We start from the raw sequence: 72089 nt of genomic DNA, 5'->3' as shown, positions 1-72089 counted from the left end.
TTTATAAATTGTATTCCAAATCCGTACTGGGCGTTTGACTCATGTCGTATTCTTTTTCTAGCAGGTACTTAGGGGGATCTGAGATTGTTTGATGGAGAGCTACCCAATTTCATTGATTAGAATTTCAGACTTTATCATTATCTAGACTTAATTATTTAAATAGAGATTTCTACATTTATATTATTGATATAGACAGTTTGGAGATTTAATATTATTTTGGAGATTTTAGACTGTTTAAATTATGTTTAGAAATATATTAGTGCTCTGTTTGCAGGTTTATGGATTTTAAGTAATATCTTCTTTTATTATGAAAAAGGGGTTTACTTCATTGTCATATATTTCATTCACCATTCACCGGTGATTATGATTCTCGGCCGCAATCTAAACGTCTTATAATTCAACCAAATTAGTTAAATTTTTAAATTTCTTTAAAATTGGATAAATTCATCACTCTTTAAACTTAAATATTATTATAAATGTATTTTCCCATAATATTATTAAATTATTATATCTTTTTTTACGAAATTCTCAAATATTAGTTAAACGCTTCCTCTCTTGTTCAATGCTTGATTTCTCCCAACAAATGTTTTCGTACATTCAAACCATTGGCATATTAAATTATGGTTCAAAATTTTAGATGCATTTAAATTCTTTTAAAAACTTATTACATTAACAAATATTTTCTCCTTCCTATTTTTTATTTATATTTTACTCCCTCCATCTCTTTTTTGTTGTCACATCTCCTTTTATATAAGTTAAATTGACAAATTTTTGGCGAAAAATTAAATATTAATCTTATATTATTAAAAAACTATATATATATTAAAATAGATTAAATGTACTTTTCAGTAATATAATTTTTTATTTTATTCAATTACAAAATATTTATAAACGTTCAAATTATAGTTAATTTGGTTGGACCAAATTTGACAATGAAGGAGTATGTTTTACTAGTATTTCAATTTACATTCAACTTAGTACAAAGAGAACATTACGTTTCCGACGCAATATTTAAAATATTTTGAAATCTTGAAACCCAAATTGAATACTCCCATCATTCATTTTTTTGTGAAATATCTAAGTTTTGTTTAATCTATTAGGGCAATTTTTTCATCTTTTTTTTGCGCCAAGTAAACTGGCTCACAACTATAGAGGAATCAAGACTTTCACGGCCGTTTGGCCAATTTTAAGACATTGGGATACATGAGAATAAAAAATGAAAATGGGAAAAAAAAATAGGAATGTCTACCTCACCGATTTTCCAGAAAATTTTATCTAAAAAATAGAAAATTTTGAAAATTTGTTCAATTCGAATATTTTCTAAAATAAAAACTAGAAAAATGAAAAATGCAATCTTCTAATTTATAATTAGGTTCGAGAAAAGGGGGAAACCAACATTTGATTGTTTTCTAAAATAATAGAATAGAAAACACCATAAATCCTAATATGCACACGTTCACTACTTTTTTATGTACAATTTACATAAATATATTAATATATTACTTTTTTACGTAACATACTTGGGTATATTAATATTAATATTACTATTAATAGTAATACTATTAATATTTTTAATCATAATACATTTGTATAAAAAAAAAGCAAAACTGACTTGAATAAACACGAGTTAAGTAATTTAAATAAATCATAATTCAATGATATTATTAGCACGCGTAGCGCAGACATAAGTCACTTTGTATAAAAAAGGCAAAACAGACTCGCATAAAATTTGAAAAATCTATATTAATAAAGTAGTACCAAATAAATTGTTAACATAATAATACATAAAAGATGATATATTATACAAATATTGAAAACTATATAAAAATAATTATTTAATTAAAAGGAAATATTCATAATATAATTTGTATTGAAAATAACATTATTGACAAATGTTCATTAATTACATAAAAGAATTATATATTCTAAATTGAGAGATAATCCTATATGTTTTTTAGTTTTTGTTTAAGTTAGTTTTGAACATGTTTTCTCATTTTTTTAATAATTTTCTTACAAATAGAGTATTAAAAAAATTTAAAAATTTGGAAAAAGAAATTTGAAAAATTTTCTTTTAAGTAAACAGGTGCTTGGATGCATGAGAATCACAAATAAAAATAAAGAGTACATAAATTTGATTATGCAAGAATGTAAAAATAGAAATTTATGATATGATAATTTTGATTTAACCACTTACCATACCAATAAATTGTTAATCTACAAATATTTCTAGTGTATATATATGGGCACATGCTAAATACTAAAAATTATAAAATTAGCTTATTTTTTTATATATAATATATATAAGAGAGATTTAGAGAGAACTAGATAATAATGAAATAGATCATCTTGTTATTCAATATTATAAACGAAGTACAAACAAGCCTTATATAAGCTAGTAGAATGGATGTTACAAGGAAAATGGAGAGCCAAAGGTTGCTAGTAATTAAGATAACCATATGAAAGGCTAAGAGTCATCTATTAATACATAACACTCCCCCTTAGATGACTCATAAGAACATCATGCCTCGTTAAAACCTTACCAACAAACGAGGGAGGGACACTAAAGCCAAACACTCACCAACAAAAGCCTTTATTAGAAGAAAGAAGGCTAGAACCCAATCTTCTACACAGGGTGCACACACTGCACAGATACATCCATCTGTATCTATGCCTTCTCAAACTCAGTTTGATGTGACTCCAATAAATGTGGAGTCACAGCCCCATTCTCTCACAATAACCACACATCAATCACCAAACACTTCATCACCATCTCTGGATGTGGATATGTTATTCCCATCAATTCCTGATTCTCCCTCTTTACAACTCAGGGAGAAGCCCCACTCAAATACAGGTGATCATCATCTCTTAGATGATTTGTTGGATCACCCGCAAATTCTTTCAGATATAATTGAAGGATCTGTGTCACCACATCTCAAATCAATCTACACAGATTCAACAGTTATATCACTTTCAATTTCAACTTCTTTTCCTTCTTCAACGGATATCACTCATCCGTTGACAAGTGGTTGTTCTTCAACGGATAAGCTTAACAGCAGTTATCCGTTGATAACATCAGTTTCACCTTCAACGGATATTCCACATCCGTTGACAGTCTCTACACAAATAACTGAATTAATCCCAAGTGTAGAAGACATGAATACTGTGCAATCACTCTTAGGATTGAGGGAAGGGAGTGACAATTTGAGTGAGAGGCTGGGTTGCTCCCAGGCAAAAGGAGAGATTGAGAGCTCAAAAATGCATGCTATTTCTTCCAGCATGGCAAAAGTAAGTGAGTGGAGTACCACCTTAGTAGGTGAAGGTGAGGGAGTGAGTTGTGTGAGCCAGGGGGAGCCCCTGATGCAAGAACATAGAGAAAAAGAGAGAAAAGCAGGTACAGTAGATACAAGGGTGGAACCAGCCATTGCTAATGAGTCAATGATTGTGGATGATGCTGAAAAGGAAAGACAATTTCAGCAACATTACAAAGCTGTAATTGATAACATTTGACAGCCTATCAACTGTTGGCTGCTCAGGGCAATGAGAAGGCAGAAAGGTCACTACATCTAGTGCACACAACAGAATCTCTTCAAAGGGATAAAGCTGTCATTAACAAAATGCCTTCTACAGCTGGTGAGCCATCTGAGGAATTTGGAGCAAATTCTGATGATGATGACTCTATTTCTTTTGATGGAAGCATGAACTTAGGGGGAGATGAAGGCCCTAGTTCAATTCCAAATCTACCTGAATGGGCCTTGACTAAGGAGTATAGATCAGGGGAATTCAATGTCTCTTTAGTCAAACAAATCAACACTATTCAACAGGCCATTCAGAATACCTCACATGCAAGTATCAAGGCTATCCTTCAAGCTCACCTGGACTCACTGCATCTCATGAAGCTGCAGCAAGTGAAGCAGAATCTGAGTATGGATGATCTCAGAAAGGATATTGCTGACTTGAAAACCTATACTTCAGAAAAATTGGATTCAGTCATGCCCTATGGTACATTGCAGGACTTGGTTTTGAGATTGAAGAAAGAATCTGTTACTGAAAAACGGTTGGCCAAGTTAGAAGACAGAGTTCAAGTTATTGAAGATTCTGTGGCTACCATTCTTCACAATCAACAATCTCAAACCAGTCTCCTAATGCAGCTGGCAAAAGCACAAGGCTTGACCCCTCTCCTTGATGATAACAAAAAGGGGGAGAGTAAAAGGGAAGGGGAAGGAGAGCCATCTACAAAAGTCAACATATCTAAAGTGCTAGTTCCTGCCATCACTACTTCTCCAATCATTCAAATCAAGGGCAAGCCTGATGGAATTGATTTGATTCAGCTAGCAGCAGCTGAAATTCAAGTGAAAGAGCAAAGGAGGAGAATTGATGAAAGGTTGCAACTGTTGTTTGGTTCTACACAAGACAAATCAACATCTGTGAAATACAGCAAAAAAATTGAACCAATCAACATGGAGCTCATGCCAGTAGGGAGTCATAAGGATGGAGAAGCTTCTTCCAAAGAACTATAAGCTATAATTCTCAAGCCCAATGAAAGATCCAATAAGGACTCAACAAAGAATCCTTTAAAAGAAGTGGACTTTCCTCCTCCAAAAGCTGATGAGAACAAGATTTTAGGCAGGAGTATTGCTTATCTCAAAAAGACCATGGATGAGGCTGTAAGGAGAAATAGAGCTATTATCATTAGAGAGGGAAAGAGCATATGTGTGATGCAAGGACATCCCAAATTCTCAATAGCCAAGAAGGAAGAAGACAAGCAATTAAAGGCTGACAAAAGAGCACAAGCAAAGCTTGAACAATAGCTAAAGTCAAGTCTAGTTGAAAAAGAAAAAGGGATTGAAGTCAGGGGTGAAGACAAGACTACAAACCTAGATGAGGTTTTAGGGAGTATATTTGGTGAGAGTGTGGAAGAAAGAGAGGAATGGCAGAAGGGAAACAGAAGAAAGGCCAAGGCACATAGAAGGAGTGGAGATAACACTGAAGTAACCAAATCTATATCTAAACCACTACCTTCCATACCTGAACCCCTTGTTGCTGATCCCACAATAAACATCCATGGTGAACCAATCATTCCAAAAGAGGAACCTATTGATTGGGACACTATCAAATTGCCTACCTTTCTAACCACTCTTCCACTACCAAAGAAACAGAAAAGAAAACCAAAATCTACACCTCCCATAACCTTTAAGAAATTCACTCAAAAACAAAAACCTAAGCCTAAGTCACCCATTTCTAAAGATGATTATGTTCACATCTGTGACATAAAAAAAATTTCAGACATTGAACTCTATCTGGATGAGCTGGAGGATGTAAGGGGTATAGCTGCCTACAGACAGCTACCAGAGAGATTAGTGTTCAGATATAAAGGAGCTGGGGAAAGAACATGGCCTCTCCACAGGATTCTGGATGAAGGCTACTCTACCTTGATTAGAGTCTATTCAGCTATACAAAAGGATTCTGGCTTTACCAGAACTGCCAAGACTGAAATTCTCAACAAGATAGCCAATATAAGGAAAACTTGGAGGGAGCCCAATGCTTTACCCAGGACTTTACTCATTCAAGAAAGGGAAATGAAAATTCACAAATCACCTCATTGGTTGATGGAATTTAGAGATGATAAAGGAGTCAGAAGATTTTTCAGACTTGAAGACCAACTCAAGATTGCCAGCAATGAAACTCTCAAAGAAATGCAATCTAAGTTGGATGTCAGTGTTGAAGATGAAGTTGAATTCTTCAGACAACTCCAACTCCAAATTGAGGAAAATGACAAAAGGCTAGGAAAGAAAACCAGGGAACAAAGAAGAAAAAGATGATTTGCTCAGACTAAAGGAGTGTCCTTGGAAACACTGTAAATCTTCAATTATCTCCTAGTACATACACTTTTGCAGCATTTTTAAATTTCTACTTAGTTTCAATTCATATATCTGTTAAGTGTTTTGTTATCATCAAGTTAACCCTGAATTTATGCCTACAATTCTTATAGACATAAATAGGGGGAGATTGTTAGGAATGTATGTGCATTAGTTTGATGATATGTTTAACAAAATACTTAAGTAGAAATTTAGTGTCTGTAGCCTCAACGGATAAGACCACTTTGGCTATCCGTTGATGGTGTAGCTTTACTTAGAAATAAGTCTAGTGTTGTAGCATATTTCAGTCTCTGTATTTAAAATGTAATTCTTGGAAGTTGAGAGAAACTATGAGTCATGTTGACTACTAGATGATATGCAGATAGGAAGGCCAATTGTAAATACTTCATGCCTTGTAATTTTGTATAAGTGAAGTGGTATCAACGGATGACTTAAAGACCTTCAACGGATGAGAAGCTAAGCTTCAACGGATGTCTCTAAAGCTTCAACGGATAAAGTCATCAACGGATAACATCCTTCAACGGATGAGTGCATCAACGGATGAAAGCTTCAACGGATAACATCCTTCAACGGATGAGTGCATCAACGGATGAAAGCTTCAACGGATGTTCTGATGATTAGCCGTTGATAAGGGGTAGTTGTACCTACAAACAGAGGCACATGGGTTGATAGAGACAACTGAGATGTGGTAGCCGAATTTCAGGAACAACAGAAAAAGCAGCCGTTCTTCTTTTGTACAAGATGCAATAGTCAACAAAGTACTGGAGTGAACAGGAAAAGAAGCAAGTGAAGATCTTATTTTATTACTGTATTTTATATTGTTCTTCACTTGTACACTTGGTAATATATAAACCAAGTAGAAGCTAGTAATTAGAGAAGAGATTTTCCAGAGCTGTTTAGAAAAATATTGAGAGAAAATTCATCTAGTTTGTACTAGGATGCAGCTGTGATCAACATTGTTTAATCACAGATTTTCTAAAATACCATCTCTGGTGGAACAACAAATCCACCAGAAAAGTTTTTAAGGTCTTGTGTGTTCTTTACATTTGTGCTTGAATATATATCTGTCTGTATTAGCTTAAAGCAATTCACACACTTGTTCTTCTTGAACACACAACTTTCATAAACTGCTCAAAACTTGAAAAAGTTTTGAGATTTACATTCAACCCCCCTTCTGTAAATCTCATTGTTAGTCCACTAGGAATAACAATTGGTATCAGAGCAGGCTCTTGACATACAAAGAGTTTAAAGATCTTGGAATCTAACAAAGATGAGTAAGAAGGATATTGGAGTAAAGATCCCAGTTCTTGACAAAGACAGTTATCACCATTGGAAGGTGAAAATGCACCTTCATCTACTCTCCCAAGATGAAGGTTATGTAAACTGCATTGAGAATGGTCCTCACATTCCCCACAAAGTAGCAACAGTTGCTACAGCCACAGTTGCTGTTGGTCAATCCATTCCTAAACCTAGAGCAGAATGGACAATGGAAGACACAGAAGAAGTCCACAAGGATAAGAAGGCTATGAACATTTTGTTTAATGGTCTTAACATGGATATGTTTGATAATGTGATAAATTGCACAACTGCCAAAGAGGTTTGGGACACAGTTCAACTACTGTGTGAAGGTACAGAACAAGTGAAAGAAAACAAAATGCAGCTTCTCATTCAACAGTATGAATACTTTCATTTTGAAGAAAATGAATCTTTAAATGAAACATTCAATAGGTTCCAAAAGCTGTTGAATGGACTGAAGCTGTATGGAAGAGTGTACCAGGTGAAGGATTCAAATCTTAAATTTTTAAGATCCTTGCCAAAGGAATGGAAACCCATGACTGTCTCCTTAAGAAACTCTCAAGATTATAAGGACTTCACTCTTGAAAGATTGTATGGAATCTTGAAGACTTATGAACTAGAGCTGGAACAGGATGAGGTATTGGAGAAGGGGAGAAAGAAAGGAAGTTCAGTTGCATTGGTAGCTGAAGATGAGAGAAAATGCAGACAAGAAACTGCGAGATCTACATCAAACTCCAAAGATGGTATAAGAAATCAGGAATCAAGCAAGGGGAAATAGCAAGTTGCTGAAAATGAAGACAACTCCAGCCAAGATGACTCAGATGGTATTGATGAGCATCTTGCATTTCTGTCCAGAAGATTTGCAAAGATGAAATTCAAGAAAAACACTAGAGCCACTAAACCTCACAAAAACACTGTGGACAAATCCAAGTTCAAGTGTTTCAATTGTGGTATAAGTGGACACTTTGCAGGTGAGTACAGAAAGCCAACTTCTGAAAAGAAGAAATTTGAACAAGTAGATTACAAAAAGAAATATTTTGATCTACTCAAGCAAAAGGAGAGAGCTTTCATTACTCAAGAAAGGGACTGGGCAGCTAATGGAGATGAAGAGGATGAAGAAGTGGAGTATGTCAACCTTGCTCTCATGGCTGATTCTGAAGAAAATGAAGTTAGTTCATCAAGCAATCAGGTAATCACTACTGACTTAACACAGCTTACTAAAGAAGAGTGCAATGATGCTTTTAATGACATGTCTACTGAATTGTATCATTTGCGTGTGTCTCTTAAATCTCTTGCTAAAGAAAATAGTAGGATTAGAGAGAACAATCTGTTTTTAAGTAATAGAAATGCTTTGTTAGAAGATAAGATGATTGACCTAGAGAAAACAAAGTTGCATTGTATATCTGTTGAAAATGAACTAGCTGAATCTGTTAAGAAAGTAGAAATACTTTCCAATCAATTAGAGAAAGAGCAAGAGGTGATTAAAGCCTGGAAGACATCTAGGGATGTAAGTGCTCAAATTGCTAAGGTCCAAGGAATTGAATCATTCTGTGAAACTGCCTGGGATAAAAATAAAAAGAAACTGGAATTAATTGATGGGCTGTCAACGGATGTGGAATCAACGGATGATGAAAGTTATCCGTTGAAGGAAGAAAAGGAGCATCCGTTGAAGGTTCCTCAATCAAAACAGGCAGATGTTTCTAAAAGAGAGAATCTAAAGAAACTCAACAAAAAGTTTGGTTCAACTTCAAAGAACTTTGTCAAAGAAGAAGCAAGCACATCCAAAGATGTCAGTAAGGTGAATATAGGGCACATGACCTTAGAACAGTTAAATAATAGGCTCAAGATGGTTGAGGATAAAAAGGAATCTAAAAGAAAATCCAACAGAAATGGGAAGGTAGGAGTTAATAAACACAACAATTACACACCTGATAGGTATGCTCCTAGAAAAAGCTGTGTGCATTGTAGTAGTGTTAATCATCTATCTGCTAATTGTAAATCCATTAAGAAGACTCCCATAACTGTACCCTCTTCTATGCCTAATATGTCTGCATCACCTCTGCATGCTATGCCTGTTATGTCTCAACAAAATCCTTATGCACATTTTGTAAACATGCCATATTTTAACAATCCTTATCTTGCTGCATTTAGTATGCCTCAAATGCCATACAATATGCCCATGTGGAATAACATGTTTGCACAATCAATACCTAATAATTTGACAAATGTGCTAAATGATTCTGTGACTAACCCTACACCTCAACCAACTACATCTAAGACCAAGGTTGACTCAAACTTACCTAAGTCTAAAGATGCAGGAGGAATGAAGTCTAGGAAAAAGGCTAACAAGAATGGACCCAAGGAAACTTGGGTACCAAAATCAAATTGATTGATTTTATGGTGTGCAGGGAAATGGAAGAAATCTATGGTACTTGGACAGTGGTTGTTCAAGACACATGACAGGAGATTTCTCCCTGCTCACAGAGTTCAAGGAGAGAGCTGGCCCTAGCATAACCTTTGGAGATGACAGCAAAGGGTTTACTATGGGATATGGCTTGATTTCAACAAGGAATGTCATCATTAATGAAGTTGCATTAGTTGATGGTCTCAAGCACAATTTACTGAGCATCAGTCAACTATGTGATAGAGGGAATACAGTTTCCTTCAATTCTGAAGCCTGTGTTGTCACTAGTAAGAAAGACAACAAAGTGGTTCTAACTGGAGTTAGAAAAGGAAATGTGTACATAGCTGACTTCAACTCTACAGATGCAGAATCCATTACTTGTCTCTTCAGCAAAGCAAGCACAGTTGAAAGTTGGCTATGGCACAAGAAGCTATCTCACTTGAATTTCAAGACAATGAATGATCTAGTCAAAAAGGACTTAGTTAGAGGAATCCCTCTAGTTGAATTCTCAAGGGATGGTTTGTGTGATGCTTGTCAGAAAGGCAAACAAAGGAAAGCATCATTCAAAAAGAAGCTTGAAACAACAATTGATGAACCATTACAGCTGCTACACATGGATTTGTTTGGACCAGTCAATGTATTGTCTATTGCAAGAAAAAGATATTGCTTAGTGATTGTAGATGATTTCTCAAAGTTCTCATGGGTCTATTTTCTTGGATCAAAGGATGAAGCAAGTGAAATCATTATCAATCACATCAGGCAAGTCAACAATCATCCTGACTTGAAGGTTAGAAATATCAGGAGTGACAATGGAACTGAGTTCAAGAATTCGACATTAAGGCTGTTCTGTGAAGAAAATGGAATCATGCATGAGTTCTCAGCTCCAAGAACACCTCAACAAAATGGGGTTGTTGAAAGAAAGAACAGATCTTTAATTGAAGCTGCCAGAACAATGCTTGAAGAATCAAAGTTACCAACATATTTCTGGGCTGAAGCTGTTAATTGTGCCTGCTTCACTCAGAATATTTCTTTGATCAATCAAGCTAAAGGCATGACTCCTTATCAGTTGTTCAAGAGAAGAAAACCAACTCTAAACTTTCTTCATGTCTTTGGATGTAAATGCTTTATACTGAGGAATCAATCTGACCATAAAGGGAAGTTTGATGCAAAGGCTGATGAAGGGATATTTGTTGGTTACTCAGCTGGAAAATCTTATAGGGTCTACAATCTAAGAACCAACATTGTTATGGAATCTGTGCATGTTGTGTTTGATGATAAAAAGATTGATGGACTAACAGATGAGGGACATAATGAGAAACTCAAATTTGACAACATTGAGATATATTGTGATGATAGTGAAGAGGAGACTGATGAAGATGACACTTCAAAAGGGATTCAAAACATGCCCTTGGATAATGCACAAAATACTGCATCCGTTGATAGAGGCAATGCAGTATCCGTTGACAGACATAGTGCATCATCCGTTGAAGTACAAAATGAAGCATCCGTTGATCATAGTTCATCAATGGATAATCGATTTACATCATCAGTTGATAGAACTCCAAGTTCCCTGCAAAGGACCAACAACTCAGGGGGAGTTTCAACTAGTCAACACTCTGTCTCACATCATGACAATACTGAGGCCACCTCATCTAGAGCACATCTTCCACCACAAAGGAAATGGACCAAGAATCATCCCTTTGAACTGATCATTGGTGATGCATCATCTAAAGTGCAAACAAGAAAAGCCACTCAAGATGAATGTCTGTATAGTAGTTTTCTGTCTCAGGAGGAACCTAAGAAAGTGGAAGAAGCTCTATTGGATCCAGATTGGATATTAGCTATGCAGGAAGAGCTGAACCAATTTGAGAGAAACCAAGTATGGAAGCTGGTACCCAAACCAAAGAACAAGAGTCCTATTGACACAAAGTGGGTATTCAGAAACAAGATGGATGAAAATGGCATTATCATAAGGAATAAAGCCAGACTGGTTGCTAAAGGCTATTCTCAGCAAGAGGGAATAAATTTTGATGAAACATATGCTCCTGTTGCAAGACTTGAAGCCATCAGAATATTTCTAGCCCATGCAGCCCATGCCAATTTCAAAGTCTATCAAATGGATGTCAAGAGTGCATTTCTAAATGGGAAATTAGAGGAAGAAGTCTATGTAAGTCAACCTCCAGGATTTGAAGATCCAAATTTTCCAGACTATGTGTATTATCTGTTGAAAGCACTCTATGGACTGAAGCAAGCACCTAGAGCCTGGTATGAAACCTTATCAAAATTTCTTTTGGAGAATCACTTCACTAGAGGTACTATTGATAAAACTCTCTTCTTTAGGGATGTTAATGGCTCTAGTATACTTGTTCAAATTTATGTAGATGACATAATATTTGGCTCTATAGATGATAAACTTTGCAAAAAGTTTGCTAAGCTAATGCAAAGTAATTATGAAATGAGCCTAATGGGAGAACTAACCTATTTTCTTGGTTTACAAGTTAAACAAGTTAGTGATGGAATTTTCATTAGTCAAACTAAATATATTTATGATCTTTTAAAGAAGTTTGACTTAATGGAATGTTCATCTGCAAAAACTCCCATGGCCACTGCCACCAAACTTGAATTAAATAAGACTGAAAGGTCTGTGGATATTACAAGTTATAGAGGCATGGTTGGTTCACTTTTATATTTAACTGCTAGCAGACCAGATATAATGTTTGCTACATGTCTATGTGCTAGATTCCAAGCTGATCCTAGGGAGTCTCACTTAATTGCTATCAAAAGGATTTTCAGATATCTCAAGGGTACACCAAATTTAGGTATTTGGTATCCTAGAGAATCTGGCTTTGATCTAATTGGTTATTCAGATGCAGACTATGCAGGTTGCAAAATAGATAGGAAAAGTACAACAGGCTCCTGCCAATTCCTGGGAAACAAGCTTGTATCATGGTTTAGCAAAAAGCAAAATTCAGTCTCTACTTCTACAGCTGAGGCTGAATACATTGCTGCTGGAAGTTGCTATTCTCAAGTGTTATGGATGAGGAACCAACTCCTTGACTATAGACTTCATGTTGATAGAATTCCTATCTTTTGTGACAACACAAGTGCCATAGCCATAACAGAGAATCCTGTGCAGCACTCAAGGACCAAGCACATTGATATCAAGTACCACTTCATTAGGGAGCATGTCATGAATGGTACAGTGGAACTACATTTTGTTCCAAGTGAACAACAAATTGCTGACATATTTACCAAGCCACTTGATGAATCAACATTCACAAGATTGGTAAGTGAGCTAGGTATGCTTAATTACTCTTAAAATTCATGTCCTTATTGCAATTTGAATTGAAGTCTGAAATATATTAGTTGCTAAGAACAAATTTGACTTTTAACATAGTTTATTCCATCAACGGATGTTCCCTATCCGTTGAAAGTCAAAATTGCTCTATCAACGGATAGTCATTATCCGTTGAAAGACAAATACATTTCTGGAATTTTTATCCGTCAACGGATAAAACTGAAGTACCTTTCAACGGATGACAATTTGCCTTATCCGTTGAAATGTCACATCAATCGATTCAGGTGTTTAACAGCCGTTGATTCTATTCTCTTAACCGTTGATACTCATACATACATCTGTATGTATTGGTTTTAAAGGTAGTTTTTAGAATACTTACAGTTTATTCTTAAACGGCTGAAATTCACTAACGCATATTTATTGATAAATCTTTCTTTTATATTTTTATTTATTAATTTGAGAAAGCATATAAGTCCTTCTGATTGTTCATTTTTACTTTACGCTTTCTTGAAATTTCAAGCATTTACCATTTTCTCTCTGCAAAAACTTCAAGTTATTCTCTGCAATTTCTACTCACAACAATGGCACCAGTCGTGAAGATTATGTCTCAATCTGGGTTCATCTATGAAAAGAACAATTTCATAGCTTTGGTAGAAAAGAATGAAGCCCACTCAGACTATCACAAAATGATGGACTTCATCAAAAACTGTAAACTTAGCTATGCAATGCTGGAAGCCCCAACAATTTTCTGTGAAGTAGTTGAGGAGATTTGGACAACTGCTGAGTTCAACTCCATGGATATGACTATCTCCTTCACTCTCAAAGGTAAAACTCACTGTATTAACTGTGATGATTTACAAGCATGTTTTAAATTGCCTGAGAACAATGCCATGACACCACACACTGATAGTGATGTATCCAGCATGTTAGATTCCATAGGTTATTCTCTTAACTCTGCTAATTTAGGGAGTATTAGAAGAAAAGGCCTTAGGAAAGAATGGAGTTTCCTTGGGGATGCCTTTATAAAGGTTTTCTCTGGGAAAATTAGTAATTTTGATGCCATAACTTCATCTCTGGTTAATATGCTCTATATGCTTGTTTCTGATAGGTATTTTAACTTTAGCAACTATGTGATGCTAGAATTAGGTACTAGATTGGGTAACAAAGCTAATAGACCTAATAACATCTATTATGCTAGATTATTTATGTTATTGGCTAACCATGTTGCTGAAGGTTTAGTCATAATCAATGAGAATAATAAACTCAAGTGCTGGGCACAAGAGAAAAGAGTTCTTGCAGACTTGAAGAGAATGGATCTTAACAGCAGTGTGCCATTGGTATATTTACCAATCATGAATGCACCTCAGGTAGGTGAGGTAATTGCTTCTACAACTCCTACTTCTTCCAACCTCTCTATTTCTTTATCTTCTAGTGTGGCCATGAAATCTGTGATGCCCCAACAGATTTCTACCAAGGTCACCAAAACTAAACTTTCAAAATCCAAGACAAAGAAATCCACCTCTGTTGTTTCTCAAAAGACAACAGTTGTAACACCAACTATTAACCCTGAGGTGAGTGAACAGGGTGTGAGTGGTGAGGGGAGGGGTGAACATCAAAGAAACCCCCAGGATAAGGAAGGAAAGTTGAGTGCTTCCCAAGCTAGCCAAGCCACAGTTTCTCAAAAAGCTGTGGTGGTTGAAAAGGTATCTAGCACATCCCTAGTAGCATCCTCCCAAAAGGATGTTACTATTGAAAATAGTTCCAAACCAGGAACACAGAACAAACGAGGGAGGGACACTAAAGCCAAACACTCACCAACAAAAGCCTTTATTAGAAGAAAGAAGGCTAGAACCCAATCTTCTACACAGGGTGCACACACTGCACAGATACATCCATCTGTATCTATGCCTTCTCAAACTCAGTTTGATGTGACTCCAATAAATGTGGAGTCACAGCCCCATTCTCTCACAATAACCACACATCAATCACCAAACACTTCATCACCATCTCTGGATGTGGATATGTTATTCCCATCAATTCCTGATTCTCCCTCTTTACAACTCAGGGAGAAGCCCCACTCAAATACAGGTGATCATCATCTCTTAGATGATTTGTTGGATCACCCGCAAATTCTTTCAGATATAATTGAAGGATCTGTGTCACCACATCTCAAATCAATCTACACAGATTCAACAGTTATATCACTTTCAATTTCAACTTCTTTTCCTTCTTCAACGGATATCACTCATCCGTTGACAAGTGGTTGTTCTTCAATGGATAAGCTTAACAGCAGTTATCCGTTGATAACATCAGTTTCACCTTCAACGGATATTCCACATCCGTTGACAGTCTCTACACAAATAACTGAATTAATCCCAAGTGTAGAAGACATGAATACTGTGCAATCACTCTTAGGATTGAGGGAAGGGAGTGACAATTTGAGTGAGAGGCTGGGTTGCTCCCAGGCAAAAGGAGAGATTGAGAGCTCAAAAATGCATGCTATTTCTTCCAGCATGGCAAAAGTAAGTGAGTGGAGTACCACCTTAGTAGGTGAAGGTGAGGGAGTGAGTTGTGTGAGCCAGGGGGAGCCCCTGATGCAAGAACATAGAGAAAAAGAGAGAAAAGCAGGTACAGTAGATACAAGGGTGGAACCAGCCATTGCTAATGAGTCAATGATTGTGGATGATGCTGAAAAGGAAAGACAATTTCAGCAACATTACAAAGCTGTAATTGATAACATTTGACAGCCTATCAACTGTTGGCTGCTCAGGGCAATGAGAAGGCAGAAAGGTCACTACATCTAGTGCACACAACAGAATCTCTTCAAAGGGATAAAGCTGCCATTAACAAAATGCCTTCTACAGCTGGTGAGCCATCTGAGGAATTTGGAGCAAATTCTGATGATGATGACTCTATTTCTTTTGATGGAAGCATGAACTTAGGGGGAGATGAAGGCCCTAGTTCAATTCCAAATCTACCTGAATGGGCCTTGACTAAGGAGTATAGATCAGGGGAATTCAATGTCTCTTTAGTCAAACAAATCAACACTATTCAACAGGCCATTCAGAATACCTCACATGCAAGTATCAAGGCTATCCTTCAAGCTCACCTGGACTCACTGCATCTCATGAAGCTGCAGCAAGTGAAGCAGAATCTGAGTATGGATGATCTCAGGAAGGATATTGCTGACTTGAAAACCTATACTTCAGAAAAATTGGATTCAGTCATGCCCTATGGTACATTGCAGGACTTGGTTTTGAGATTGAAGAAAGAATCTGTTACTGAAAAACGGTTGGCCAAGTTAGAAGACAGAGTTCAAGTTATTGAAGATTCTGTGGCTACCATTCTTCACAATCAACAATCTCAAACCAGTCTCCTAATGCAGCTGGCAAAAGCACAAGGCTTGACCCCTCTCCTTGATGATAACAAAAAGGGGGAGAGTAAAAGGGAAGGGGAAGGAGAGCCATCTACAAAAGTCAACATATCTAAAGTGCTAGTTCCTGCCATCACTACTTCTCCAATCATTCAAATCAAGGGCAAGCCTGATGGAATTGATTTGATTCAGCTAGCAGCAGCTGAAATTCAAGTGAAAGAGCAAAGGAGGAGAATTGATGAAAGGTTGCAACTGTTGTTTGGTTCTACACAAGACAAATCAACATCTGTGAAATACAGCACAAAAATTGAACCAATCAACATGGAGCTCATGCCAGTAGGGAGTCATAAGGATGGAGAAGCTTCTTCCAAAGAACTATAAGCTATAATTCTCAAGCCCAATGAAAGATCCAATAAGGACTCAACAAAGAATCCTTTAAAAGAAGTGGACTTTCCTCCTCCAAAAGCTGATGAGAACAAGATTTTAGGCAGGAGTATTGCTTATCTCAAAAAGACCATGGATGAGGCTGTAAGGAGAAATAGAGCTATTATCATTAGAGAGGGAAAGAGCATATGTGTGATGCAAGGACATCCCAAATTCTCAATAGCCAAGAAGGAAGAAGACAAGCAATTAAAGGCTGACAAAAGAGCACAAGCAAAGCTTGAACAATAGCTAAAGTCAAGTCTAGTTGAAAAAGAAAAAGGGATTGAAGTCAGGGGTGAAGACAAGACTACAAACCTAGATGAGGTTTTAGGGAGTATATTTGGTGAGAGTGTGGAAGAAAGAGAGGAATGGCAGAAGGGAAACAGAAGAAAGGCCAAGGCACATAGAAGGAGTGGAGATAACACTGAAGTAACCAAATCTATATCTAAACCACTACCTTCCATACCTGAACCCCTTGTTGCTGATCCCACAATAAACATCCATGGTGAACCAATCATTCCAAAAGAGGAACCTATTGATTGGGACACTATCAAATTGCCTACCTTTCTAACCACTCTTCCACTACCAAAGAAACAGAAAAGAAAACCAAAATCTACACCTCCCATAACCTTTAAGAAATTCACTCAAAAACAAAAACCTAAGCCTAAGTCACCCATTTCTAAAGATGATTATGTTCACATCTGTGACATAAAAAAAATTTCAGACATTGAACTCTATCTGGATGAGCTGGAGGATGTAAGGGGTATAGCTGCCTACAGACAGCTACCAGAGAGATTAGTGTTCAGATATAAAGGAGCTGGGGAAAGAACATGGCCTCTCCACAGGATTCTGGATGAAGGCTACTCTACCTTGATTAGAGTCTATTCAGCTATACAAAAGGATTCTGGCTTTACCAGAACTGCCAAGACTGAAATTCTCAACAAGATAGCCAATATAAGGAAAACTTGGAGGGAGCCCAATGCTTTACCCAGGACTTTACTCATTCAAGAAAGGGAAATGAAAATTCACAAATCACCTCATTGGTTGATGGAATTTAGAGATGATAAAGGAGTCAGAAGATTTTTCAGACTTGAAGACCAACTCAAGATTGCCAGCAATGAAACTCTCAAAGAAATGCAATCTAAGTTGGATGTCAGTGTTGAAGATGAAGTTGAATTCTTCAGACAACTCCAACTCCAAATTGAGGAAAATGACAAAAGGCTAGGAAAGAAAACCAGGGAACAAAGAAGAAAAAGATGATTTGCTCAGACTAAAGGAGTGTCCTTGGAAACACTGTAAATCTTCAATTATCTCCTAGTACATACACTTTTGCAGCATTTTTAAATTTCTACTTAGTTTCAATTCATATATCTGTTAAGTGTTTTGTTATCATCAAGTTAACCCTGAATTTATGCCTACAATTCTTATAGACATAAATAGGGGGAGATTGTTAGGAATGTATGTGCATTAGTTTGATGATATGTTTAACAAAATACTTAAGTAGAAATTTAGTGTCTGTAGCCTCAACGGATAAGACCACTTTGGCTATCCGTTGATGGTGTAGCTTTACTTAGAAATAAGTCTAGTGTTGTAGCATATTTCAGTCTCTGTATTTAAAATGTAATTCTTGGAAGTTGAGAGAAACTATGAGTCATGTTGACTACTAGATGATATGCAGATAGGAAGGCCAATTGTAAATACTTCATGCCTTGTAATTTTGTATAAGTGAAGTGGTATCAACGGATGACTTAAAGACCTTCAACGGATGAGAAGCTAAGCTTCAACGGATGTCTCTAAAGCTTCAACGGATAAAGTCATCAACGGATAACATCCTTCAACGGATGAGTGCATCAACGGATGAAAGCTTCAACGGATAACATCCTTCAACGGATGAGTGCATCAACGGATGAAAGCTTCAACGGATGTTCTGATGATTAGCCGTTGATAAGGGGTAGTTGTACCTACAAACAGAGGCACATGGGTTGATAGAGACAACTGAGATGTGGTAGCCGAATTTCAGGAACAACAGAAAAAGCAGCCGTTCTTCTTTTGTACAAGATGCAATAGTCAACAAAGTACTGGAGTGAACAGGAAAAGAAGCAAGTGAAGATCTTATTTTATTACTGTATTTTATATTGTTCTTCACTTGTACACTTGGTAATATATAAACCAAGTAGAAGCTAGTAATTAGAGAAGAGATTTTCCAGAGCTGTTTAGAAAAATATTGAGAGAAAATTCATCTAGTTTGTACTAGGATGCAGCTGTGATCAACATTGTTTAATCACAGATTTTCTAAAATACCATCTCTGGTGGAACAACAAATCCACCAGAAAAGTTTTTAAGGTCTTGTGTGTTCTTTACATTTGTGCTTGAATATATATCTGTCTGTATTAGCTTAAAGCAATTCACACACTTGTTCTTCTTGAACACACAACTTTCATAAACTGCTCAAAACTTGAAAAAGTTTTGAGATTTACATTCAACCCCCCTTCTGTAAATCTCATTGTTAGTCCACTAGGAATAACAGCTAGCATGATTTTATTATCTTCTTCAGGAAGTATAATTTTACAAGAAACATTAACAGCTGTTATATGTGACTTTGTCACATTCTTGACATCAGTAAATGCATCAGGCAATCTATTTGCGACTTCTTGTAGGTGGATAATCTTTTGAACTTCAAGTTCACATTGATTAGTTCGAGGATCATAATGAGACAGGGATACTGCATTCCACAAAATTTCTTTCTTTTCTTTTTCAAATATTGTCTTATCTCCCCCTAATGCAGGAAAAACTGTCTCATCAATTGACAATCGGCAAATCTTGCCGTGAATGAATCTCCAGTCTTGGGCTCCAAATATTTTATAATCGAGGGAGAATCAAATCCAATATATACCCCTAATCTTCTTTGGGGTCCCATTTTTTTTGTTCGTTGGGGAGGGGATATTTGAACATAAACTGTACACCCAAAAATTTTCAAGTGAGGGATATTTGGTTCTTGACCATTTACCAGTTGCATTGGGAAATATTTATGATAAGAAGTCGGTCTTAACCGGACTAAAGAAGCCGCAGGTGATATTGCATGTCCCCAAGAGGTAGTTGGTAAATTTGCTCTCATAAGTACCGGCTTTACGGTACCGGCTTCGGTTACCTTCACTTCTATTTCCATTTTCTCAAAATCTCTTATAAACTCTCCCAAATACATTATTATCTTGAGTCTCTCTTTTATACTAAGGGCATTAGCCACCATTTTGGCTTTCCCTGGATGATAAAAAATCTCATAATCATAGTCCTTGATTAGTTCTAACCATCTCCTCTGGCGCATGTTGAGCTCTTTCTACGTGAAAATGCACTAGAGCACTTATGGCTTGTGTAAATCTCGCACTTCTCTCCATACAAGTAGTGCCTCCAATATTTAGGGCAAAACTATTGCCACGAGCCCAAGCTCCTGGGTGGGGGTATCGAATTTTATATTCCCTTAATTATCTTGACGCGTACGCGATTACCTTGTTGTGCTGTATAAGAGCACCCTAATTCCTTATGCGAAGCGTCAATACAAATCACAAAATCTCCTTTTTCCATCCGCCAACGCCAACATAGGGGTCGTCACCAACCTTTGCTTCAGTTCTTAAAAGCTGTTCTCGCATTTCTCTGCCTATTCGAACTTCTCAGTCTTACGAGTAAGCCACGTTAAAGGGGGCTACTATCTTTACAAACTTGAACGAACCTCCGGTAGTGATCGACCAATCCTACCTCTGGTAGTCGACCTAACCATGGTCATCAATTCATCAGTGGTCCTTTATTCATTCTTGTCAGGATCCTCCATGGGATCCTCCTCAGCAATTATCCCTTCTAGGACAACATCCTCAACCGCTACATCCTCAATATGAACATCATCCGATCCCGCGTTAGGACGCTCTATCGGATCCATAATCTGATCTCCAATAAGTAATAAAACATCATCCCGTTGTTGCTCCTCAACCTCAGGGTTCGGAGTCCCGCTACCATATACGATCACGAACTACGCTCCTACCACGATATTTATAAGGGTTCCCGTAAGGGTTTTAACTGTCAGTACTACGTTAGGTAGCCCGACTATGAACTTGGCAAGAGTTCTTATTATCTTAATGAACTTATTATCTTAACGTCACATCATCTCTGAGGTTTATAACGCTTAGCTCTGATACCACTTCTGTAACACCCCCAAATCCGGGGTCGGGGATCCGGGTTGTCACGAGTTCCATTTCCCTTAATAACACCCAATCTTAATAATTAATCAACTACTCTGAACTGTGACCCCACAATAAACACATACACCACAAGTTATAGTCTCAGAGATGAATATCCAAAAATAATCACAAGTTATTTAATTCCACAATTATCTGCCAATACACCTTAAAAGGTTTTCTGAATAAATTTACATTTTCTTTGCCATTATTATAATTCATAAATATACATAAATCTGGTACATCAAAAGTTGAAGCCTAGCCTATTGGTAGTTCCTACCTCAGCTACAGCGACATCAATGCCTATAGGAAGCTGCAGAACGTTTCCTATCCGCTCGCGAATTGGGAGCTTGGTCCTGTTCGTCTTGTCTATCTGATGTTGTGTGATGAAAGAAGAAAGTAAGGGTGAGCAGCAAGCCCACCAAAATAATATTTATAATGATTAAAAATATATGAGCCTTTTCATAGTACTCATGAAGGTCTTGGTCAAAAGAAATGAACCAAGTTTAATATTTTAATGCGATGAAGTCGCAAAATATTCAGTATATATACATATATACTTTTCAAAATCTTGGAAGTCCTCTTCCATGTATAATATACACAAAGTTCCAGTTTATAACTGTATAAAAAAATATCGTTGCAAGGTGATCTCATATATCTAACCTTGTCTCAACGTTTTTCTGAAAGTCTTTATCATTCATAAGACAACCATTAACTAGATACAAGTTTAAAAGGTGAAGTTACAAGATACTCCAATATACTTATATCTTTTCCAAATACTACTTGAACTACCACCGTTCAAGTTATAAATAGTTTCAAAAGTTCATCACACAGATGAGACTACAAGACCAGATTTGAATAGATTAAATCTTTTAAAATATCATCAAAATAAAATGAAGTTACGAGATACTTCATTTGATGCAAACATCATTTTGAAAACTTGACCCTGCCAACACTCAACAATCGCCCAACCGTAGCCTTTCTATCGAAGTGCTCTGGGTAGTGTTGCAGAAATATCCAATTGGATGATGAACTCATTACGGGAGTTTGCCGCGCCAGGAAGACCACTTACGATGATCAGTCGTAGTAGTGCAACCCCACCATTTTCTACATGTAGAGGAGAACCTGTCGAATTTACTTGTCAACCGAACACTGAACTCCTAAGGAATGGACCGCCTTAGCGGAACTTCCAGGCCATTTGGGCCAATATAATAAGGCTGGGCCGGCGCTACTCGACCACTTACGCCACTCCTAGTTCAGATGAAATCCATGACTTTGAAACGTAAAGCTCGTCCCCACTTTCCCCAAGTAGAAACTTGTTGATACGGCTCCACCAAGAAGTCGTATCTAGTTGGAAAGGAAAACTCACCGATATTTCCCAGGCGATGCCTGTTAATGGATTAACTTGTTCCAAGAATTTTACTTCCCGAGTATTGGGTAAGTAATCAAAAACTCTTTTATCAAGACCGCAACCTTGTTGCGAATATAAAACACACCACAGAGCCGGATCCCTCAGGTTTTGAGCGAGTATTTAAATCCCCTTCGAAAGGAGGATCTTAAATATAAAAATGAGTTTTGGGATCCGCTCTAACTTTTAAAAATCATTTTGAAGGCTCGCGAAACATTTTTAAGAATGTTCGGAGTGATGTTGATTTAGTAAAATAAATCAGTCCCAATATATTAGAAAATATCTGAATATTATTATTTAAATAATATTCCCATAAAGAATAATCTTTATAAAAATAATTGAAGTAGAAGTTGTAAAACTTATACTTGAAATGAATAGTAAATAATCAAAGATATACTTATACGAAAGTAATATCTTTATTTGAATATCAAAAGTAAGTTTGATTATCGAACATTATTCTTTAATAAAATAAAGAATATTAATAAATAATAAGCGGAGTCATAATACCTCGAATGAATATTATAAATAATATTCATTAAATAAAATAAAGGAGTCATATATCCTCAAATGAATATCCAAGTAATATTCAATAAATAATCTAAAGGAGTCATAAGTCCTCGAATGAATATTCAAGATAATATTCATTAATAAAATAAAGTTATCGAATAAACCTTATTCGATTAATAGTTTTGAAAACTATAACCATATATATATAAATATATATATATATAAAATCTACTCGGGATCCTCGACTCCCGGTTTTAGAAAATGTTTTCACCTTTGGGTCCCTATACTAAGGGTATATGCAAATTACCGCTATTCTCTAGCATAGGTATTATCAACTGAACCAACAGATACATATGGAAAGAATACGAAACAGGCATGCATATGTACCATATCACATGCTACAATATATCGCAAGAATTTTCTAATATAACCATCATGCATCTATTACAAGATAATGCATATACAAGTGTATACATCATAACAACAGTATAACGGGTAGAAAACTTGCCTGAGCGACTGGGGGTTACAAATGGCTCGGGACGAGTCTGGTAACCTATAAACAACAAGTAAGTTGGAATTAAACCAAAGTCACTTGTAAATCTATACATTAACCAACTTAGACTCTAACGCTCGCTTTGCGCTTACTAATTCTCTTAAGTCACTCGAGTACCCTCGGCTCCACCATTTTTAATAAATTAACCATTACGAGTTTTAAGGCGATTCTTTCGCGAGTGTCTTACCAACTGCCTAACACACTTACCAAAATTGTTTCATACTTCAATTAGTCATTTAAGGTCTTTAACCTAGGTTTCAAAGTAAGGCGAGGGAAAAGTTTCGTTCGCGAAATGCCGTTACTTAAAACGGTCGTTTCTCCTAAACCGTGCATCGGAATCAAACGAACTACATATCAAAACGAAGCTCGTAACATGCACTATCTAAACATGGTAATGGTCAAAATCTAGCAGGGGGTTCTCGGGTCCTAATATTATGAACAAAAGCAGTCTAAAGTAAATCGGACATTACGACGGCTATGTTTACGTGATTACCCAATTTTATATCACTCCAATTCATCACCAAACAACCCCAATCCATTCATACAACCAAAGTCCATCCTTATCACATCATAACATCCCCAATAAATTCAATATTAACATTTATACTTATGCTTAAGCTTGAATTTAACTATACTTAAGTTCTTTTAACCAAAACAACAAGATTCACCATTCCATTTCACTACCACTCCAACCCAAACTCTAAACCACAAGCATTAAGCTACTATATCACCATAACAATCAAAATCATCTTATTATACAAAGGAATCTAGGGTTTGGAGATGATATACCTTCCTTGAAGTGGTGGGAGTAGCTAGGAAGCCTTAAGAAGCCTTGAGAAGTCTTAGGGATGCTTGGATCTTAAAGGAAAACAAGAAAAAATCAAGTTAAAAACTTTGAAATCACTATTCATTGTCTTCTTCATTGATTTCTTGAAGAAGATTGAGAAAGAATTGAAGGCTTAAACTCATAAGATAGCCATAACTATGCATAAGGATGACTAGGGAATTATCTTACCAATTTAGGAAGTCTTGATCTTGAGTTTTGAAAATTCTTCCCTTTAAAGTTGAAAAAAGCCGAGAGCAAGCCTTGGTGATGAAGAATAAAATTTTGTTTTGATGAGAAATGATTTGTTTGGCTTGGTGGATGAAATTAGATTTGTTTTATTTTAGGTTAATTACCAATTTAACCTTGGTTTTGTGTGGTTAACAATCCACCACATTTCCTTCCTTCTTATGTCATGCTTGCATCACTTTATGATGTCATCATCCCTCCTTTGTCCTCTTTCTATTGGTTGGATGACATCATCCCCACTAATCTCTTTGATTAGCTTCTAATTGTTTGCCTAATGACCGCTGATCTGTTATACGGTTCGCTTAACTTTTGTTTTTGTTTATCGTTTGAGGGATCATACCCGAGATCTTATTATTTAGGTTTCCTTAACCTTTCTCAATATATTAAATTCCTTTCATGATCCTCTCTTATACTCCTTTAATTTAAATCCTTTTTATCCTGTTACCTTATACTCAAATGTTTCCGTATCTAGTGGATTTCCGGGAAAAATCAAAGTGTTCGGAATTGGATTCTGGCGATCTTTACATACACTTATATGCCATATAGAGTACTAATAAAATCTCAGAATATCCATAACAGAACCCCTACATAGTGTGGCATGAAAAGTTTTCTCATTCAGCAAAAACACTATTCATAAGGGTTTCAAAAATTTTCCAAAAATTGGGGTTATTACATGTGACCATCTTGTTGATGCATCAATGAGTACCATAAAGTACTGAAATGACCCACTAGATGGGGTAATTGGTCCACATATGTCTCCTTGAATTCGCTCCAAAAATTTTGGGCATTCAATGAAAACTTTCACAGGAGATGGTTTTGTTATCAATTTTCCTTGAATACAAGCAACACATGAAAAATCTTTGGACAATGGAACAATTTTTTTTTAGTGGATGTCCATTTGAATTTTCAATAATTCTTCGCATCATTGTTGAACCCGGATGGCCTAAACGATCATGCCATATAGTAAAATTTGTTGGGTCAACAGATCTTGTATTAATAGTCATGTGTGATTCAACTGGATTTAAGAAAGTATAATATAATCCAGAATTATATGATGGGAGTTTTTCTATCACATGTTTCCTCCCCGAGACTATAATCGTGATACATAAATATTCATTATCATGTTCATTTGTCGTCTCAATATGATAGCCGTTGTGGCGTATATCTTTAAAGCTCAAAAGATTTCTTTTTTATCGGGTGGAAAATATTGCATTTTCAATCAATAAACATGTACCATTGGGTAGCACTATACTTGCTCTTCCGGAGCCTTCAATTATATCCGATGCACTCGATATTGTATTTACATTAGCTTTGGCTAATGTTAGATGCGAAAATTATGCTTTATTTTTCAAAATTGTATGTGTTGTTGCACTATCCGCCAAACAAAAAGATTCCTCATCTTTTATAACACATGATGAGAGGCTGCTGGCCATTTTTCTTCACGAAAAATTAAATAAAATTAGAAGTAGAGGTAGAACATCTCAAGTTCTTCATTAACGAAAAGAAAAAATATATTAGCAACTGATAAGGATAATTATCATAGTTCAAAAGTTAAAACTGACAATCCAAATAAAAATTCAACAAGCAATGTAAGGCCTTGTTTAGTTATTCTCAGGCTCATCACCACCAAATTTAGGCATATTCACATCAACATTTTCAAAAAAATCACCAACTTTCATGTGAGTAAAGGCTGAAGGATCAACTTGATCAGCACTTCAAAGATGTGCTTCAAGATGGGAAATCCCCAAAGGATCATTTTGTTCGGTGAAATTAGTTTTAACATTTTTTAAAGATGCTTGATATAGGTCAGCAAAGTGCTTGGAGGTACGACATGTACTTCTCCAGTGACCTTTCATTCCACATCGACTACAAGTACTTTCACCACTTTTATCCATCGTACTACCCTCAGATTTCTTCTCATTTATTGTTCGTTTCTGGTAGTAAGGCTTTCTTTTAAAGTTGGGGGAATTTTGTTGATTACGGCTTCTACCATGCACAAAACCATGACCACGGGCATGTCCACGCCCACGTCCATATCCATATCTATGCCCATGTCCACGTCCACGTCCATATCCATGGGCATAGATATGGACGTGGACGTGGAAGTGGACATGCCCGTGGTCATTGTTTTGTGCATGGTAGAAGCCGTAATCAACAAAATCCCCCCAACTTTAAAAGGAAGCCTTACTACCAGAAACAAACAATAAATGAGGAGAAATCTTTAAAATTGTGCATGGTAGAAGCCGTAATCAACAAAATTTTTCCTCATTTATTATCTGTTTCTGGTAGTAAGGATTTCTTTTAAAGTTGGGGGAATTTTGTTGATTACGGCCTCTACCATGCACAAAATCATGACCACGGGCACGTCCACGTCCAACTGTTTTATTATCTCTATATTCATTATTAGTCACCGCATTCACTTCAGGGAATGGTGTTGAGCCAGTTGGACGTGCTTGATAATTTTTCAGCAAGAAGCAAAACAGAAATCAGCTCAGAATTTTTTTTGTGAATCCACATTCACGATATTGTTTCTGCAAGAGCATATTATTTGCATGGAAAGTGGAATATGTTTTTTTCTTCCAACATATCTTTATCGGTGATATTCTCGGCACATAATTTCAATTGAGATGTAATCTTAAACATGGCAGAGTTATACTTGCTCACATTTTTATAATCTTGCAATCGCAAGTGTAGCCAATCATAGCGAGTTTTAGGAAGTATCACCATTTTTTTTGTGGTCATATCTTTCTTTGAGATCCTTCCAAAGTGTTGATGGATCTTTAATAGTCAAATATTCAGTTTTCAATCCTTCATCAAGGTGGTGGCGAAGAAATATCATGGCTTTTGCCTTATCTTGTTCGGAGGTTTTATTTCCCTCTTTTATAGTGTCACCAAGGCCAATTGCACTAAGATGGATTTCAACATCAAGAATCCATATCAAATAATTTTTTTCGGTGACATGAAGTGCGTTGAATTCAAGTTTTGTAAGATTCGACATTTTGATTACTAAAAAGAAAGGATAATACACATTAATATCAAGTTAATGATATATCTTAATTTAGAAGTTCACCAAAATTTTATTTTTCACATGTATAATAAACATAATAAAAAAAATCAGAAACAATTCATGGCCATGAATTTATAATCATGCCCATGAAATTCTACAGTATCTCAAATTGGTTCTCTTTCGTGTGCATGCTTCGTTAACACTTTTATAATAAGCACATTCGGTCAATATTTAAAAATATGCAAGGAAAACACATATGCATTAATATTTAAAAACGCATGATAATATAACATGATGATGGTGCATTGAATTCAATCTAATGGTACATTGAATGCAATCTACTGTATAAAATGGCTAATTATGATAAAGTCAAATCTGATCAGTTTCAAAGAATACCAATTTACTTTATGAGAATGATTTTATCTGAAAAAGTATAAAACACGAAAAATGTAGAAAATTCCGGGACCTTTCCATAATGGTAAGGCTCGTTGAAAATGAACAAGTAACGAATTCAGAAAACAGATATTTGTGGACTGTTGAATCAGAATCAGCTCCTAATTATAATAGTATTTTGATATTTAAGACATCGAAATCGCATTATATGGTAATGGAATGTAATGACAAAAGGTAGATATCGAAAAGATATTTTCAGAATGGTATGGCTTATAATATTTGAACTAATATTCAATTTAATATAAATTTTAGAATTCACTGCATATCATTCTGAATTATACAATCAGATTACACAAAATGCAGATTTTGACATACTTATAAGCAGATTTTGGAAACACGCAAAGAAGAAGGATTGTAGATAATCAAAAAGCCTTTACAACGAGTATAAACTCAATAAATTCCGATGAATAATGAATTAGATACAAAATATACAAGAGTCAGGCACATAACAAGCACATAAAGATCATCCAATTGCAACCGAAGCAAAGTAGACTAAAAATAGTGTACTTACCTGGTGGACAAACTGAAATAACGTAGAATCCTTCTTCTTCTTGAATTTACAACACCTATTTATACTTTGATGATCTTCTTTCAACACTTAAGTAAAATTGATCTCCTTATTTTATAAGCAAATCGTGATGATAACGTGTTATATATAATATATATATAAGAGAGATTGAGAGAGAGCCTTATATAGGTTAGTAGAATGGACGTTACAAGGAAAATGGAGAGTCAAAGGTTGCTAGTAATTAAGATAACCGTACGAAAGGTTAGGTACATAACATATTTTGATTAATAGAGATCGTATATATGCGGTGTCTCTGTAATCTAAATAGTCACTCAGACGCCAAGTACGAATTCACGGACGCATTATTCATAAACGAATCACCCTTTCCTTTCCCCTAAATATCTCCCCTAGAATTCTATGAATCCTGAAATATAATTTGACCTTTAAAATCCAACAAATCAATTCAAATTTGTTTGACATTTAATTCATGCCGTGTGCCCCGCCACTGGCCCATGACTTTGAAAGCAAAGAAAATCAAAAAGGAAAAATATCAGAATAAATAAAGACATGAGTAACAAAACCCAAGAACAACATTATTAGCCAGCATTGTTAGAAAAAAATGGAAGTAGCAGGAGCAGGAGCAGGAGCAGCAGCAGCAGCACTAGAATCAAAAGCTCATCACAATCAAATTAACGACGTCCACCACTCTCGCAAGCAAAAAAGAACAAGAAGACCAATCTGCATATGCTTAGCATTAACAGGACTAATCCTCCTGTTAATTACGATTATCATTGTCATTCTAGCCTTCACTGTTTATAAACCTAAACGTCCTGTAACTACCATAAACTCCTTATCTCTCGATGATTTCAACTTCACACTAAATCTTTTGCCTCTGCAAATCCACCTCAATGTCACTCTCGACGTTAATATTATCGTCAAGAATCCTAACAAAGTGGCCTTTAGGTACACCAACACGTCGGCTTCACTCAAGTATAAAGATCAAGTCATTGGAAATGTTCCTATACCGCCTGGTAAGATAAAGCGCGATGGTTCAACTCCTTTAAATCTCACACTCACCGTCATGGCTGATAGACTTCTCAGTGATCCTGATTTGTACTCTGTGTTGCTCGGATCAGGGATCTTGCCGCTATCTACTACCACGAGAATTAAAGGGAGAGTTCGTATATTGAAGCTGTTTAATGTACATGTTGTGTCGTATAGCTCGTGTGATCTTAAAATTAATGTTCAGAACAGAAGCATTGAGCAGCAAACGTGTCAATACAAGACCAAAATATAGTGCTAAGAGTGTATTCTTCCCTATGGTTTAGATGTTTGTTCTGTTAAATACTTTGCATCCCCTGTTCTTATATATTTATCGTGCCTTAATTGATTACCGCCAGATTTTTTGTAATCTTGATGGAGTTACAGATCTCGTAGAGTTTATTTAGCTATTCATTATCTATTCGTACTCATTTTACACAAATTACAACCAAAACATTATGCTCCTTGGATATTTTGTAACCGTATGGTGTTCATAAAGATCTTTTATCTAGCGGAGAAGCTGAGGTAGCCAGTGAGGACAGAAGAGTAGAGATAACAATAGGACAGCTTTATTATCCAAAGTCAAGTTCATCAATCAAGCAAGTCGTATGGTTAAAGAAAAGAATAACCAGCAACACATTATTGCTTTGTTGTTTACAGTACTCAAGTGTAATGCTTTTCGAGGAAATCAGATTACTTTTGTTCCAATCACAGATTAATACCACTGTACTGTTGTTTAGCAAACAAGCTGTATGATTCAGTGGAGAACCTAACAACTCCTAATTTGAGGCCAATGACGATTAAGAACCTACCCCAGTCAAAATGAGTCGAGGGTTCATATGTTTAATGTGACCCAAAAGATGATCAAATAATTGATTAAAATCAGGTTTAATGTTAGCCAAAACATGATGATCAAATGGGTTGGTTAAAACCAAACCTTTTAAATTGATAATCTAGTTATAGTATCGATAAATAAACTGTTTTTTTCGTGTGTGCCAATGCGTATATATTAATACAGATTGCATAATATTTGTGGATGAAGCTCTGTATGTACAAAAATCTCCACCAATAAAATTTTAATAACTCATTAATCACATTTTTTTAGCATGTGCGCACACTAGACAAAACCATAAACGAATAATCACGTTATATAAATACTCCCTCTATTTTTTAATATATGACGTTTGACTTTTTGACACACATTTAGGAGGTTTGACCACATAGTTAGAATTATTATTTTTAAGAAATTCTTTTTTTAATAAAAATATGAGATCAAAACTTTTATTCATAAAGAAAAAAATTACTTTAACTATATAGTCAAAACTCCTAAACATGTGTGTCAGAAAATCAAACGTAATATAATAAAAAATAGAGGGAGTAACATTTTTATTTTCAACATAATCTATGTTACATTCATACCTTATGTGTCAATCAAGCTCTTCTTTAAGAGTTTATATCATCAAATCGTACATGTTAAGCTCTTATCAATTTGATGATGTATCTTTCAATAACAATCCTCTTATTTAATTGACTTTAATTCAAATATCTCTTTTCGTTTATTACCACCACTAATTCTCTATTACCCATTTCTCATTCCCTTTTTTCCTCATTTTTTGTATTCTTAAACTAATAATTTTCAATAATTCTCTTTTTTCACTAATTTTATCTTATTCAAAATTATTTTATTTAACAAATACTTATTATTATATTTTATATTTAATAAAAAATTGATAATCAATATTTGTAAATAATATTATTTTTTTAAGTTTCTATATATATAATTTTATTCTCATTATTATGTTAAATATATTGTATTATTATATATTCAAATTAAGCTATTATAAAACAATTTTTTTAAATTAGAATAATCTCGAGGATAACTATATTCACTTCTTAATTCCTTTATCTATTATGTAAATCACAGAGTCATGTTTAATGTAAAATCCAACCCTGACAAAAGATCACATTACTCTTCGACGTTGTGATACTTCTCTAAATAAAAATGAATTTGGTCATCTTCATCTTCCTTTTGTAAGAGGGAATATATGTATTGGAGTTTATGCGGTAACAAGTTCAATTTTCGCTTTTTAAGACAGCATGGTTGATTATGACTTTCTCATCTCTTTCGAAAAAACTTTATTTTTACCACTTGTTTGGGCTTTGCCCTCGTTAATTTTTGGTTTGCTGCAAACTATCAACATGATCTAATATAGCAACAGACTTTTAGAGTAATGTGTCTTAACAAAAAGATATTAAAGCGTCATCACCCCCACTACAACAGCAACCTAGAAGCAGCTCACCTTCTGAAACAAGTGACGCAATAGACATACACCAACCATATAGAAAACATTCCAGCAGGGGAACTGGAAACTAGAAACTTTCACAGTAAGAAATCACTTTAGTCTATAAAGGCACAAAACCTATGTTTGACAAAACTGATGTTTCCATACTTAAAACACGCTAAAGCTGTCGGTTTTTTTTTTGTTCACCTATCTGTATTGAACAAATCTGAAAATTCTAATAGAGATTAATCTAAGCAGAGCCGCTGAGCGAGGTACCAACTTGAGCTTCCAAGAATCGGACAACAACAGTAGTAATATTATCAGCACTGCCTCTTTGGTATGCTTCTTGCATTAGTCTCTTTGCTGCCTCCTCTGGATCCTGGATTGGCTTGACCATCCCCACAGCTTCCTGAAAATGAATTTAATTTAAAATCTTGGTGGTCCATTATTTACGGCATCTAGTCGAAAAGCTATTGTCACAAAGAAAGAAAAGATAAAAACCAAATGGCTACGACAAGTCCTGTAATGAGAAGGAAAATTTAGAAACCTCATTTGTCACAACATCCCATAGCCCATCACTAGCAAGAATAAGGAACTCAAGTGAGCTATCAATCTTCTCTTCCTGTATTTACCAGAAATTAAGCATATTACTGTTACAATGTTCCAGAAGGAAGACTGAAGTCAAATTCTACTCCCACATAACAACCCAAACAAAAGATTGTAACAAAATTATTGCAATCATCTGCTGCCAGTAAACGTCAATGGAATATGCCAAAATTTTGTAGCTTAATGTTCGGGCATTAACTTCTTACATTTACTAAGCCAACTGGAGGAGTATGGCGTTTGATGAGCCCAGGGTGTTGAACAGTTTGAAAAATGGAAGTCTAACACTGGGCTCTGTGTTGTTTGACTCCTGTCCAACACCCTCCGGCCTCTACCGAGTCCAAACAAATTGGCCATAACATCATAAAATAAAAGGGCAGCCTGGGTGAGATGTTTACTGGTTCTGCCACCTTTAATCAAAGTCTCTCTCTGAGTAATATGGCAACATAAACTAAAGAAGAGTATAATAGGAAAAGTACAGATTTAAAGCCTTGAGTGGCTTATTGTGAAAGAAATGAGTATGGAGAGTGACTACAACATTATTTGTAAATGCTACTTGCTAGCTATGAGAAAATGTAACAAGGCAGCGAAGTTTTATGACTTTAGTGAGTTCAAGATCATAAATAAGGATCAACGCAAGCATGTCTGACCTGAATTTCAGGATCAGCAACAACATACTGCTTCAACAGTCTATCACCAAATGCACGAGACACAGCAAGCACCCCTCCAACTCTCCAAGTTCCTATAAATAACATCCATGCATAATCAAGAATCAGACTGAAAAATTAATTAAATAATTACATACTTCGAAATACATTCCTATTCTCCACATTACTTGTTGGATTTACTCGACACCCTAAAAAGTACTTACCTGCCCACATGACAAATCCTCCAGCCTCTTCGATTCGTTGCCGCTCATCTGTTTGGTCTGGTTTGTGGTCACGAGACACAGCAATAGCTACAAAAAGCAAATTTGTAACGCAGGTAAGTCTCTAGCAAAACAGCCTACTTCAAGGTAGTAAATATGCTATGCAGGAAAAATTCTGCATATACAATCTAAAGTATTATAACGGGTATGTAATCTTAAACAATAATAACTAAAACAAAATCAAAACCAAGATGATTATGAGAGTGCCTACAAGGTGTTTTGCCTGCTATGTGAGAGATTTACTCCCAAAACAAACAAAAGCACCAAGTATCATCTTAGACTCTTACACTCTGTTTGTTTGAGAAATGGAATAGGGAAAGACATAATGAAAAGTGGTGTAGGAAGAAGAAAGGATGCAAAAGAGAGGAGTGAACAAAAATAAGGGACAGCAAATTTTTATGAAGAAGTTTGTACTTAGCAAGGAAAAGAGTAGGAAGAACGGAACATTCCTTGGTGGTCTAGCTCTAGTTTGAATTTCAAGAAATGAAAATCATAAACACTTACCCATAAAACGGCATAAAAATTCTTGTCATTTACCCTAACCAACACACTATAAGGTTCTTTGCATTTACAACAATTCTTTGAGTGATAATGAATACTTATAGAACAGCTTTATTTATACCACTGCAGAACAAATGTATTCGTTCAACTCTGTTTATATTCAGAGCTCATTAAGAAATTATTTACTTTGCAGCATTCAGTTTTACAGAATTCTGCTGAGAGACTGTCACAAAAAACCTAATATCTTTACCAGTAGCAGGAATCCAAATTGGTAGACCTAATAAAATAACTACTCCAAATACTAACAGCTTGCCTACACAAGGAGTAAAGGTAGTGTGCTTAAGTGCAACATAAAAGGGAATTGGAGAGACAAGCTGCGTAACCATTTCTACTGCCTCATATATGAGAAGGCGACAGAACTAAGTCGAGTAAATTTTATATAAAAAATATTCTAATCCTAAGAAGAAATTCAATAAAGCTTAAGCATTACCATTGCCTCCCCTGCTTATAACAGCTCTGGAATCCCCAACATTCGCAACAAGCAAACGATCGCCAACAAGGATTGCTGTAGAAGCTGTTGATCCAGCATCTCTGTGCTGATTATTTTCAGATTTCAGAAACTCGGAGTCTGTATGGTTGTATGCATCAGCTGCAAACAATAACATTATTAGTCAATGGTTATTATTTGAATGACAGTAAGGTTAAAATATAGGTATGGTTGATACTAAATTGTTTCGGGATGATGCTTATATATAAGTTTGTTGTCAAATAACATTTAGGTAACCATTTAAAAAAACAGCAGTAGATAAGTAAATACTATGAACTATGGACAACCGGCAACAAAAGTTCTCCCATATAACTTAAAAACGTAGTATAGACAACTGAAATAAAGACATAAGAAAGGAGTGTTCTGTTTAAATCCAGTTTAGAAGATCTCAGTCTAATATATCCTAATATTTTGTTTACGTTTTTGGGAGTTATCTAAGTTTCTATTGATTTAATTGATGACAGATAGGTTATACCTTACTTCAGAAGTTCCAATATTGCATAATCTGAGTAAAAATTATATTAATGATCGGGAAAAATACCTATTGCCAATTTTGTATCAGATATAAATTTCGGATGACTGATGAGACAGTTGAAGAGATTTTCTTTAACATATTCTGCAGCGCGAGCACCACCATGACCTGATAATCAACACCGGAAGCACATAAAATATATGATGAGGAGTCTTTAAAGTGGTTGTTACTCGAACAATAATAGGATACAAAGGCATTATACTCGGTGATGTCAATCCAGTAATCAGCAGACAAAGAACAAAATGTAAATGAATTGTACCGACAGCAAAGTAATGCTTCAACAGACTAAAATGATTTGTAATTTTACAAGAGAAAAATGCCCCCAACTCCTAAGTACGTACTTAGGGGGGTTACCTGAGTACATAGTGTATTTTTAATGCCAGAGTTGTAATTTTTTAAATAAATTCTGTAATTAGAATAACACCCCTTGTGCATTTACATTAAAAAACTCTTTGTACTCACCTAAGTTACCTGAGTACGTACTTAGGAGCATCAAGCTCATTTTACAAGAGGATACAAAGGGAGCTACTTTAACACTGTCCTATGAAAATAATCTCCAAAAAAGATGAAAGGAACTAACTCTTACAAGAGCTAATGCAACTTTTTCAGATAATAATATCTTATCATTCTTCCTATTATTTACATAAAATCAATGTGTATTGACAGTATTACAATGACAAGCAGTTTCCGGCACATAATTACGTCACATATACAGGCACAGAATCAAAGATGGCTCCTCCGTAGAGAATACTTCCAAAAGCATGTAAAAGAAGATGCAAGTTTCAATAGTTGATCCCTGTAATATAGTAATAAAACTAGACTTTATTTAGGGGTGATACAGTGACCCTCACCATCAAAAACTCCGAACAGACCAATTATCTCTCCGTCCACGCCATCTATTCTTGTCTCATAAAAATCCTCCATGGAAGATCTCTTTCCAGGAGAGCTTGCATAACCATAGCTAAACTTTCCATTTTGGCTGTTCCAATTGAAACTTAATAAGTAATGATAAAGTATAGTAATAATAACTCGTACTAAGCCGACTAGACTTCCTATCTTTAACACCAAAAACCAACAACATTATGTGACAATCAAATTGGAACACATATAGTAATGATAATTAGATAATTAAAGAGTAATGAACTCCAAAACCTAAATCATATTTTTTTACAAAAATGAAAAACAAACTGTTGCATAAAAAACAGTAACAAGATTGTGCTGTTGCACTACACGACACTACGACAAGCAAATACCAACACTATATGCAAATATAGGTGTTCTCAACCAATATTTTGGGAAAATTGAATTTTATAAATAGAGCATAAAAACCCATTACACCATAACAACCAGGGTAATTAATACCATTCATGATTCAACCTATTAAAATTATGCTGTATGATGCTCAAAAAGATAAGAATCACAATGAAACTGTACAGTGCTAATCCCAGTTTGATGATCCCCTGATCTCCTATGCCAATGAACCACATATTACCCATAACCTCCTCACACAGTCGACACTGGTGGGGCTAGAAGAAGTTAAACTACGCACAGTAGCTTAATCAGATGCCCCATGGTCTATGAAAAGAATAGCCTCAACATTACATATTGGAACAACAATTGTTAAATATACCAATATAATTTGTTTATGTCGATGTGTGCTCCAGGTTATAAGAGGTAATTTCTAAAAATAGTTCACATTATGATTAATGAAACTGTTCAAATCACCACAGAACGCCCGCCGTGCAGACCACCTATGCGGTAATAAAAAGAATCGTACAGGAACATAATAATAAGAATAATATACATGATGCATTTGTCCAAATCATCTTATTACATATATCCAGTTTTAATGCATAAAAAAAGGTTCCTCACGACACTCTTACGCAATACATAAGATATAGTTGTACATCACGCTTCACGACACTCTTACACAATACATAAGATATAGTAGTACCTAGCATTTAAGTTGTAATACTTTTTTGACATAAGTTTGTATTAATGTGTGCAATAGGTTGTAACCCGACAAAGAAAAACATACTAACTTCCTCCACGTGTAACCCGACAAAGAAAGATTCAGATTAGTCATTGCATAACATAACTGACTTGTCGGGAAACGGTATCAACAAATTGCATGTCTAAATCATCTTATTACTTCCTATCCAGTTCCAAGTTTTCTTCTCTTTCAAGAAACATTAGATCTTCTATCATTAACTTACGCTATCATCAAAAGATTAAACGCTCCGAAATCATCTCCGAATCTTATCAAACTGATATGCAAACATACAAAAACAAATAATTACTACCCGCCAAACTAAATTAATACATACAATCCCTGTAACATAAACAAGATACACTATATCATTCCCCAATTAACGCACCACATCAATAACAACAAATATAAAATCATACACAAGTATTATAATCCATAATAACATCTAAAACTTAACAACAAATGAAAATAAGATCTAGCAAGTCACTGCATCAAGCATAAATTGATTAGTATTGTATGTACATAGTTATTAAAGTTGTCATTTAAATCTCCCTTAACATAAATACACCACAATTACATAACTGGAGAGAGAGGAAAGAGGAAGAAAGAGTAAGAGAGAGAGACAGGAGAGAGAGTGAGAGATAGACAGGAGAGTGAGGGGGAGAGATTGTGAGAGAGACAGGGGCGAGAGAGAGATGAGAGATAGAGAGAGACCGGAGAGAGAGAGAGACAGGGGAGAGAGAGAGATGAGAGATAGAGAGAGACCGGAGAGAGAGAGACAGGAGAGACAGGAGAGAGAGAGAGAGACAGGAGAGACAGGAGAGAGAGAGAGAGGGAGAACCTGAGACCGCCACCAGAAACAGGAGAATCAGATTGACCAGGAACTTGGCTAGCCGATGGCACAACAGAATTCAAATATCCCATAGCAATAATCACCAACAACAAATACGATCTAATATTGATAGCTAGTTTAATCGCGAACTCTAAACAATTTAAATGATCAAATTAAACCTGTAGAAGCAAAAAGAGACAAAGTCAATAATAATAGATCACAACAATATAAAAATCCAAAAAAAAAAAGAGGAAATAAACCTAGGGGGAGAGTTGCATAAAGAAGAAATAGGCATGATGATACTGGATAGAAAAAAAGAGAACAAGGAATGCTCAAATACACTGCTACTGCGTGCTTCTCGCTGCTTTTCTTCTTTATTTTATCGTCTTTTATTACTTGTAGAGAGAGAGATATGTATGTATATGTATGTGTGTGTAAGTATATATACATAGAGAGAGGGCAAGGGGTGAGGTGGCATCATCATTCATTCATTATTTCTGTTGTGAGTTTGGTGAGTAGGATGATAAAATTCATTGATTTCTTTCTTCGATTACTTACTGATTGTCAATTATATCCTCTAATTATCGGAACTTCATATTTTCTGCGTATCAAATCACACTTTATTTTTGGAATTTTGAAAACAGAAGTTTGACTTTATCTTTTAAAATCGGGAAAATCCATTTTTTCGTCACCCAAGTTATCGTGTGTTTAGAAATTTACCACTTACACCTATTTTTTTTACCCACTAATATTAGGTTCAGATTTGATTATATTGGTATTTTGTCAACTTTTTGTGACATTATTAAAATATAATGTTAACTAGTACAAAATGTTATATGCGTCTTATAAAAAAGCTTATATGCATCTGAGTTTGCCAGAAGCATATGAAGAAGTCGTATAATGTCTAAATTATATATGTCTGTTATCAGAAGGACGTATATTGTTTTAAACATCTTGTCAGAACATACGTATATATATTATAAACAAATGCATAAAATCAGATCATATACGTCTGTTATTTTTTAGGTGAGATATCAAACTCAAAATTAAAATTATTAGGAAGAGACATCTCAATCGGTCAACAATGCTAATATAATTCTAATAGGAGTAACAAGTCAACAACTATTCTAGCATTTAAAGATTAAGAGGAATATTTGCATACTACATATACAAGGTTAAAGATACTATTAAAATTTCTTGGAGATTTATTTGATTGAAGTAAGAGATTTGGCAAATGGGGAAATAAAAAAATCAGTACAATCAAATTAGCAAATTGATCATAAAGTACTAAAAACATTAAAAAGTTACATATATCAAGGTAAACATCTTGGTGGACATATATCAAATCATTAAAATATTACAGACTACCACTATGTTTTTATAATGCTACAAAAAATTGACATAATCAAATTCAAATCTAACGTTAGTGACTAAAAAAAATATGAAGCTAACATTAGTAAGTAAAAGAACAAAAATTATAGTTGAATGGTAAATTTCTAAAGACACGATAAGTTGAGTGACGAAAAAATTCATTTTCCCTTTAAAAATTATCATTTTCAAGTATCTTCATTACTTGCATAAAAATTTACTTTTAGCTACTTTCAAAAATAAGATTGATCTTTTGCTCGTATAAGATAAATAATTATTGTTGATATTTACTCTACGGAATTTATCAAAAATATTATTTTATAAATTATTTGTGACATTATCATATTCTGAAAGTATATACAAAATTGATGTTTTATTCTGAAAATATTTGTACAATACAATTTTACATAATAGTTTGCAATTTATGTTATAGTTAATTTGAATTTCAAATTAGGTCATGGATCAAGTATCGGGGTACTCTACTCAGGTTAACTTATGAATTAAAAGTAAGGCTCGTCATCGAAGTTGGATCCCCATCCCACAGAGTAATCCATTTCGAAAAAGTGTCATATGTAGAATTGCTCAAACCCAGGTTGGAACTTTTAGATGAACTTCGTGATCAAGCGTTCCATACAGTGGAATAATACAAGAAAAAATGAGGGTGTTGTGAATTGATTGTCACATGGTCGAATATGTAATAGTAGGGCTAAACTTAGGTGTAGAATTTTTACAATTTGTATTAATTGCATGTCTCCTTTCACTTGCTATAAATATAGCTTGAATCAGTGAATGAAAAATGCACCTAGCGATTCTTTCTATGCTTCTTCTACTTCTCCTATTGCTCTCTCTCTCTCTCTCTCCGGTTAAATATAGTAGTTATTTAGCAGCTCTTTTATTACTATAACCAGTATTTTATAACACGTTATTAGCACGAAGCCCTGTCGAAACTGAGAAGGTATAATTTTAATTTAAATATGCATTTATATGAGTAGACGTGGTTACACCCTCTACATATAATTTGTATATATCTATGACCGAAGTAGACGTGGTTATACCCTCTACTAATAATTTAAATATATATGGCCGGAGGACCGCCTATTAAAATTATGTTACGGTACCATTTAATTTTGGGTAATACCGAAGTATAGTGGGAACCTTAATTTATAAATTGCATAACTATCGGATAATAACTTTTTGCCCCTAACTAACTTATGCAGGATTGTCCATTTTAATTTATTATTGGACGGAGATAATCTGCATACGCAGACGTCCGTATGGCGGGTGATAATCCATTTGTCATTTTATATATAGATTTATTTATAATATCAATGATAATAATGATATATACATTGATTATTGCGTATTTATTAACGCACCCGATTAACTAGGATTTTATGTAATATTTACATTGATGAATTAAAATTTGATAAATTTTCGTGTTAATTCAGATTTAGTATGACAAATATTACAAGCTTGTCGTTCGTTGCCTTGGACATTTCTGGCGATAATTATTTATCATGGGTACAAGATGTAAAGTTGCACTTGGGTTCAAAGAAATTAAGCGATACAATAAAGGCAGAAAATAAATCCACAGCCGAAGAAAACTTTACCTCTATAATTTTTCTCCGACACCACATGCATGAAGATTTAAAATCTGAGTACTTAGAAGTCGAGGATCCCTTTATTTTATGGGAAAATCTAAAGGATAGGTTCGATCACCAGAAACTAGTTTATCTACCTGCAGCTGAAAATGATTGGGCTAATTTAAGACTTCAGGATTTTAAGAGTGTCTGAGCATATAGCTCTGCTTTGTTCAAAATAAGTTCTAGGCTTATTATGTGTGGTGAGAAAGTTACGGAAAAAAGAAAAATTGATAAAACACTATCAACTTTTCACCCCAACAATATCAACTTAGCAGAGATGTACACGGAGCGCAAATTTACTAAGTTCGGGGATCTTCTATCAACTCTCCTCGCTGCTGAACAGAATCATGAATTGGTGATTAAGAATCATCAATCCCGTCCAACAAGATCTGCCCCATTACCTGAAGTAAATAACATGTCATTCCAGCAGAATGTACGTGGAAAAGGGTATAGAGGTGGACGGGGCCAAGGGCGGTACCATAGACGAGGTCGGAGCCACGGGCATTTTCGTCCATATAACAACTCTGGTCACCGGAAATGGCAATCTGAATCACAGAGTAAAAGAAAGGCACCACGAGGAGGAAAAACTGAAAATGTTTGCTATAGGTGCGGCATGAATGGGCACTGGACACGTAATTGTCATACCCCAGATCATCTTGTTAAGTTATACCAATCTTCTCAAAAATCAAAAGAGAAAATGGTAGAAACAAATTTCGCCAACAATAACATAGATGATTTCCCGAGAATCACAACTGGAGGAATAAGCATTAATGGTCCGAATGAACCTAACGAAACTCCCATATGGAAGGCTGAAGATTAGTTTCATATAATTATTATAGTAATGTGTATTGTGTGCTTTATTTTGTTTGAACTATGTAGTGTGTTATATTCTTATCAAATAAATTATGTTTCCTAATTATATACAGAATGGACTCTGAAGATATATGCATTGCTGATTGTGGTACAACTCATACGATTCTACAGAACCAAAAGTATTTTACCCAAATAACCAAAACCAAAGCTCAAGTCGGAACGATTTCCGGCGTATCTAATATAATCGAAGGTTTTGGAAAAGCTAGTTTCGTCCTACCTAACGGTACCCACATACACATTTCAAATGCATTATATTCTAGTAAGTCTACTAGAAATCTTCTTAGTTTTAAAGATATCCGACTCAACAATTTTCACATCGAAACTACCTCTGAGGCTAATAAAGAATATCTTCTTATTACTTCCGCTAATCCTAGTAACAAGAAAATCTTAGAAAAGTTTCACTCACTTTCCTCAGGATTATATATAATGAAAATTAGAACTATTGAGTCACACAATGTCGTTGCTTCCAAACTCGTAGATCCAAAATCTTTTACACTTTGGCATGAAAGATTAGGTCATCCTGGCGTCTCTATGATGCGTCGTATTATAGAGAATTCTACTGGTCATCCTCTTAAATATTTTAAAGTTCTTTCCAACAATGACCTTCAATGTTCAGCATGTTCTTTAGGAAAATTGATTACTCGACCATCCCCTACTAAAGTTCAGCTTGAAAGCCCAACTTTTTTAGAAAGGATCCAAGGGGACATATGTGGACCTATACACCCATCATCTGGCCCATTTAGGTACTTCATGGTATTAATCGATGCCTCAACTAGATGGTCTCATGTTTGTCTTCTCTCAACTCGTAATGATGCTTTTGCAAAACTACTTGCCCAAATAATCAAATTACGAGCTCAATTCCCAGATCATTGCATTAAGTCAATCCGTTTAGATAATGCCGGCGAATTCACATCTGCAACTTTTGTCGACTATTGCATGTCTGTAGGAATCTCAGTTGAACACCCAGTTCCTCATGTACATACACAAAATGGGTTAGCCGAGTCCTTTATCAAAAGACTCCAACTTATTGCAAGACCGCTATTGTTGAAAGCAAAATTACCTACATCTATTTGGGGTCACGCAATACTTCATGCTGCTAATATTATTAGGATTAGACCAACTTCCTACAACCAACATTCTCCGCTACAACTGGTACTTGGTCAAGTTCCTAATATTTCTCACTTCAAAATTTTCGGAAGTGCTGTATATGTGTCGATTGCTCCACCACAAAGATCGAAGATGGGAGCTCAAAGAAGAATAGGTATCTACGTTGGTTTTGATTCCACATCTATAATTAGATATCTGGAGCCTCTAACCGGAGACTTATTTACCGCAAGATATGCAGATTGTCATTTTGACGAGTCTATGTTTCCTCCTTTAGGGGGAGATAAACATTCAAACAAGGTTAATCCTGACATAACATGGAATGCATCAGGATTATATTTTCTAGATCCACGTACCGGTCAATGCGAACTTGAAGTTAAAAGAATTATTCATATGCAAAATATCGCAAACCAAATGCCTGACGCATTTAACGATTCTAGAAATATAACTAAATCTCAAATACCTGCAGTAAATACTCCAGCTAGAATAGATATACCAATTCAAAAATCAGATACAAAAGAATTGGTTACAGAATCAAAGCCACGCCTGAAGCGTGGTAGACCGGTCGGTGCAAAAGATGTTGCACCACGAAAAAGAAAAATAAAGAAAATTGCCCCTGAAGTGGCACATGCTCCAGGAGAAGCAAATACCCCTAAAGTGGTATTATCTCCTGAAGAGATTCCAGTCCCCGAAGATACGGGATTAAACAATCATGAAATTTCAATAAATTATGTGCATGATATGAAATTATGGGATCGAAGTAAAGCCATAATCGATGATGTATTTGTGTATTCTGCAGCATTGGATGTAGACATAAATTCTGATCCTGAACCACAAAGTGTGGATGAATGCCGTCGAAGAAAAGACTGGCCAAAATGGAAAGACGCAATCCAAACAGAATTAAATTCATTGCGTAAAAGAGAAGTATTTGGACCTGTTGTCCAAACACCAATCAGTGTGAGCCCTGTTGGAAATAATTGGGTATTCATAAGAAAACGAAATGAAAAGAATGAAATTATCAGATATAAAGCCCGACTTGTAGCACAGGGGTTTTCTCAAAGGCCTGACATTGATTATCAAGAGACATACTCGCCAGTGATGGATGGAATTACTTTTTGTTTTATATTAGGTATGGCATCTAAAGAAAAATTGGAAACACGCCTTATGGACGTCGTTACTGCATACCTGTATGGTTCACTTGATAGTGAAATTTTTATGAAAATCCCAGAAGGGTTAAAAATGGATGAGTTCAAGAAACCTCGTCATAAATACTCCATTAAACTTCAGCGATCATTGTATGGACTTAAACAATCTGGTCGTATGTGGTATAACAGACTTAGTTGTTATTTACAAAAGAATGGGTATATTAGTAACCAAATTTCTCCATGTGTTTTTATCAAAAAATCACAATCTGGTTTTGTGATTATTGCTGTATATGTGGATGATTTAAACCTTGTAGGAACAGCTATAGAGGTTGATGAAGCTGTCATATACCTAAAGAGAGAGTTTGAAATGAAAGATCTTGGAAGGACAAAATATTGTCTTGGTATACAAGTCGAGCACTTGTCATCGGGAATTTTCCTCCACCAATCTACATATACAGAAAAGGTTTTAAACAGATTTTACATGGATAAATCTCATCCACTGACTACTCCAATGGTGGTTAGATCTTTAGAGCCTGATAAAGATCCATTTCGACCACGAGAAGATGATGAAGAAGTTCTTGGTCCTGAATTTCCATATCTAGGTGCAATTGGTGCACTTATGTATCTTACAAATAATACAAGGCCAAATATTGCATTTGCTGTGAATTTATTGGCTAGATTTAGCTCTGCTCCGATGGACAGACATTGGAATGGGATTAAACATATATTCCGTTATCTTCGGGGAACAACAGACTTTGGATTATTTTTCCCGAAAAACTCAACATCTCAGTTGATCGGATATGCAGACGCTGGATACTTGTCAGATCCTTATTTTGGCAAATCACAAACTGGATATGTATTTACATATTGCGGTGCAGCCATTTCCTGGAAATCCACGAAGCAAACTACAGTAGCAACCTCAACAAATCACTCAGAACTCATTGTAATTCATGAAGCCAGTAGAGAATGTATTTGGTTGCGGTCTATCATCAAGAATATTCAAGAATCATGTGGATTGCCAGACATCACAAGAAGTCCTACTGTCATGTTTGAGGACAACACTGCATGCATTGATCAACTCAAGGAAGGATATATCAAAGGGGACAGGACGAAACACATTTCACCAAAATTCTTCTACACTCATGAGCTTCAAAAGAATGGTGAAATTGATGTACAACAAATTCGGTCATGTGACAACCTTGCTGATTTATTCACGAAATCATTACCGAATTCAACATTTGGGAAGTTACGACATAACATTGGAATGCGCCGACTCAAGAATTTGTTTCAACAAAATTCAGCGAATGATTAGTTTTTCCAAGGGGAGATTGTACTCTTTTTCCTTCGTTAAAGTTTTTTATCCCACTGGGTTTTTCTTTGACAAGGTTTTAACGAGGCAGTCTATGATCCATACCACAAAGACAATCAAAGGGGAGTGGTGTGAATTGATTGTCACATGGTCAAATATGTAATAGTAGGGTTAAACTTAGGTGTAGAATTTTTACAATTTGTATTAATTGCATGTCTCCTTTCACTTGCTATAAATATAGCTTGAATCAGTGAATGAAAAATGCACCTAGCGATTCTTTCTCTGCTTCTTCTACTTCTCATATTGCTCTCTCTCTCTCTCTCTCCGGTTAAATATAGTAGTTATTTAGCAGCTCTTTTATTACTATAACCAGTATTTTATAACAGAGGGCATATTTTAGAAAGAAAGAAAGAATAAAAGAGTATGATATAGGAGACCGGTGCTCGTGAGTCCAGACCTGGGCTTAGGGTCTCAGCGGGCTTTATATTTTTAGATAAAGCCCGGTCCGGTTAAAAATCCGGGCTTCGGCTCGGTCCGGTCTTTGACCCGATCTGATTAAAATTCCGAAAATCCCGAATCTGAATATATTTCCTTATATATTTATGTATTCACATTTACTATAATTATAAATAATACTTTAGACATATATATTTCCATATTCGTAACTAATAATACTATTTATCTACTTTATAGTATGATTAATGAAAGCGGATATAGTAAATACACTGTATATATTTGGATAATATTTATAAAACGTATAATTCTATAAACATGTACATTTTTTGTCGCACTTAAATATTTTAAATGAACTAGTATTTTACTAAAATATTCCATGCAAAATAATACATGTTTGCAGTGATCTAGTTGCTAATATATATATAGTCTTCGGAACCTCTAATAAAACCCAATCTAATTTAAATTTTAAAAAGTTCGGCCCAATCTAATCTGGCCCGAAAAAAGCACGGCAAGGCCCATCTCAGGGCCTAAGTGGGCTCTGAAATTTCTCGAAAGCCCGGCCCGGTCAAAATCAAATCCTGAAAAACCCGGCCTGGTCAATTTCCGGATTTTTTAAGATCCGGTAAAAACGCGGCCCGATGGGCCTTTTGTGCATCTCTACTCGGAACACGGAGGCCTCTGTCTTACTAACTCACGGAAGCTCCAACCAGATTAGGATCTAACCTCCTTCTAGTTCTGTTATACACGAGCCTCACTGTAGCTATACCATATACGTGCAGTACGGAGTCCAAGTTCGAGCCGCTCAAGGAAAAAACTACGGGAAAATAAACATAGTTATCACCATATATTGTCTTGCTTATATAACTCGTATGATGCACGTTTTTTTAAAATTTTTTAAATGTACATACACATTGTTATTTCTAATGTTGTTACTATTTTTTAATTTATTTTTGATAGTTTACGTAATATTATTGCAACACATATCCAGATATTGAGAAACATACATATGTTGAATTCAATTTTAGTTATATATACTAGCCTAAAACCTGTGCGATACATGTTTATTTTAAATAATTATTATTTTATTATTTTATTATTTTATTAAATATATTTGTTAAAATAATAAGTATGTCTGAATTAGTATAATCAAATATATCTTTCATTAAAATGTAATCCATCTATCCATCTATCTATTATCTATCTATAATATATACTATACCCAACATAGGGTCTTGGTGATAATTTTTTTTCAATTTAAATGGTGAGATAAATTATTAAGTTTAAAATATCTAAATTACCCTTATAGATATTATAACACAAAAAATGCCTTTCATGGGAATCGAACCCAAGTCTTATAACTTGTAGGTTTAAAATATCTAAATTACCCTTATATATATTATAACACAAAAAATGCTTTTCATGGTAATCGAACCTAAGTCTTACAACGTATATATATTTTAACACAAAAAAATGTTTTTATGGGAATCGAACCCAAGTCTTACAATTGCTATGTTCAACATTTTACCACTAGAGCACTCAATAATATATGTTGTAAATAGGAGTAAGCATTTCCCGGTTCGGAATCGAGAACCGAACCGAACCAATCAAAAATTGCGGTTCCGGTTCGGTTCTTAACTAATACGGGTCCGGTCGGTTCTTGTTTTTCTAGAAATTTTGGTTCTTTATTCGGTTCGGTTCGGTTCTTAACATAATAGAACCGTAAGAACCGAACCGTATATAAATGAATAAATACAAAAATATATATAAATATATGTATATATATTACGTATTATGTTTTCTTATTTATAATACTTTAATAAATTTTAAGAAAACTATGATTTTTATTGTATTACTCGTTTCTTTAAATAGTTATGGAGTTTTGAATATTTTTATAAATATTTTTTCTTCATAAATATTAGAAATTAATCAAATTCAAAATGATTCACCACTAATAAGAATCTTCTTTTACTAAGTTACCCTCAATAAATAATAAAAACTAGTCAAAATTTAAAAAGTTAGAATATAAAATAATATAAAAAGTAAATATATATGAAATAAAATATAAATTCGGTTCTTCCGGTTAAGAACCGAACCGAATCGAACCGAAATTTACGGTCCGGTTCCGGTTCGGTTCTTACATATAAACGGGTCCGGTCCGATTCTTAAAATATTCCTATTTCGGTTCTCGGTTCTTTCGGTTCCGGTTCGGTTCGGTTCGGTTCTGACCCTTTGCTCACCCCTAGTTGTAAATCATACCCATATTAGGTGTTCTTGTGTGTATTTAAAACATAAATATTTGGTATTATATTTATAGAGGCTCGTAAATATTAATTTTTAATCATTTTTTCTTTTTGCATTTGATACTTTGTATTTTATTGTTATATACTACTCCGTCCGTCCCTTTCGATTGTTTACATTTTTAAAAGAGTATTCAACACGCATTTTAAGGTACATATAAAATATAGTTCTGTATTTTTTTTACAATTTTCTTTTTCTGAATAAAAATTAAAAATTCAACTTTTATTCAGAAAAAGAAAATTGTAAAAATAAGTTACATAACTATACTTTTTATGCACCTTAAAATGTGTGCCAGACACTTCCTCAGAAATGTAAACAATTGGAAGGGACTAAGGGAGTATAAATTAGTAACATATATGAGTCAACTTACATACTTTTAAATGACAGGTTCACCTTTGTGTTTTTTCAGTAAAATTATGTTGTTAAACGCATTCGAACTTGAATTTACACACTAGATTGTCATCTTAATACCACTAGGCCAATCACACATATTTTTTAAATTGTTCACATTATATGTATGTGTGAGTATTGCATGAATGAAAATATAAGAATAATTTATTTTTTAGAGCATTATAAATTGAATATATATATATATATATATTATATAGAGGGCTACTCTAATTGAAACTAATTTTAGAATAGAAACTCAAAACCAATTTTTTTTTAAAATTACTTCGAAAGATAACACATATGGTATGCAAATCGATCATTGAGAGATTGAGAAAAATACAGTGAAGTCGGATTTAAAAAAAACTTATAGTTTGATGAGAAAAATCAAATTAAAAATGGAGGGGAAAGCTGAGATTGTGTGTCGGAAGGTGCATTAGTTGGGTATAGTGCTTTTAGGGGGGTCATTATATTATATTGATATAATAGTTTAGATTAGTTTCTAATTTTTATTTTAAGTTAGTTTATATTTGATCATTTGGCTATATATATATATATATATATCTTCTTACCAATTGGTTAATCACTTTTGAGATAATATGATATTTAAGATACAATTTTGCATATAATTTTTAAGATGATGAACTGTCCATGAGTTGATTATTAAGTCATAATTTATCAGTTTATGCAGATTCAAGAAAAAAATAGGTCTTATAAAAATTAAAGAATAGTTTTTACACAATGAGGATTATTAACGACCAATGCTTTTGTCGAAACCCTGAAATAAGACATCGAACATGTCAGTGACCTCTTATAACTTAAGGCAGTGGAAAATATTAGACATTTTGCCAGTTTTTTGTGCCGCTCACAACTTGAGGCACTAGAAAAAAATATACACCTTGCCAGATTTTTGTGCAACCTCAATTGCTTTCAGAGGTAAAAATATTTATGCGGATGAATACATGAAATTTGTAACAATTTTCATTTTAAACAAATACGCATTTGTGATAAAACCTAGATGTCATATTTTACTATAAAATAGCGCATACCTTCAGTAAATTGTAAACTAAATTTTTGCAGTTGCAAATCGGTGAACAGTACCGTGGACGTATCAACATGGGTACACATGAGAAAACTTGGCGAACACAACCAATGATAGTGGTTATGTACTCTGCTAGGAATCAAGCCTAAATTCTGATGATAAACAAAACTATATTTGCATAATTATGTTAAGACAAAATGTAACCTCCAACTAGGAGTAGCCCATCAAAATGATGTGGTCATTGTAACATCTTCTCTGATAACTCAATAAATAGATAGCGTGGCGCCCCAAAATCCGGGGTCAGGGATCTAGGAGGCCATGCCATCTTAAATCATGTATAACACTTATCTCGTACAACAATATATAAATACTCACACCTTTATGACCCCATACTTATCAACACACACACACTTACAGCTTATTGTCTTGTAAACGAACCAATCATTACTAGGGTATAGAAATCCACAAGGTGATTATTATTACAGTCCCAAAAGTGATTAAGTCTTACCGCGGGAGTAACCTTTAAGTAAGGTTAGACCGACGACTAAATATACGTTTCTTATCTATTACCTTAAATAAGTCATACTTGTAAATAAGCCGGACTAAAAATAACTGAAAACTGAAGGGTTTTTAGCACATAAACGAAACGAAAAACGTAAATTTAAATCTTAAAAATCGAAACCCTCCGCAGGATCCATGCAGAAAATAATATTTAATTCGTAGTTCAGTATGTTTACCTTAAGAAGCTTTACGTTAATGTAAAGATGGAGGTCTTGAATGATCACCACGTAGCCCGTCGCTGGAACGATCTACGCCTTGAAGGTATCCACACGAATGATCGCCCGGAGGATGGGTGTGTACTAGCACGTTCTTGAGGCCGCCTTCTTGCTCTCTCTATCTCTCTTCAAGATGCTAGAGTTTATGTTTTATCAAATAAAACGTGTAACCCTAATTCTATTAGAAAAAGATATTATATAGGCAAGAGCTAATGGACCTCCAACCCTAAACTGAATTTTAGAGTTATTATTATTATTAAATTCGAAATTCTAATGATTGTATTATTAAGTCTCACGTAATCATCCAATAACTTAATTTTGGATTTAATATTAAATTCGAATTTCCTATTTATTTAATTAATTAAGTCACACTTAATTAATAATAAATAATTCGAATTACTTACATTTAATTTAAATCCAAATTTAAATTAAATAATCCTCCAATCATTCTTTGTGTGACCCTTTATGTTATTATTACGTTGGCAACAATTTTAAATCTAATTTAAAATCATAAACAATGAGCGGCATCTAGTAAACATCATTGTTACCCAAGTAATAATAATTAAATCGGTGATCAATTAAACCTTTCGTGAATAATATACAATGTAATATAATTCCTTTAGCCTTATATTATAGATTAAACTCGAGGCATGCATTGTGTCATCCTCTGTTAACGTTCAATCCTTCTTTCCTTGATCAATGAGTAAACTATTAAACAAATCAGTATTTGGGCACGACCATGCATTTTATAGTCTTACTCAATCAAGAGGCCAATAATATCACTCCTTTAATAAAAGAGGGCTAAATCCCGTCTAGATCATTCATATTTCTCATACGATTCATAATGTACCCAATGTCTACATTTATTATTACCCGGTCAAGGATAACTTTTAATAGTATCAAAGTATATTAATTCTCGTATTGAAATATAATGATTTCAGGTCAAAGGACCAATACATCATTTATCACTGTGAGATTAACTTATGACACTATAAACATTTAGTATCTCACAACGGGTCAATCCAGCACCATGTATTTAATACATGTGCATGTGTTTTGACTTTAGTATCACCATACCTATGATCAATGAGATATGATCATCAGCCAACAAACACACTAGTCTCAATGTATTTATTATCGTCCCTTAACAATAATACTTGACTAGGGATCTTTAGGAATATCAATATTATTCTCATAATCTCATTTCTAAGTCACGTACTTAGAGATATAGATTTACATATCATATTCCAAGGACATTTATTAATCTAACATCTTATCATAGAAAATAAAGATATAATAATTTACTAAAGAATAATCCATATAATCATAATTAATAATCCAAATATTTCATAATATAAACATAATAGTGTTGTCTCTAGGGCACAAACACTAACAATCTCCCACTTGCACTAGAGCCAATCACCCATGTATTTAATACCCATGGAACTAGTATGACCTTCATGCTTTTGCTGCAACAGATCCTTAATCAGTAGGTCTGCAACATTATCATCAGTATGTACTTTACATATATGTATATCTCCTCTTTCATTAATCTTTCGAAGAAGGTGATATCTCCTAAGTATATGCTTTGCCCGGGAATGGGACCTTGGTTCTTTAGCCTACGCGATGGCTCCATTATTATCACAGTAAAGATCGACTGGATCTGTGATCGATGGAACCACACCAAGTCCCATTATGAATTTCCGTATCCAAACAGCCTCTTTGGCTGCTTCACTGGCAGCAATATACACAACTTCCATTGTAGAATCAGCTACTGTCTCTTGCTTTGAACTCTTCCAACTTACAGCACCTCCATTAAGGCAAAACACAAAACCTGACTGAGATACTGAATCGTCTCTGGCGTCAGTGTAACCCTTTACAACCAGCTTCTCATCTCCTCCATACACCAAGAATGAATCTTTAGTCCTTTTCAAGTACTTAGAAATATTCTTGACAGCTATCCAGTGACCCTTACCAGGATTAGGCTGGTATCTACTCGTCATGCTCAAGGCGTATGAAACATCAGGACGAGTACATATCATCGTATACATTATAGATCCAATTGCCGAAGCATATGAAACTTTGCTCATACAGCCCTTATCATCTAATGATTTAGATCAGTTATCTTTTGAGATCAATATCCCATGAGACATTGGGACATGTCCTCTTTTTGCCTTTTGCATCCTGAAATGATGCAATACTTTATCAATATATGTACTCTGACTTAGACCGATTAATTTCGTTGATATATCTCAATAGATCTTGATCCCTAATATATAGGTAGCATCACCTAAGTCCTTCATCGAGAAACTATTTCCCAACCAAGTCTTAACAGCCTGTAGAGAAGGTATGTCATTCCCTATTAGTAATATGTCATCTACATATAGTATTATGAATGCCACATGGCTCCCACTAACCTTCTTGTAAACACACGGTTCATCTTCATTTTGAATAAAGCCAAATTCTTTGACTGTTTCATCAAAATGACGATTCCATCTCCTTGAGGCTTGCTTCAATCCATAAATAGATCGAAGCAACTTACAGACCATCTTAGCAAACTTGGGATCGACAAAACCCTCAGGTTGTATCATGTATACATCCTCTTCAAGGCTCCCATTTAAGAAATCGGTTTTGACATCGATTTTCCAAATCTCATAGTCGTAGTAAGCAGCAATTGCTAGCAAAATCCTGATGGACTTGACCATAGCAACTGGTGAAAAGGTCTCATCATAGTCTATACCATGAACTTATTTGAAACCTTTTACCACCAGTCGCGCTTTATAGGTCTGTACTTTACCATCCATGTCAGTTTTCTTCTTGAAAACTCACTTGCATCCTATAGGTTTTACCCCTTCAGGTGGATCAACTAAAGTCCGTACTTTATTTTGATACATGGATTCCATTTCGGATTTCATGGCCTCTAGCCATCTTTCGGAGTCTGGACTGTTCATAGCATCTTGGTAGGTAAGAGGCTCATCATTATCTATGAGTATTACATCATCATCTTGAGTCAAGAAAAATCCATAATATCTCTCTGGCTCATGACGAGCCTTACTAGATCTATGAACAACCTGTGTTTCCAGAGCAGGAACATCTTGATGTACTTCCTGCCCATTTTCCAACTCTGGTTCAAAATTATTTTGTACAACTCGATCTTCATCGAGATCTATAGTCCTCCCACTAATTTTCTTTGAAAGTAACTCTCTTTCAAGAAATACAGCGATTCGAGCAACAAACACTTTGTTCTCGGTAGGATTATTGAAACTATACCCTTTAGTTTCTTCAGGATATCCCACAAAATAACATTTATCCGATTTTGGTCCCAGCTTGTCAGACACCAAGCGTTTCAAAAATGCTTCGCATCCCCATACTTTCATAAAAGACATGCTGTGACGTTTTTCAGTCCACATCTCATATGGAGTCTTTTAAACCAATTTAGTTGTAACTTAGTTTAGTGTATATGCAGCCATTTCTAGAGCATAACCCCAGAAACTTATTGGAAGATCTGCTAGACTTATCATCGATCACACCAAGTCCAATAAGGTACGATTTCTCCTCTCAGAATCTCCATTCCATTGAGGCATTCCAGGAGGAGTAAGTTGTGATACGATACCACACTCCTTCAAAAAACCTTTAAACTCGAGGCTTAAGTATTCTCCTCCACGATCTGATTGTAGAACTTTTATACTTTCCCCTGTTTGCTTTTCCACTTCAGCCTTGTATTCTTTGAACTTTTCAAAAGAATCGGATTTGTTCTTCAAAAGATACACATATCCATATCTACTGAAATCATCAGTAAAAGTAATGAAGTAGTAAAAGCCACCTTTTGCCATCATACGCATTGGACCACATACATCACTATGTATAAGTCCTAATCGTTCGGTGGCCCTTTCACCTTGTCCGGTAAAAGAAGCTTTAACCATTTTTCCAATGAGACAAGATTTGCATTCTTCGTATGATTCAAAATCAAACTTATCCAAGTAACCATCTTTATGTAATTTTGAAATGCGTTTCTCATTTATGTGACCTAAACAACAATGCCAAAGGTATGTTTGATTTGAGTCTTTCATCTTAATACGTTTATTATCATTATTTATGTTATAGACAGAAGTATCTATATCAAGAACATATAAACCATTAAACAAACGTCCAATCCCGTAGGTAACATTATTGAATGAAAAGGAACAACTATTGTTCTAATTAAAAACAAAAAACCTTTCTTGTCCAAACAAGAAACTTAAATAATGTTTCTGCAAATCGCAGGCACGTAAAAAGTTATCTAGTTGTAAAACAAGCCCAGTGGGCAATGATAAATGATAAGTCCCTACAGCTAAAGCAGCAAACTTTGCTCCATTTCCAACTCGTAGGTCGACTTCTCCCTTCGCCAATGTCCTACTTCCCTGCAGTTCCTGCATATTTATACAAATGTGAGAACCACATCCAGTATCCAATACCCAAGATGTAGAAGTAGACAAATTGACTTCTATAACATAAATACCTGAATCAGAAGCAGTAAAAACAGCCTTCTTCTACTTCTTCAGATCCTCCAAATAAGCATGACAGTTCCTCTTCCAATGACCTAGTTTCTTGCAATAGTGACATCACCAACCTTTGGAACCTACTCTTAACGGTCAAAGCGAGCCCCTTTCTTTTACCACCTTTAGGCTTCAAAGCCTTGGTCGGATCAGGTTTCAGATTAGCATTCGATTTAGATCCCATCTTCTTCTTGCCTTTCCATTTACCCTTTCCTTTGGCCTTGCCCTTATTCACCATCAACATGGGAGCAGGGGATGCCTTCTGAACGTTGGTCTCAGCAGTTTTCAACATAGCCAACAGTTCGGTGGGGTTCTTATCTATCTCATTCATATTGTAATTCATCACAAATTGAGAATAGCTGCTGTTTAAAGATTGCAAAATTAGGTCAATCTGGTGCTCCACAACAATCGGGGCACCTAACTTGGCAAGGTACTCAATATACCCAATCATCCTTAGAACATACGGTCCAACCAGATCACGTTCTCATTGCTTACATGCATGCAATGATTTGAAAGTATCAAACCTCTCCTGATGAGCCTGTCCTTCAAATATACGTTTAAGGTGCTCAATCATATCATAAAAATCCATATTCTCATGTTATTTCTGAAGTTCAGCACTCATGGTCGCTAACATGAGACATTGAACATCCGTGTCATCATCGATATGTTTCTGATAAACATTATGTTGAGCACGGGATGCTCCTTCAGGGAGAGGTGCAGGGCGAGGGATATCTATGACATAGAGCTTGCTCTCTTGTTTGAGGACAATCCTCAAGTTCCTCTGCCAGTCAAGGAAGTTTGTTCCTGTCAACTTGTCCTTTTCAAGGACTGATCGCACAGAGAAGTTGTCTGAATTGATTGCCATTTGATATCTACAATGTTTAAAGTGAATAAGATAAATTAGTTTATATATGATTATTAAATTATGTTCAAGTGATTATTCATATATATATTCAAAATATATATCTCCCACTATTTTATCAAATTAATAGCCCTAACTACTAATTCAAAAATAGTATCTTCTATATACTTTCTAGTGAGCCAAGATCCAAATTTTCATAACATTTTAGTTCAGCTTTGGCTTTACTCCTAAAACATGATTCAATAAGGTAGACAACATTTGTCAATTATATCAACTATATAACTCTTGGATAGTTTAGTGGAACAACATTTATTCTTATTTATCCAGTAAATCTCACCAAACTCTATGCCTCTAAGTTCACAATCCTATTATGGTAACTTAGTTAAGTTAAAACCCAAAGGTCTAAAAAGTATCATATACTTCAACACGCCATCCCACGATAGATGGGAGTACTTCGCTCTGGCGAACCCACTCATTACCGATCTAGGGGTTAATGCGTTGGACATATTAGAAGGCATCTAAATAACTTAATTTAAACATTAGGGTTTTGTTAGTATTATAATGATCATGATCCCATCGTAAAGAGATTCCCAATTTTTCTTTAAATAAAATACTTCAAATCAATACTCGTCAATGGTTTAATTTTCAGGTAGTGGAGGAGTCACACCGGTCTCGCTTAAAACCCACAGCCTTACAAGTTCTATGAACCCGTTGTTGACAAAATCGCCCCATATCGGAAATAAAGAAGATTCGTATTTCATTCCGTGTTTCATAAACACGAGAATCTCATAATCGTTTATAAATTTTAAAATCTTGAGTCGTTACAAATTTTATCTTGTTTAGGCATGGCATGGGTGACGTTCTAATACATACATTCATGCATGATTAATCTAATTAAAGCATGCATCATTAACTATTTTATGCATACATTCATAAATCAATATGTAAAGTGCAATAAAGTAAATGTGTTTGGTTATGGCCCCATCCTATGTGATCTTTATCAAGCTCATGATAAAGATCAAGGTCAATCTAATGTGGTGATGGAAATAAATACAACTACTTATTTCATAAGTCTTCTTCTTTGTTTAGACTTCTTGTATGCCTCGTCTTCTTCTTTGTTTAGACTCCTTATATGTCTCGTCTTCTTCTTTGAATCACCTCCATTGGATTTCCTTCTTGAGTCTTCAATTACATTACATGATTGAAAGTAGAACTAATCTAATGAACTTACAAGAATAACTCGAGTTACATTCGAGATTTATGATTACAAAGAATGACGACATGCAAGTCGTATTTAAAACCAAAACCAAAACCATTACGCTAAGGTCGAAAGGCCATAACCATCCACCATGCTCATACAACACATAAAAGCATGTTAAAACACATAATCTGATCTTAATATATCATATTATCCATGATCTAATCATAAAAAGAAATATGACAAAAATTAGAAAAATCAGAATCAAATCAGAAAAACAAGAATCACTGTTTACGGGAAGTAAACGACGTCAAGCGCCTTACAGACGAGTCGATGATAGCTTTTACTATCAGTTTTCTTCAGACGCTCGTTTACCTATCGAATAGGGTATTCATTTGTGCAAATCGGACACCAGACCCAGATTTCAGCAAATCTGCAGCAGCCAATTCAGAATCCGTATCTAATACGATTCTCATAATTAGAACAAACAAAAATCATGTATATATCAGTATATATACAGATTACATAATCATCTTATGATTATACAACTCACATGAATATTATATATTCAAAACCATACATATACAAGCATATTATATCAACAACAAATCATGGCAAATCACGTACATGCTTATATATCGAAAATGGTTAAACACATAAACGAATTAAAAACTTTTCGCAAGTAGCTCTGATGCCATTGAAGGGTTTTTAGCACATACGCAACGAAAAATGTAAATTTAAATCTTAAAAATCGAAACCCTCCGCAGAATCCATGCGAAAAATAATATTTAATTCGTAGTTCAGTATGTTTACATTAAGAAGCTTTATATTAATGGAAATATGGAGGTCTTGAATGATCACCACGTAGCCCGTCGCTGGAACGATCTACGCCTTGAAGGTATCCACACGAATGATCGCCCGGAGGATGGGTGTGTACTAGCACATTCTTGAGGCCGCCTTCTTGCTCTCTCTATCTCTCTTCAAGCTGTTAGGGTTTATGTTTTATCAAATAAAATGTGTAACCCTAATTCTATTAGGAAAAAGATATTATATAGGCAAGAGCTAATGGGCCTCCAACCCTAAACTGAATTTTAGAGCTATTATTATTATTAAATTCGAAATTCTAATTATTGTATTATTAAGTCTCACTTAATCATCCAATAACTTAATTTCAGATTTAATATTAAATTCGAATTTCCTATTTATTTAATTAATTAAGTCACACTTAATTAATAACAAATAATTCGAATTAATTACATTTAATTTAAATCCGAATTTAAATTAAATAATCCTCCAATCATTCTTTGTGCGACCCTTTAGGTTATTATTACGTTGACAACAATTTTAAATCTAATTTAAAATCATAAACAATGAGCGGCATCTAGTAATACATCATTGTTACCCAAGTAATAATAATTAAATCAGTGATCAATTAAACCTTTCGTGAATAATGTACAATGTAATATAATCCCCTTAGCCTTATATTATAGATCAAACTCGAGGCATGCATTGTGTCATCCTCTGTTAACGTTCAATCCTTCTTTCCTTGATCAATGAGTAAACTATTAAACAAATCAGTATTTGAGCACGACAATGCATTTTATAGTCTTACTCAATAAAGAGGCCAATAATATCACTCCTATAATAAAGGAGGGCTAAATCCCATCTAGATTATTCATATTTCTCATACGATTCATAATGTACCCAATGTCTACTTTTATTATTACCCGGTCAAGGATAACTTTTAATAGTATCAAAGTATATTAATTCTCGTATAGAAATATAATGATTTCAGGTGAAAGGACCTATACATCATTAACACTGTGAGATTAACTTATGACACTATAAACATGTAGTATCTCACAACGGGTCAATCCAGCACCATGTATTTAATACATATGCCTGTATTTTGACTTTAGTATCACCATACCTATGATCAATGAGATATAATCATCAGCCAACAAACACACCAGTCTCAATGTATTTATTATCGTCCCTTAACAATAATACTTGACTAGGGATCTTTAGAAATATCAATACTATTCTCATAATCTCATTTCTAAGTCACGTACTTAGAGATATAGATTTACATATCATATTCTAAGGACATTTATTAATCTAACATCTTATCGCTGAAAATAAAGATATAATAAATTACTAAAGAATAATCCATATAATCATAATTAATAATCCAAATGTTTCATAATATAAATATAATCGTGTTATCTCTCGGGCACAAACACTAGCAAAAACCAATCCAGCTTATTTGATCTACCTGAGGTACAACACCAAACATCCTACGGAACAGCTGGCTGTTTCCTACCCGTTTTCTGTCCGTGAGTTTCATGATAGGCATCTTTATTCACTGTTATGTTGTGTCAATTTAAGAAAATAAGTGTGAGCTATAATGCCCATCATAATAATGTACGGTATGAAAAGACTGTATGAGAAATTTATAAAGATTCCATATACTATCAATATGCTTGTTTTAGAAATAGTTCTTCTCGGTGATACACACTTCCTTTCAAAATAATTCTTTTATTGACTTAATAGTCTGCAAATACCTTAATGGTAGACCCAACACCTAGGCTTGGGTTACGGTATTGCATCTCAATTCCAAACGGAAGAATAGGACATTCACCGGAGCCACCGCATACGATGATCAGTCGTAATACGGAAATATTTAACATTTTCTACTAGTAGAAGGATGATTCCCTTTTGTTATCGGTTATCACCCTGGCCGCATTCGGGCCTTTATGTGTCCATCCCTCTCAGGTACACACTTCGTGTCTATCCCTCTCAAGACACGGTTTTGCGTCCATCCCTCTCAGGTACGCATACTCCATATGTTCATCGGTATATAAGGTACCTTCTCATGTAGTAGTAAATTGGTAGTCCCCCCAGTGCACGAAGTACTGGAGTCTACCCCTCCTTGTCCTTGTAAGAATCCCATCATATATCTAGGAACTTAAAATGTTCCCCAAGCATATTGCTTATTGATAGGTACACTTTGATATGTATGTATATATATGTACTTCCGAGAATTTTCTGAGGAAGTACCAAGATAATGTGAGTTGAACATTGTCAACAAATAAATATATATTGGGAGTTTCTTTTGAAACTATAGTAAAAAGATTTAAAGTATGTCGACATAAAATTCTTCGACAATCCGAAAGTATTCGAATGAGTTACTGAAACTCAGAAAGTATTTTAAAATAGGTTTTATGATTTTTAAAATTATATTAAATCATTTAATAAATATTTAATAATTAAATAATAATTATTAAATAATTAAACCTTGAGTAGTTATATTTTAAAAGAATATTTGAATTAATATTTCTCAACTAATTTATGTTTAAATAATTAAAGTAATCTTTAATAAATATAAATAATCGAGTTTAAAATAAATAATCGTTGGAGAATACTTCTCTTATATTAAATGAATATCTGAAATAATATTCATTATTCGAGTGATTAAATATAGTTGAGGGAATACGATCTTTGGAAATCGTTTTAAATAAATTCGGGGTATTTAATAATTCACAAGTGGACATCGAGTCCCTTGAAATAAAATATGTACGGACCTTTTAATCATCCAAAAGATCTCTGGGATGGTTCCCGGGTTTATATTTTATAAAAACCGCCTGACACTCGGTCTTACAACTTATACATCACGCTCAACTATAGCATTAAAATATTCTACGACATGTATATATATCGTAACACAATCACTATTGAAGCGAAAAACTCACAATTCTATTATCATGGCAACATGGCATTTGTTCGAAAGACAGTAAAACAACTTTTCACAATAGAACAATATATGGATTTGGGTTCGTAAACTTGCCTGGGTACTTTGAAGTGGAGGATGCTCTAGGGTCCGCTCGGAAATCTACAATTATAAACATTTATCATTTCGTTAGTTCCCGTTTGTATCTATTGCGACTCGTACATACGCGATACTTATTAGTTGTTCACGCAACTCACTTTACCCTTATTATTCCAATAGGTAAAAGTACTTGTCATGTTCTCTTTCTTTTCAAAATCTCTTATGTCCGTTTATGCCTTTTACATTCCAACCCTCGGCACCGCTCACGATTCTTAATGGTTTCGACTCGCGCGGTCTCAGATCTGACATTTTTGTAAAACTGAAAAATCCATATTTTCATTTGGAATTTTTATAGAAGTTAATAAACTCTATTTCGTACTCTCTTTAAAATTTCTTGATTTTTGAATATTCTTAAGTCGATCATTTCTATGTCCAAAGTTCGTAATTCGTAGCAGCTTTTATCGCGTAAATCACTTTTATTAAAACGGTCATAACTTTTGATCCGTAAATCAAAATTGAGAGATTCAAGCTCCTAAACGATCCTTATAACATTGTATATTATAATCAAGTCTTAATTTTCAAAAAACTACAGTTTATACATTCTGGAACTTCTACAGAAAACTTAAGGTGTGTTTTGTTCATTTTAACGAGGTTACGATTATGATTCGAGTTTTGTTTACGTCTTAAATCATTTTTCAACCATCAACAACCACCATAGCATCATCTCAATACTAACCCCTCTCAAGAACATCATGTTCTTGAGGCAACAATCATCAACCTTAATACTAACTAACTAAACATCAAGATAATAGCAAATCAACTACTAAAACTAGGTTTCTAGCTAAGATCTCAAAGTTTCTTGAAACTTAAACCTTAAACAAAGTTTGGTCAAGGATTTATACCTTTATTGAAAGATTTTGATGTGTTATCCTTGATGGTGGAGTCTTGGGGATGCTTGGTTGAGTTTAAGGAACCTAGATCAAGCCATAAAAATCAAGAAACCAAAAAAAGTTACTTTTCATTACTATTCATCATCACTTCTCATTACTATTCATCATCACTTCCTTGATTTTATTTCATCCATCAAACCTTAATAGAATGATCTCAAAAATTTATATTACCTTAGTTTAGGATGTAGGAAGCTTAGGATTTAATTGTAGAATTTTTCCATGGCTAGAAGTTGGATTTTTGAAATTGATTTCTTGCTTTCTTTTGTTATTGCCGAATGGAAGCTTCAAGGGGAGACAGAGAGTTTTTGTGGTTTCTTGAATGCTTCTTGTGAAAGGTTGGTGATATAATCTTGTATATATCACTTAGTACTAGGAAATCAAATAAAATCTTGCTAGCCATCCTAGTTTTCAAGCTATAATACTAGCTTAGGTACTTGGTCACTATTTCACCACTATTCACTAGCTAGGTTACTATTTGGTTATTAACCATGGTTAGTTTCTTACTCTAGTTAGCTTTTATGGTTAGCTTGGCTTGATACGTTCATTTATTCGCTTACGCATTCGCTCGGTCGCTTATTCGTTTTCGTAATAAATCCCCGTAAACGGTTCGCGGTGTAAATCCTTTCTCATTCATCCTTTACATTTTGAAGTCTCGTACTTGGGTTTGAATTTGTAGGATTTAAAGTTGTAATTATATTGTGATTCTCATAATCCTTGACGGTTCACAAATACGGTCATTTTTCAAAGTTCATTTTCTTCGAAAACTAATAGCGTTTACATACACTTATTTGGCAGGTATAATCATGTTATCGACTCGGAAACTAAATTTCTCATGCACATCATAGTGTGGGCTAAAAAGTTTTCCCCGATCGTCAGGGTTACTATTCATCAAGCATTTTACAAAGTCTCAAAAATTCGACTTATTACCGATAATAATGCAATTATTCATTGAGAAGTCATGTTGACTCAATGGATAATCTAGAATAGGATGACTAAGTGTAAATATTCGATGCCATGTAATTCAGATTAAGTGAATTGAATCTTCAACTACTAAATGAAGAGAATAATCAACTGCTATATACGTTAGCCTATCAACTGCTGATCAAGTGACTATCAATGGCTAAGAGAAGCTGTAGCAGAATGACTTCTAATGGCTAAGGAGTTCTACGACTAACAGCTATCAATGGATAATACAGATTAGAACGACTAATAGTGACGTGACAGTGGTGAAAACCTAGGACTGTCACAACACATGGGCCGATAGGTATCTCATAAAAGAAGATGAGAAGTCAAGATAAACTTTGCATGTGATCTTTGATTTTGAAGAAAAAAAAAGAAGAAATATTCCATTTCCATTAATAGCAATTTGGAGAGATATTCAAGGCTGTATATTAAGATAATATATATCCTCATTTGTCAAGTATCATGAGAAAGAGAATGAAGAAGCAACCTTGCTAGATCTCGAAGAGTACAATATTTATTGTCTAGCAAGTTTTTTAACTTAGTAATATATAAACCAAGTAGCAACAGTGTTTCACTTAAGGAATAGGTTTTATATTTTCATAGAGCTTGAGAGAGATATCCTCCTCTGGGTGAAACACTGTAAACTACAGATGTGAGATTACTCTTATAATTGTAATAAAGTATTTCTTCAAAAATAAACCTCAGGTGGCAAGTCGAAAAAAAAACCCACCTGAAATTATAAACATCTGTGTTCATCTTACCTCTCCCAAGCACAAATTAACTTGAAAATTTTAATTTGTATTCAACCCCATCTATAAATTAATCTAAGTTTATTGTTAGTGAATAACATACTCTGTATCGTGTGCCAATAATCATTTCACATCAAATTACTATGCTTGGTGAAACAATATTAGCTGACATGACTATGCTTTTTATAATTGGGTAGCTAAGGAATTTCTTTATGTTAGGCCTTTAAGTATACTGTAAAGGGGGGGGGGGAGTGAATATAGTACTGACAATCAATTCAAATTAATTACTCAATAATAAAGAATATTTTTTATATTAATGAATAAAAACTAATTATAAAACTGTCTCAAAGGATGAACAGATATCCTTGAGAGCTGCTAGGTTATGTGTATGATAAAATAATGCACAACACACATAGTGTTAACCTAATATGTGCTTATATACTGCACATTTACACGATCAAACAGTTGACGTGATATACATGAATAAGGAATCCTAATAAATATCCAAGTATTGATTGCTATAATTAAGTAAAGTCCTACACCGACATATCTCTGCAAATCATAGTCTTCTCGAGAGAATCAATTACTTCCTGGAAACCAGTCTTGACAGATGCTGATATTAAACTCTAATATGGAAAATACTGATTAGCTTGATAAACTTTGATATCTTCCCGTTAGCAAACTCTGATGGCAAACTCTGATAGTAAATGCTGATATCATCAAATCATATCTAACAATATCCCCCAACTTGTGTATTATGGAAATATTTACAAGTTTCTATTTGATTATGTCAAAACTATCTAAATATAGAAATACAAACAAGTATACTGTCTTTCAATAAGTGTATAAGACTTTAATCTTTAATTTTGAATCCTGACAAATCCTGTAGCTTCATCAAAGAATTGTCTAAGCATATTCTCTTTTTCTATACTCAAATACATTTCTAGTCTTTGCTTAACATCCTCGAGCTTTTGAGAAGATAACAGCCTTTAGATCATAAATTTTACTCATGCTTAAGTTCAAATCATCCAGTTGAATTAAGCCATAATCTTTAGCATTAGGACTAAATAAATCAGCTTTGACCAAAGTTGTTCCACTAGTTGTGCTACTCCTTTAGGCATGTCAGCAATTGAGCCATCTATCAGAACGTATTTTGGAATGAACTTTGATTTTTTCATACATTTCTACTTCTTATGAACTAGGCCTGTCAGAAATTTAGACCATCTTCCAGTAATTGCATTCCTTACTATTAGCATGCAGACAAGGTATTGAAGTTCTTTCCAAGACTTATTCAACATTTATTCATGTGAAACTATCAGCCTTTTCCAGAATGAAGAAAATATAGCATCTTTTATTTAGGCTTTGTATCACCCCCAAATCCGGGGTCAGGGATCTGAGTTGTTACACTACCGTCCAAACATATATAAAACATGCATTAACTCAATAATCCAATAATACAACACCAAATAACCCAAAACTGTTATACACACAAGTTAGAGCCTTAGAAACGATTCTCAAAAGTAACATTAATTATTACAAACAAAATGTACTATCTAGGATCTCACACTAATAATTACAACCTCTACCTAAAGTTATATTAATAGCTAAACTTAATTATACAAGGGTGTAGAATAAACAACTAGACTGGAATACCAGCTTCAGCATTTTTGGCTAAAACATATGCTACTCTATTCTGCATTAACCATTCTGAACTGGCTATCTCTGGGTCGAATCTTCCACTTCCGTTCCTCGTAGTACGGAATAATTGACTATATTCTCTATCTACTGAAAAGTTTAATAAATAAAGAAAGGATGAGAACAATAATGCTCAACAAGTATCTTACTCTAAATAAATATCTTCACAGCTTATTAAGTTTGAAATTCAATAATATTTATTGGTATAGCAACCAAAATCTTTAAGGCATATCCTTTAATTTCAAAATACCATAAGGTTCGAAATACTATACAAGAGATAGTAACATTCCCCATTTTTAGAGGATAACAAACAATTCAAAATACTGTATAAAAGGGAACAATAAAGCCCAAAATAATATATATCTGGTCAGCAATGTATATAACATTTTTCATAATATCTCTGAAAACCTTTATTATGCAAATATGAAAAAAGTTTTGATATATTCTAAAAGATGAAGTTACAGGGTGATTCAAGATAAAACCTTTTCAAAATTTGAACATATAAAATAAAGATATTATGTAAGTGGCAATGTTCACAAGCGTTTTCATCTTCATTCCAATTAGGGAAAAATTCAAAGAACTATTTAAGTGCGAGTTCGTAACCATTGACAACACTTTCGATAAATTAGCCAATGGCTTTCCAATACAGAGTTGTATTCAATTTATTTTTTGAAGAAAGGAACCTCTGGCATAAACTAAGATACTTGTTGATCAAGCAATATATCATTCACTTTACTTTTCTACTAGTAGAAGGACGAATTCATTTTTCGATCATCACCCTGGCCGCATTAGGGCCTTATGCTAGACTGTCCCACAGCCTCTAACGCTTTGATGGAGTGTCCCATAACCTCTTACACTTTGGTGGATTGTCCCACAACCTCTTACCCTTATCCCGACACACTAGGTGCTGGGCACTTCCAGTTCCTTCAAGAATCCTATCTTTATAACTGGAACCGAAATTAATCGTCATTCCCAGAGCGTATATTAGCTCTTTGATAGGTACAAATTTATAAATTCGCTTCCAGATATTTTGGAAAAGTATTTACGAATGTGGGTTGACTGGTAGCAACACAAAAACTCATTACTGGGAAACTCACCAATATTTCCCAAGCGATGCTTTGAATTAAACTTGTTCCATGACTTACTTCCCGAATGTTGGGTAAGTAATCGAAAACTCTCTTTCTTTGTCTATTCAGCAACTTCATTGCGAATATAAAATACAACACTGAGCAGAATACCTCATATTTTGAGCGAATATTAAATCCATTTCGTAAAGAAAGATTTAAATTTGAAAACGGGGTTGGAGATAATCTCTTTAATTTTAAAACCATCTGATAAGGTTTGAAAATATTTTTTGAAAACATTTAAAATAAAGAAGATTTAAATAATATTAATCATGTGCCAATCTCATTTACAAATATTTAAAGAATATTTAAATTTTATTTCTTAAATAATATTAAGGAATAATATTAAATCATGGTAGAGAAATGATAACTCAAGCATCTTTATCTTCCTCCTCTCTCTAGCTTCAATTTTCTTCAAGAAAATGGGGGAGAAATGGACGGTTATAAGGCCTTGTTTGGTGTGTTATCAATTTATATAAATGTCTTGGTCAAAGTGCAAGTTAGTCACTCAAGTTTGCTTTTTTTTTTCAAAGCTTCTTCAGTACACTTCACTTATTTCTCCTTCAATCTACTCTTCCTCTAAAATTGTAATTTATATGCCTCAGATACTATTTCTAATTGCACACTTAATCACCATTTATCATCCCGGAGAATCATCTGAAATATGGGATCGATCGGAGATCGAAATTTTTTACTATTCATCACATTTTTCAACTTGCTCATTTCTGAATTATGACGAACCCAACTTACGTTTATTTAATTTCTAGATTAAGAATATCTCTTTTTAAATCCATTTTTGAGGAATCAAATATTCCTACACTTTTTCGATTACCAAAACAGCTCGATTTTCGGTCAAAATACAAGTTGCGAATCTCTGAGATCTGACATGATTTACATACACTTATTTATAGTATAGATCAATAATACACTTATTCCCTTCTGGACCTTACAACATATGTGGCATGATATAAATTTACTTATACTGTAAAGTTATTATTCATTAACTTCATACCAAAAAAGTCTGATCCTCAATTACCGATAGAATACACATTCATCCAAATCCCTAGTTATAACACCAAACGTTTAAAATCCTCAAAGGCATTAATACTACTGCGAATACAACATATATCTCCTTTATAATCCTTGGATTTAATCTTTCAACCTTAACGCTTTATACTTAATTCATTCGGCATCTAGTGGATTTTCGGGAAAAATCAAAGTGCTCGTTTTCGAATTCTGATGACTTTTACATACACTCAAATTCATTACTGAACACTAATATGGACTCATAATTCCAATAACAGAACTTCTATATGTGGTCGTCTGAAAATAATCCAAATCAGCAAAATTACTATTTTTCCAAAAATTTCAAATTAGTTATTACAGTCTCCCTTTCTTAAAAGGATTCCATCCTCGGAATCTAATAAGAATAACGAAAGTACTTTTCCAATGCAACACATTTTTATTCTCAGGTTGAATCTTCAACCTTCTTGTTCTCTCATAGCACTCTCACTAGCGCTATAGTCTTGTTTCTCAATACTTGCTCCTTTCAGTCTATAATCACTACCAATTAATCCATACCGAAAAATTATGGTTGAACTCCTATAAGTTCACATTTCACCATAAACCTAGCACAGGAGTTTTACATTCGTAACATGGACACGTGAATCACATCATGACACATTTCAAATTCGGAGACAATGTCAACTCGTATGATATTGGAAGACTTCAAAAGGTCCAATAAATATCGGATTAGCTTTCCCTTTATTACTAAATTTATCGATTCTCGCTATGAAAATACTTTCAACAACACGAAATCTCCCACCATATATTATTTGTCCTTCCTGGTACAACCGACATATTTGCGTTGTCTTTCTTGAGATCTACGAGTCGTTCTCGGAGGATCTCAAATCTTCTTTGTCCTCTAGGTTAATTCTGGTCTCTTTAAGTTTCGTCTGCCACCTTCGTCCTAATGTAAATGGAGATCGGTACTTCTTTCGGTATAAGGCTTTGTGAGGAGGCGTCCCTCTACTTGCGCGGTAATTATAACTATACGAAAATACTATCGGTGATAAGTGATCACTCCAACTGCCCAAAAATCCAAGACACAGGCACTTAATGTTACTTCCATTGTCTGAACAATTCTCTTAATCTATCCATCAATCTGCAGATCATAAGCTATGTTCATGATAAATCTCGTTCTCAACACTCTGGAAACTTTATCCAAATATGGAATTAAATCTTGAGTCACAATTAATATTGGAACTACATGTCCATCATCTTTTTAATAATTGATAATATCCTTTTATCTTTCTTACTTAAAGTATCGGCCACCATATTGGCCTTTCCCGAGTGATAGTGAATTCCATCATTATATATCTCAATCAATCTCAACTATCTCCTCAACCTCATTTGTAGTTCTTTTTTTTTATTTTGACAACTTCTGAAAAAAATCACCCTTTTCTCCATAAATTACTGTTTCCAATTCATTGGTATAAATACCATCACGGCTAACTCCAAGTCACGTGATGGATATCTTATCTCATACTCCTTGAGTGGTTTAGAATTATATTAATCACATATCCATATTGCATCTACCTACATCTTCAAACCTTAAGGGATCCATCACGTACAATTTACTAAGTCCCCTTTACCATCCGATCTTGCTAACACCGAGTTGTTACTAGTCTTTCCTTTAGTTCTTACAATCTCTATTCCTCAAATTCATAAAGACTTGGTAGCTCCAGAATCCATTAGAATATCCATACTGATAACATCTACTAGGAGCGTATCTTCAACGACATAAGTATTCCCCGTATCATTTTTTATAAACACATTAAAGGTCCTTATAGCGTGTTCTAAATATATGATTCCTACAAAAGAATAACTACATAACATAATATTCTGGTTACACCATTATAACACTTAGTTTTCAACCTCATATTAGTGGAACAGTTCAGAAATGTACCTCCCGTTCACCATAAAAATCACCCTCGAAAGAAATGATTTCAAAATATCAATGTCATTTAGACAATCTTAATAGGATTTCAACATCGAATGATTCAAGAATAATAATGAGCCCTAAATACAAGGAGCCTCAATACTCAAAAGATACAAGGATTGACAGAAGAATACAATAAGGTTTATTCTTCCATGTCCATATAATTTCATATTTTGATAATATAGAGAATATTTTTCGAAAGAAATAATGGCTGAATACAAATATCATATGGAAAATCTTTATAAGATTTCCATATTGGATGGATACTTTTTCTCTTGAACAATAAAAGGAAAATTCTAAATTATTTCACTGATAAAAGTCAACCAATAAGGTCTCATCAATAATGCCAATCTAAAAAAGGAATTCTACTTCATGATAAATAATGAATGAAGTAGTTTGTTGTTCAGTTATTCATGATTTTGAACGAATCCTCGTTATATGAATGAAATAATAAAATAACCAAGCGACACCAAGTTTGACAAAACTAGATAAGAATTCTAGTTGAGTAGGCGGCCTAATTAGGTCTCAATTAAATTATCCTTTGGAATTTCATCATTATACATTACTGCATGTAAACTGCATTGAATTCGTGAAAATAAATTGATTGGAAGTTGGGTTAGTTAAGAAATAACTAGTCCATTTCAAGAAACATTAAGAACTAGCTAAACCAAATCAACTAGTTTCAACTAGTTCAAAATATAACAGCTAGCTAGGAAAGTTAACTAGATTTTTATTAAAATGTTAAAATTCTAACTAGTTAGAATAACTAACTAGTCATCCATAAGAACATATATAACTAGCCAGTTTCAAAATACTAGCACAAAATCCCAACATCATAGCAAAAGAAAGAAAATCAATGTCTTGGCTATTCGGATATCAAATTAAAAGAAAAATAAATAAGCGTGGGATGAACAAGTGATTATAAACATGGAATAAAAGTTTTGGGTATCGGAACAATCGATAACCTGACATCAAATGTTTCTCATCGACGAAACGGTCCACATAAAGTATCTCCGTATATATAGTTTATCAATTTCTTTAGTAGAATTTAATTCAGAATATCAATACCAAATTGATATCCATTCTGCGATTTCCACGCCAGATGTGCAAATCTCATCTTGAAGAAAAGAAGTTACGAGGAACCTTTGAAAAATAAACCATCTATGTTTAAACAAATAGTTAGATCTTTACTAGCTCGACTGTGGAATCCAGGTATGAAATAAGGAATTCATTATCAAGTAATTGTCGAAGAATATTTGTCAATTAATTAATGGAATATAACTTGAATGTTCTTTAAATAATTGAAAGAATTAAAAGCATAGACCTAGAAGTCTAGAAGAAATGACGGTTCCCCTTCTTGTCATCCTGGAGCACGAACAAAGTGCTCCGATAAGCAATGATAACTTAATTCTGTGTATTCAAACCTTTGAGGTAATGCGAGGATTAGGAAAATCAATCAAATGAATATCAGTTATTTGTGATATCCCACTTTTAAGTAGAAAGCTAGAAGGGTTAGCCGACCCAAACTTAATCAAGGTAACACAGTCCATAAACAAATTTAGATGGGGTAGTGCACCAGCTAGTAGATACCAAAATAAGTCAATGGTCATCATAAATTCTAACATTACCGGTACTAGGATGATCCCATCTCCTAATACATATATATACACTTCCTCTAGGCAACATAATCCTTAATGGTGTAGTAGACACTATCTCTAATTAAATCCCTGCTCGCGGGGAATGCAATCTCAGAGACAAGTCAACGCCTTCAACTAATTTAGGTACTAAATAACCTTACTTGCGTAATAAAGTTTAAACATCTTCATTCTCACATATTCTGCCTTTTCTTGGAAACTATGAAGATCTATGGGTGATACGTTTCTATCAATTCAACCAGTGGTATTGGCAATACCGCCTCTACCTCAACTGCTCTAGAGACTCTGCTCCGTTTTCCATACCAAAGTCCTTAATAACTCATATACGATCCAACCACTTTTCCCATCATTATGACATCCTCTTAAAGATTCTATCGGTCCAAATATTTGTCCTCAAGTCAAAATTTAAATTTAACTTACTCATTGGCACTACATCCGGTAGTCCAATAATGAACTCTATATAAGTTCTTACGTTACTCTCTTATTTAGATATAACTCTTAACACTCTCGTCTCTAATTACTATAACTTATGGCTCTGATACCATTACTGTAATACCCCTAAATTCGGGGTCAGGGATCTGAGTCGTTACACTACCGTTCAAATATATATTACCTGCATTAACTCAATAATCCAATAATACAACACCAAATAATCCCAAACTTTTACATACACAAGTTAGAGCCTTAGCAAACGATTCTCAAAAGTAACATTAGTTACTACAAACCAAATATATTATCCAGGATCTCACATTATTAATTACAACCTCTACCTGGAGTTATACTAATAGCTAAACTTGATTATACAAGGGTGCAAAATAAACAACTAGACTTGAATATCAGCTTCAGCATTCCTGGATGAAACCTAAGCAACTCTCTTATGCATTAACCATTCTGAATTGGCTACCTCGGGGTTGAATCTTCCATTTCCGTTCCTCGTAATATAGAATAATTGACTATATTCTCCAGCTACTTGAAGGTATAATAAAGAAAGCAAGGATGAGCACAATAATGCTCAACAAGTATCCCTCCATAAAATAAATATCTTCACAGCTTATTAAGTTTAAAATTCAATAATATTTATTGGTATAGCACCCAAAATCTTTAAGGCATATCCTTTGATTTCAAAATACCACAAGGTTCGAAATACTATAGAATGGATGGTAACATTCCCCAATTTCTGAGGATAACATATAGTTCAAAATATTGTATAAAAGGGAGAAATAAATCCCAAAATAATATATATCTCGTCAGCAATGTATATAATAATTTTCATATTATCTCTGAAAACCTTTATTATGCAAATATGAACAAAGTTTTGATATATACTAAAAAATGAAGTTACAAGGTGATTCAAGATAAAACCTTTTCAAAATTTGAACATATAAAATAAAGATATTATGTAAGTGGCAATGTTCGCAAGCGTTTTCATCTTCATTCCAATTAGGAAAAAATTCAAAGAACTATTTAAGT

At 34.4% G+C, this 72089-nt stretch overlaps 3 protein-coding genes across 5 annotated transcripts; 2 read left to right on the top strand and 1 right to left on the bottom strand.

Moving 5' to 3' along the window:
- Nucleotides 1–28969: 28969 nt before the first annotated feature.
- LOC141670667 (uncharacterized) lies at nucleotides 28970–29812 on the top strand. The gene has a single exon (XM_074476617.1). The coding sequence runs from the start codon at nucleotides 29021–29023 to the stop codon at nucleotides 29696–29698; it is 678 nt and encodes a 225-aa protein (XP_074332718.1). The 5' UTR covers nucleotides 28970–29020; the 3' UTR covers nucleotides 29699–29812.
- A 1970-nt stretch (nucleotides 29813–31782) lies between these two features.
- Nucleotides 31783–38173, bottom strand: LOC141671774 (putative protein phosphatase 2C 59). Of its 3 annotated transcripts, none has more exons than XM_074478115.1 (9): nucleotides 37918–38168; nucleotides 37667–37836; nucleotides 35687–35814; nucleotides 34845–34943; nucleotides 34247–34405; nucleotides 33199–33285; nucleotides 32978–33069; nucleotides 32272–32346; nucleotides 31783–32133 (listed from the first exon to the last, which is right to left on the bottom strand). In XM_074478115.1, exons 2-9 carry the CDS (start codon nucleotides 37747–37749, stop codon nucleotides 31975–31977), a joined length of 882 nt encoding a protein of 293 aa, XP_074334216.1. In that variant the 5' UTR covers nucleotides 37750–37836; nucleotides 37918–38168; the 3' UTR covers nucleotides 31783–31974. The 3 variants fall into 3 exon arrangements, with proteins under 3 accessions (XP_074334216.1, XP_074334217.1, XP_074334218.1); XM_074478116.1 differs by having other exon boundaries at nucleotides 37998–38168; XM_074478117.1 differs by lacking the exon at nucleotides 32272–32346 and having other exon boundaries at nucleotides 37918–38173.
- A 2772-nt stretch (nucleotides 38174–40945) lies between these two features.
- LOC141674066 (uncharacterized) lies at nucleotides 40946–41488 on the top strand. The gene has a single exon (XM_074480793.1). It carries the CDS (start codon nucleotides 40946–40948, stop codon nucleotides 41486–41488), a length of 543 nt encoding a protein of 180 aa, XP_074336894.1.
- The last annotated feature ends 30601 nt before the right edge of the window (nucleotides 41489–72089 follow it).

The sequence above is a fragment of the Apium graveolens genome, chromosome 7 (genome assembly GCF_009905375.1).
Source record: "Apium graveolens cultivar Ventura chromosome 7, ASM990537v1, whole genome shotgun sequence".
Classification (NCBI taxonomy): Eukaryota; Viridiplantae; Streptophyta; class Magnoliopsida; order Apiales; family Apiaceae; genus Apium; species Apium graveolens.
This window is presented reverse-complemented; position numbering and strand designations above follow the sequence as displayed.

Excerpts from the sequence above, each read along its gene's own strand:
- LOC141674066 (XM_074480793.1), top strand. The coding sequence starts at position 40,946 with ATGTACACGGAGCGCAAATTTACTAAGTTCGGGGATCTTCTATCAACT.
- LOC141671774 (XM_074478115.1), bottom strand. The coding sequence starts at position 37,749 with ATGGGATATTTGAATTCTGTTGTGCCATCGGCTAGCCAAGTTCCTGGT. Across the intron at positions 35,815-37,666 it reads GTTTCTGGTGGCGGTCTCAG|CCAAAATGGAAAGTTTAGCT; the intron begins GTTCTCCCTCTC and ends CAATTGGAACAG. Across the intron at positions 32,134-32,271 it reads GGGATGTTGTGACAAATGAG|GAAGCTGTGGGGATGGTCAA; the intron begins GTTTCTAAATTT and ends ATTCATTTTCAG.
- LOC141670667 (XM_074476617.1), top strand. The coding sequence starts at position 29,021 with ATGGAAGTAGCAGGAGCAGGAGCAGGAGCAGCAGCAGCAGCACTAGAA.